The 70711-nt window shown below is 43.9% G+C and overlaps 5 protein-coding genes and 1 pseudogene across 9 annotated transcripts; 5 read left to right on the top strand and 1 right to left on the bottom strand.

The window, feature by feature from the left end:
• The first annotated feature begins 14985 nt into the window (after window positions 1-14985).
• On the top strand, window positions 14986-22145 carry LOC133909647 (uncharacterized). 3 transcript variants are annotated; one of them, XM_062352191.1, is made up of 14 exons: window positions 14986-15184; window positions 16465-16716; window positions 16867-16909; window positions 17633-17659; window positions 17778-17840; window positions 18209-18399; window positions 18635-18809; window positions 18887-19006; window positions 19160-19276; window positions 19865-19885; window positions 20632-20690; window positions 21003-21093; window positions 21503-21623; window positions 21813-22145. In XM_062352191.1, the coding sequence occupies exons 2-13, from the start codon at window positions 16478-16480 to the stop codon at window positions 21581-21583; spliced, it is 1227 nt and encodes a 408-aa protein (XP_062208175.1). In that variant the 5' UTR covers window positions 14986-15184; window positions 16465-16477; the 3' UTR covers window positions 21584-21623; window positions 21813-22145. The 3 variants fall into 3 exon arrangements, with proteins under 3 accessions (XP_062208175.1, XP_062208167.1, XP_062208159.1); XM_062352175.1 differs by having other exon boundaries at window positions 14987-15184; window positions 17742-17840; XM_062352183.1 differs by lacking the exon at window positions 17633-17659 and having other exon boundaries at window positions 17742-17840.
• A 969-nt stretch (window positions 22146-23114) lies between these two features.
• Window positions 23115-25590, top strand: LOC133909639 (peroxiredoxin-2F, mitochondrial-like). Its single transcript, XM_062352165.1, has 5 exons — window positions 23115-23345; window positions 23470-23499; window positions 24313-24471; window positions 25056-25150; window positions 25358-25590. Exons 1-5 carry the CDS (start codon window positions 23154-23156, stop codon window positions 25461-25463), a joined length of 582 nt encoding a protein of 193 aa, XP_062208149.1. The 5' UTR covers window positions 23115-23153; the 3' UTR covers window positions 25464-25590.
• Window positions 25591-26500: 910 nt separating this feature from the next.
• Window positions 26501-33170, top strand: LOC133909623 (uncharacterized). Of its 2 annotated transcripts, none has more exons than XR_009908412.1 (6): window positions 26501-26657; window positions 26772-26975; window positions 27067-27363; window positions 27782-27981; window positions 32577-32660; window positions 32757-33170. XR_009908412.1 is itself a non-coding variant. In XM_062352138.1 (6 exons), the coding sequence occupies exons 1-6, from the start codon at window positions 26640-26642 to the stop codon at window positions 32862-32864; spliced, it is 873 nt and encodes a 290-aa protein (XP_062208122.1). In that variant the 5' UTR covers window positions 26501-26639; the 3' UTR covers window positions 32865-33170. The 2 variants fall into 2 exon arrangements, 1 of the variants encoding a protein (XP_062208122.1); XM_062352138.1 differs by having other exon boundaries at window positions 27782-27943.
• Window positions 33171-33793: 623 nt separating this feature from the next.
• On the top strand, window positions 33794-36747 carry LOC133909608 (uncharacterized). Of its 2 annotated transcripts, XM_062352127.1 has the most exons (6): window positions 33794-33928; window positions 34361-34558; window positions 34681-34977; window positions 35396-35557; window positions 36411-36494; window positions 36583-36747. In XM_062352127.1, exons 1-6 carry the CDS (start codon window positions 33899-33901, stop codon window positions 36688-36690), a joined length of 879 nt encoding a protein of 292 aa, XP_062208111.1. In that variant the 5' UTR covers window positions 33794-33898; the 3' UTR covers window positions 36691-36747. The 2 variants fall into 2 exon arrangements, with proteins under 2 accessions (XP_062208111.1, XP_062208102.1); XM_062352118.1 differs by lacking the exon at window positions 33794-33928 and having other exon boundaries at window positions 33963-34558.
• A 3644-nt stretch (window positions 36748-40391) lies between these two features.
• On the top strand, window positions 40392-42731 carry LOC133909634 (uncharacterized; annotated as a pseudogene).
• Window positions 42732-57930: 15199 nt separating this feature from the next.
• Window positions 57931-59384, bottom strand: LOC133909600 (RING-H2 finger protein ATL74-like). The gene has a single exon (XM_062352105.1). It carries the CDS (start codon window positions 59081-59083, stop codon window positions 58523-58525), a length of 561 nt encoding a protein of 186 aa, XP_062208089.1. The 5' UTR covers window positions 59084-59384; the 3' UTR covers window positions 57931-58522.
• Window positions 59385-70711: the final 11327 nt, after the last annotated feature.

The following is a 70711-nucleotide window of genomic DNA, read 5'->3' as shown; positions in this document are numbered from 1 at the left end:
AAGATCAATTGGCGGATATCTTCACAAAACCTCTAGATGAAGCCATATTTAGTAGGTTACGAAGTGAGTTAAATGTTATAGATGCTTTAAATGTCATGTGATGCTTTTGTCATATAGATGCATTCATGATAGATGCTTGTCTAACCTTCTCAAGATAGTGGTGAACATGGGTTTTGCTTGAGACAGTGGTTCCATAGTTTTTCTCAAGGCATGTTGGTTCACCATGAAGAAGCTTGAGAAGGGAAGTAATATGACAAGATAGTTTAATTTATGCTATGCATTCACATGCCATATAATTTGCACTCATGTTTAAATTCATGCACTTGTTATGCATTGCGTGTGCATTGGCGGTAGAGATCACAAAGAAGAATATCACTCTTTGATAATGTTGTTCGCTTTCCATGTGAACATACACCTCTATAAGTGTGATTAGAAAGATATAAGTGCTTAATACCTATTGAGTCATGTCCTAGCGAATTTAAAGCCTCAATCTTTGAATTCATAGGAAATATGGTTCAAACATTTCCTTGGAGTTTTCTTCCTCTTTCTTTAGTTTTATTGCCTATTTTGAAATTATTATAAGACAACATTTTGGCAAATATTTGAAAATGAGTGTTTGAGAGGGTGAGATTTCACTCAAACTGGTCTAAACATGTGTTTTCGTTGTGTGGTTGTTTGAAGTTTGGACTCAGCGCGAGATTTTAGTTCAGCAGAAATCTTTCCTTCTCACCGGATGATCTGGTGCTCTCTTGGTTAATCTAAACGGATCATCCGATGCTTGGTTGTCAGTGTTTGCTAAGGTCTCTGGAAATCTATCCGGTGCTCTTTAAGTTGGCTTCACCGAACTTTCTGGTGTTCATTTGAGAGGCAGAAAAATCTCAGTGGAAAGAAATAGTCCGGCGAGTTCATAATTTACATCACCGGACCATTTGGTGTGCTTATTGGAATTTTTAAGACTAAATGGTCCGGTGAGCATATGGTTAGACGTTGGACTATCCGGTGTTCAAATTTCAGCGAAGATGCAAAATTTCAGAGGTTCTGTTAAATGGTGCAGTATTTTGTCAGGTGCTCATTCCTGTCATCATAGGACTATCCGGTGTTCATATTATCAGCAGGATCCACCTGTCATATGTCTCTCGTTAGCTCGGCCTCTCCTTCTCGACTCGATGCTCGAGCGCCTCCGCCTCCGCCGCCGACTCATCGCTGCAACACCACCCATGCATCTGCACCCCTGCTCCACCACTAGAGCTCGCCGCTGGCCGTCTCCACTCTGTAGCCGCCGCACACCGACCCTCAGAGCCGCTGCACACCGACCCTCAGAGCTGCCATCGCTTAGCCGCTGTTTCCCGCAAACTTTAGCGTCGCCGCCGCTCGAGTTCTCACCGCCGCTGCCACTAGAGCTTGCCGCCAGCCAACAGAAGCTCACCTCAAGACTCCAGATCAACATCTTCTCGTGGTGAGCTCATATTCCTTCGACTTTTCCAAATTCCCTAAACCCTAGCTCGAATTTCCTCAAATTCACTCAAATTCGTGCAAAATTCGAGCAAAATTGAGTCAAATTGCTTCAATTAAGGTCATACCCTATGCAATTGTACTTCAGTTAGTGTCACAATCTTGAATCCCTAGCATGTTTATCTAAATTCTCCACAAATTAGGGCTTAGGATTCAAATTCGGGCAAATTTCAATCAAATTTCAAACACCCGAAGCTCTCACTCATCCATATTGCATCTTTTGATCTTGTAGATGGGTTGTGAGCGCCGCGACAAGGGCAAGGCCGTCGAGCAGCCTAAGAAGAAGAAAACAAAAGAGCAGAAGGAGTGGGATCGGACAATTGCAGCCGCCGATGCTCCAGTTTCTCAACGAGGGTTGCAGATCAGAGGCACAGATATTACTCCGCCGCGTCAGTCCACTTGCACTCGTCAGACAGCCGGGTTGGGATCAATTCTGTCCGGCCAGGAGAGCCGGAAGAGGGCTCGTTAGGAGCCTCAGGGAGGTCTGAGTCAGAGCAGACAGAGGAGCCACAGCCTCAGGGGGAGATCAGATTATTAGACTTGGCCTCTTACAAGTCCCTCAGGATAAAGAAGCTCAGATTTGTGCTGATAGACGAGTGGTTTACCCCATAGAGGGATGAGGGGGTCAACCCCAGGTTCTGGACTATCCTTCAGGAGAGCTTTCACGCTTCTTATCTCAAGAGGAGAGTCGGTCTGAGTATGCACAAGAATATTAACTGTGATTATCTTGAGTTGGTAGCTGGTGGAGTTGATATGAGAGCTCACTTTGAATCTATTCCTGGACTATCTAAGTTGGAGTCTGCAGTGAGCCAGTATGTTGAGGATTTGGTGCGAGTGTTCTATGCCACGGTCTGGATAGCACTCAAGAGGAACTTCATACAGTTTATGTTCTAGGGTGTGAGCTACAGACTCTACCGGAACAACATATTAGAGGTGTTGAGTCTTCAGGCAAGCTCCCGATGGTTACACGAGGTTGTTCATCTTCACGCTCAGCCACCCCGACGTCCTCTCGTTGGTGGAGTCTTCCCGACAGACGACGAGATCCGACCGATCTTCAGGCCGCTTTTTTCTCTAGGATCACCGAGAGTGCTAGATATGCTGATTCCTGAGACAAAGGCTATACATATGGCATTGAGACGTAGCCTTCTCCCGAGGATAGGATATGGAGAGGCGATCACCGGTTTGCAGTAGTGGCTGATACTTTCCATCCTCACTCACCAGAGATTTGATGTGGTTGATTTGATCCTTTCTGAGATTGAGGATGTGATTGTTGAGGGGATGACCATGGCTAGACAGCAGCCTTATGCACATTTCATATCCCACATGATTGCAGATTCGGTCAGATTCCCCTAGTTCATCTAAGCCTACAAGCAGTCGCCTACACACTATAATGTGGATGCTCCCACATCACCTTCAGACAGGCGACGATGCTAGCGTGCGATGTTTCATGCTTAGGAGTGGATGATAGCTGATGTTAGAGAGAGAGCAGCAACAAAGGATCAGACCCTTGCAGCAGCCGAGGCAATGCTCCGGCATGCATTTTACTTGAGTGACAGCGACTTAGATTCTTCCGATCTTGAGTTCTGCCCACCAGTCACTAGGTCACATGATACTGAGGCTGGAGGGTCTTCTCAGGCTGTTCCCACTTCTACAGTTCCTTCAGCACCTAAGACAGCGACCTCCGTGCCCTCTGCTGCACCACCGTCCGAGTTCATTCTTATTCTTCAGCAGATGTAGTAGCAGCAGGCCAAGCTACAGGCAGACATGCTTCGATAGCAGGAGCAGTAGCTCATGATGATGCAGTCACTCCAGCAGCAACAACAGGCTACCTTAGCAACTCTTCAGGCCGATCGAGAGAACAATGACCGTATGTTCACATTTATCTTTGGATGTCTTGGGTCTCTCTTTCAGGCATCAGGCCTACATCTCCGGCGGATATTGATGACCCTGAAGATATAGTAGCTCAAGATAATGATGAGGACAACGATTTCATGCCACAACGACCCCTTCCTCTGAGGCCTCCATCTCCGGCGGATATTGATGACACTAAAGATGATGGTGAATTTGCTTCTACCCATCCTCACAACTTTCAGTCACCACCTCAGAGACAACAACCATCTTACCATGATAGCATGGACTAGTACAATTGGCATTCTTTCGCTAGTTTACGTTGCCATCTTGAAATGATCTAGGTAAACAACAGCTATGCAATATGCATCTTGAGATCAATGATAAAATGAGGAATATTACCACTACTATATTTTAAATTGTGTATGTTCAAACATGGCTAAGTGTTAAGGTTGTTCACAGCCTTCAAGACTACATGGTAAATTAGGAATTTTGAAATGTACATTTAAATTAGTAAATAATTTCTAATTTTATCGAAAGTTGGCAATTGCTAACATTAATGTGTTTAGGCTCAAACCATGACATATGTTCATACATATGTTTTGACTCAGCCTTTAGACAATACAAGCACACGTATTATAAGAGTAATTATCACACAAGCATACGTATTGTAAGATCAATTACTACATAAGCACACACGTAAGAACAGTTACCACACAAGCATACACGTTGTAAGAATTTGTAAGACCATTTACCACATAAGCACACACGTTACAAGAGCAGTTACCACACAAGCACACACGTTATAAGAATAGTTATCACATAAGCACACATGTTGTAAGAATTTGTAAGAGCAGTTATCACACAAGTACATGCGTTACAAGAGCAGTTACCACACAAGCGCGACCGCACGGCAATCCCGACCATATTTGGCACACGAGGTGCCGAAAATAGTGGGATTGGCCTATATTCGGCATCTCGTGTATCGAAAAATAGTTTTTGGTAAATGAGATGCCAAATACACATGCTAGATTTTATTATTACCTCTATTTTCATTTACTTGTTACCAATTTTTTACGGTAGTAATTTTGATCTTATGTTTTTTCTATGAAAAATTTATAGATATCTAAAACTTTCGTATCATTAGATTTGTTGTGAAATGCACTTTATTAGTATTGTATACTTTTAAGTATTTATACTTTTTTTAAAAAAAAAACAGAATGTCAAAATTGCTACAATAAAAAGCTGTGACAAGTAAACGAAAACAGAGGCAATACGATGACAAATTATTCAAGTGTATTGTACGATAGTCAGGGGATGTGAAGGGTGACCACGTCTAGGGTAAAAGTGGCAACGGGCACAAATTACCCACGTGCTCGCGGGCAAAAAACCCAATGGGCGCGGATGCGGGTGCCATTCTTCGCCCGCGGGCACGGGTACGGATCTGAGTATGAACCCAACGGGCACAAGGAAACGGGCATGAAAAAACCTTGCCCATACCCGTTCCACCCGCATACCCGCTCTAGTACTACTGGCAGGTGGGCTCTAAACGCTTAGTATATAAGTAAAATTTTAGGGTTTTTTCTTCTCTCCATCCACTCCGACCCGACCACCACTTCTAGCCGCCGCTCCCAGCCTTCCACTACACAACCCGCCACACACTAGAATCCCAGATCTCGCCCCCGACCCATGGCCCCAGACCTCGCCGACGTCGAGTCATCGACCCTCCCCAAATTTTGCAGCCACTAGCCCATCCCAGAGCTCACCGACGCCGACCCGCCCTGGATTTCGCCGCCACCAGCCCGTCCCAGAGCTCACCGACGCTGACCTGCCTCGAATTCCGCTGCCACCAGCCCATCCCAGAGCTCACAGACGCTGGCCCACTCTAGATTCTGCCGCCACCAGCCCGTCCCAGTGCTTGCTGATGCTGACCCGCCCTGGATTCCGCCACCCACAGCCCGTCCCGGATTCCGCCGCCACCATCCTGTCCCAGACCTCGCTGACACTCTGACTTCCGAACAACTCTAGCCTCTGGGTGCTTGTTCCTCTGTAAGTATTGTGATCGTACTTCTCCATTTGTGTATGTTCCTTTCTGTGTATGGATTAGTAAAGTTTGATTTAGACTATTGCAGTTGATTAATCTCTGTTCTTTTGATTTCTTGTCGAACTAGTCGTCTGGAACATGATCTTGGTACTTTGTTAGGTACTTGATGTGGTCACTACTGGTACAGTACCCTTGTTCTTTAATCTGATTGGTTCGGCTAGCTGAATCTCTCTTTGATTAATTTTGTTGATTGGCGAAAGAAGTGCATGCAAGCTAATCTGAACAAAGAGGCCTGCTCTTGATACATGGTGTATATGATTTAGGAAGCTGAGGATTCAAGGCCTTAATTGCTTAGGGAATTGTCTATCTCAACTTGTGGTTGAGTTTTGACCCTGGTGTTGTGGGTATAAGATAATTGGCAGCACAACATCTTGTTTCAGGGAGGCTAGTTTTTAGGTTCTGGTTTCCAGACACCTGAGAGCACAAATGGTTAATATCAGCTTGAGCATTATGCTAGTTGTTTCCCTTTTAGTGTCATCTTTTATTCCTGATGGCTCATTTCTCTGCAGTACTAATATAGGCACAATATTCTGTAATATGCTTGACATCTGTTTGTTTATGTCCAGCGGCAGCCCTTCTCGACACACGTCGGCAACCCCTGCTGCGATGGCAACCCCTGGGAGTAGCTCTCAAGTGCAAGCCTCGCATGTGTTCGGTTCTCTTGTTCCTGCAGGTGGTTCTAGATCTGGTGATGAAGACATTAATGTTATGGATGTATCGGAGGATGAAGAAGCTGCTACTGCTACTGGCTCGAAGAGGAAGCTCACCTCAGCTGTCTGGAATGACTTCAAGAAAGTGCATGTGGATGGAGTTTGGAAGGCTAAGTGCAATCACTACAAGAGGAAACTTTCAGCCACATCAAGAAATGGTACAACCCATCTGAAAACTCATTTGAAAAGTTGTCCCTACAATAAAAAGAAGGCAGGGGTGAAAATACAAGCTAATTTGCGGTTTTGAACCACTGAAAAGGAGGTAGCTACTGTAGAAAACTATGTGTTTGATCAAGATATAGCTAGAAGAGCTCTTTTTTCCATGATTATATTGCATAAGTACCCGCTGTCCATTGTTGGTCACCATGGCTTTCGTAAGTTTGTTAGTGCATTGCAACCTTTGTTTAAAATAGGAATTAAAAACACTATTAGAAAGGATATTTTGAGTTTCTATGAGGGAGAGAAAATGAAAGGTAGGATATTCTTACAAAGGACCAATTGTCATGTTGCTATTACTACTGACCTTTGGACAGATGATAATAAAAAAAGAGGCTATATGGCAGTCACTGGACATTTTATTGATGACTCGTGGACGCTTAAAAGCTGCATATTGAGGTGATTTTCTAATTTTGCTTGCAGATTACATTGTATGTTTATGTCAATTATGAACTGTCCAACTGAGTTATTGCATTCTTTTGTGTAGGTTTATGTATGTCCCACGCCCCCATACTGGATAGGTTATCCGTGATGCATTGCACAAATGTCTCCAAAGTTGGGATCTTGATCGGAGGGTATCCACTGTGACCCTGGATAATTGTAGTACCAATGACAACATGATTGGCCTAACGGAAACAAGGCTTCGGGCAGCTAATATGCTATTGAAAAGAAAGTGGCTGCATATGCGGTGTTGCGCACACATTCTTAATCTCATCGTCAAGGATGGCATGGAAGTCATTGGAACTGCCGTTGCACACATCCGAGAGAGTGTTGCCTATTGGGTTGCTACACCAAAGAGGTATGAAAAGTTTGACAAAATAGCCCTAGATGAAAATGTTGAATTGGACAAGAAGTTGCACCTAGATTGCAAAACTAGATGGAACTCAATCTACATCATGCTTAAAATTGCTATCCCTAATAGGAAGGTTTTTGAACGTTTGGGTGAACTTGATAGGAACTTTGTTTCCCTCCAGAAAATGATTGGATATTTGCTAGTACTGTTTGTGAGAAATTAGAATTATTATATGAGCTCACTATGATATTTTATGGGATAAAGTATGTGACAACTAACCTTTTCTTCCCTAAAGTATTTGAGACTGAACTTAAAATCAACTCTTGGGGTCATGATGAAGATGAAACTATTAGAAAAATGTCTGATGCCATGATAGCAAAGTATGATAAGTATTGGGTTGACGTCCACAGTCTTACGGCTGTTGCCGTTATTCTTGATCCACGTCTTAAGATGACAATATTGCATGCTTGCTACATTGCCCTTTTTGGTGAAGATGTACCTGAAAAATATGTTACAGAGGCCCATCAATTGCTAACTAATTTGATGAAACATTACCAATTGAAAGACCAAGACTTTGTGAGTACATTGTAACACACTAATTCTCAACTTTTTCCTAATAGTAATGAATTTTTGTTAGAGGTGTTGTGCTAGCTCTTGAAACCCTGAGAAAAACATTAATTTATAAAGCAAATAATTAATTTAGGAATTGTTTGTCACATTCATGTTGGAGTAGATGCATTAGGGTTTTATTGTGTGGAAAGTCCCTTTTGAAAAACCCCGCGAGGAGCCATTTAAAAATCGTGGAAGAAATCGTTGCAAAATCCTAAATTAGAAATTCAGAAAATCCTCCCGGGCCGATTTCTCTTTTTCTTCCTTTTTCCGTCGGCCCAATCTTTTTTTTCTTCCGGCCCGGCCCGCTTTTCCTCCTCTTCCTTCCCCCGGCCGCCCGCGTGGGCCGAGCCGCGCCGGCCCAGCTTCTCCTCCCGCTCGCGCTCGCCCTCGCTGCTCGTCGCTAGCGTGTGGGTCCCGCGCCGTCTTCATCTCCGCGCCATGCCGCTCACCGAGTCCGTCTCCGCGTCGCACCGCCGTCTTCGCGTTGAATCCCAACAACCCGAGCCTGAATCGGTTTGCACCGTGCTTATCCCCACGCCCTCCTAGCCTATATAAAGCCCTGAGCCCCCCCCCCCCTTTTTTCCCTTCGCCCAGATCCAATCGCCGAGCTGCGCCGCCGCCCGCCATTGCTCTCGGCCGAGCTCGCCGTCCGCTGTTGCCGCCGCCTCTCCACCGCTTCTGAGAGCGTCGTTGTGACCGCGTGCTTGCGTAGAGTCTCCCCCGCCGCTCGTCGTCGCCTTTCCGCCGCCAGAGCCCCGTCCCCGACGAAGAGCCGAGCGCCGCCGAAGGCTTTCCGTCGCCGACCCCCTTCCCGAGCCGCGCCGTCAAAGGTGAGCCGTCCATCGAGTTCCCCGTGTGCCCCTCTCCGTTTTCCACCGCTCGCCATCGTCCCCCGTGCCCGGCGACGAGGTCTTCGCTTTCGCCGGCGAAGTCGCCGACGCCGTTCCCCTCCCGCCGCTGCGTCTGCTCTGCCGCCGCCACCGGAGCGCCTCCCCTCGCCCAGAGCCGTCGGATCTATTCTGGATGGCCCAGATTAGATCCCGATACCCCTTCGGCCACCCAATCCCGAGCCGCCACGTGGCACCACTTAAACCCAGTCAGCGCCACGTCAGCCTGCCACCTCAGCACCCAAGCCGACATGTCATCCCAGTCATCATGCCACGTCAACCGCAGTAGCCCAGTCAGCAAAATCAGCCTTTTTCAATACAAAAATAATTTCAAGAATTCCAGAAATTGGTAATTTTGCAATAAAGCCCTGAACTCTTATGAAATTAGTTAAAAGCCCATGTCTTTTTGCAGTTTAGTCCCTCATCTTTCCCATAATTACAATTAGGTCCCTCTATTTTTGCAAGAAGGTCCCTGTTCTTTCTGTTTAATTCAAATTAGGTCCTTTTCTTTTTTCAGATTAACCCTAAAACTTGTTTCTAGCATAACTTTCTCGTTCTAGCTCCGATTTAGACGATTTTCGCGCACCCGCGTTCGTAGCAACGTGTACTATCTTGCAGTACCTTTTTTATAGATGTTAGTTACTGTGTGGTTTACTGTTCTTAGTTGGTTTTATTGTTTGCTTTTCCGGTGCATGTCGAAAGCAGACGAAGAGCAGTTCGAGAACCTTCAGGACCAAGTTTTTGAAGAGTCTGAGCAGCAAGTTGGGAGAGGCAAGTGTCCTTGAACATTTTGATCCTAGTTTGTTTAAAATGCGTTCTTTTCAAACATGCATGCTGTTAATCCTGAATCCTATGTATGTATAGTACCCTGTTCCATATAATTCCTTGTCGCCATGTTGATAATAGAGGATATGATGAATAGTCATGCTTAGCTTCGCACAAAGGGATTGAAGGGTTAAGGGTTAAACATGATTAACTAATTAATGCAATTATGAGTGAGAATATTAATGATGGCAATAGCAACATAGAATCTTAGGCCTTGAGCAAAGTTGGGTCAGTGATGATGAAGTTATGATGTTGGTTTAGTCTTTGCTCAAGTAACCTAAGTAAGGACCGGTTCGTGGAGCGACAACCCAAGAAATATCGTACCAACCACGAGACCTGGTATGGGACAAGCCTAGCCTATTAATTAGTGGATTCTAGTTTTTGTGCGTGCCAAACGGAAGAGTGGATGTGTGGGGACGGCAAAGGCCAGAACCATTTGATTAGTGGTATGAGATGTGTAGTGGAAGGGAAGGGTGAAAACTTCCTGGAGCTACAAGGCGCAAAAGGGGGCTTCTGGGTGGTGTGATGTCACTTTGACGGCGGTGAAACCTAGCGGGTATGCACTTACTAGATGAAAATTTGTAACGGCTTTGTAGTGACTTTTCGGGCGACACACCACTGGAGTGTGTTAAGTGTTTCGCGGACACGGCACAAGGAAAATCACGACTTGTGAGGAAAGCTGGACAACCTCTGCAGAGTGTAAAACTGTTATAACAGCCGTGCTCACGGTTATGAGAGACTTGGATCCTCACATGATTAGCCAAGAGGGTTGGATCGTTTTGGTTTGTTGGGAGCCTGATGTGGGAACTCAGGTGGAGGGAAAAATTGTGGAGATGGTTCTAGGAGTTGGAGGCCTAATGATGATGAACCTAGTTAAGTAGGTTGCTTTCATAAAACTTCGTAGTACAGTTGGCTTTTATGCAAAACTATAATTGTTATGGCATATTCCTTGTTTAAGCTTGCATAGCATTTTATTTCCCACACTTGCGGAGTACTAGTTGTACTCACACTTGTTGTTTTTACCCCAAATGCCGTTCAAGCGCTGCTCAGACAATGAAGGAGATCCAGATTTCTTCGATGATGAAGAGGAAGACTGCTAGGCTGGCGTTTCCCCCGGTCAAATGCCTGTGGAAGTTGGAGTTTCGCGGAGTATCGCTGTGTGCTTTTTGTTAAAGACTTTTTGGTCTCATTATTTGTTATAGTTAAAACGTTGTAATAATGACACTAGATGTGATACACTGATGAAGTCGCTGCATGTATGAAATTTGATCCTGGTTACATGTGGTTTACATCTAGTTTTGCCCCTTTCTAAAACCGGGTGTGACATACATCGTCTAGTGGTGCTTCTTCTTCAGTTGGTGCAGCTGCTATGTTGCCAATTTTTAAAACCCTTGCTGCAAATAAGAAGACTACTAGCTTTGTTAGAAGTAAGAATGAGCTAGATCGCTATTTGGATGACGAAACTCTTCCTCATGATGAAAATGATTATTTTGATGTCCTTGGTTGGTGGAAGTTAGAGGGAACTCGATATCCCACTTTGAGACTTATTGATCATAACATCTTGGCTATTCCAATCACCACAGTAGCTTCTGAATCAACCTTTAGCACTAGTGGGAGGCTTTTAAGTGAGCATCGTAGCCATCTTACTCCTAAAATGTTGGAAGCTATGATGTGCAGCCAAAGTTTGCTTCATCACACTCTCAAAGGTAAACAAATGTGCATTTGCAATGTATTCTATTTCTAGTTTTCTACTAGATGATCTGTAGGTTGTAACTACTAATGTACATGAAACTTGATTGTAGATGAAGGCGATGGAAAATTCAATAACTTCTGGTCATTCCTTGAAGACATTGAAGAAGAAATGAAGGAAGAATCATGCATCACTACTATTGACTCTTATTAATGAACTTTATTGTGTAATTGTGTTGTTGAATAATCTTGTATTCCTGTATGTGATCATTGTTGAACTACATGAGATGCACTAAGTACTTGCTGGCTATATTATCGTTGTATGAACTATGTGAGATGTTATCACTATTGTTTATTCATGAGATACTTCGAACTTGATATTGTTATTGTTCTTGAATATTAACATTTGATAAGATTGTTGTATGTACATGTTGCTTTGTTGGCTATTGCTATGAAAAGATATTGTGTTGTACTGTATGTTAAAGCTTGATATTGTGTTGTACTGTTGGTTGTTGTTGTATGGCTGGTGGGCATACGGGTGTGCCCGCTGGCACGGCGGGCACCGGCTGCGTTTCCTGTCTGTGGCAGGTAGTGGGCGCGGCCACGGGTGCAGGATTTAACTCGCGGACGCGGTGCGTGTAGCCTCTGCGCGTGGACATTTTGCCTGTTGCCACCTTTAGTCCAGGGCTCCCATCCCGTCTCGTCACTGCAGTACGCTATCGCTTCGGCATCAGTTATCGAGCTAGGCTCACTCAGGCTTTACATGGAATGTGTGATGATTTATTTTTATTAAATTGAAGTGATCAAGATTCAAATTCGAGACCTCTGACTTTGATTCCATATTGAGCTATATTTACTAACTAACTCACCCAAAAGCCTAAACTAATAGGGAAAGACAAGCAATTCACTAATACTTCAACATCGGTGATCCCTCTCCCATTGCTCAGCCGATGCCCCGCCACCCTGGAACCTTGCTTCATCGTACACTGTGACCTCCACCATTTCTCTGGACCCCTCATCCACCTTCTCCATCAGATGCCACTGCCCTGCACCCACCTCCTCCACGTCGGGCGCTACCACCGACGGATCTGCACCCTCCACTAACCGATGACCCTGCCACCACCTCTTGAAGCCCCAACTGTCTGTGGGAACTCATCACTCGCCGTTGTGCCCTCTCAAGCCTGCGTCGCCCTCATCTAGATTCAATGTTGCCCACGCCATCGAAGCTCCAATCAACACCAGCTACGTTCATGGTTCAACTGCATTTCCTCGGAGGTAGCATGCAGAAGATGAGCTCTCGATCCTTCGTCACCATCGTCCCACGCCGTCACACTGTATCTACTTCACCTCGTCGAGCCCACTATCCATTGCCCTCTGAATCACCTGCTTCCTCTCGCAGCTAAGGCGCTTGTTATTGCTCCATCTCCTAGATCCAAAGAGGGACGCCACTACATCCTCAGCATTGTCGCCTCGTCTTTTAGCTCTTCTTGTGTTGGGCGCCTACGCGTCATGTAGCTGGCTACTGGGTTCCCGCTAGTGCTGCTACTCTAATTGGCGTCGGCCATGGTCCTCTGCTCCCTTACTACGCCATCAGACCCCTCCAATCACACTACCAATAACACTCACCAGCCAGATCTAGGGGGTTTCTTCATAAACTCACCGATCCACCACCGCTGCACCCCCCGCCAATGCTAAACTAGGTCCAAATTGATCCTTCTACATCCGAGCACCTTGCAGGGGCTTCCACTCCGCCCCTCTTCTCCTATGCAGACATCACCAGGCTTCCCTCGCACTCTCATATCGTCGTTGTGTCTCCTTGTAGCAAACATGATCCTTTTAAGGCATGTATGCAATTTAGGTGATTAATGATAACACAGTCAATGGGACTAACATATTTGTTAAGTATATATTTCAGTAGGTCTCATGGATGCAATGCACGAAGAAGCCACCGAAGTCGAACTTAAGAAAGTTTGAATTGGACGAGTTTAGAAAAAGTTGTTAACACTGGATGGTTCGGTGCTCTGAAAGTTATACACACCGAAGTATTTTTTAGCTTAGAGGAGAAAATAAAGACTACATCGGATGGTCCGGTGCTTAGCAAGATATTCACATCGGAGCATTTTTCAGGAGGAATATTTTGGTGCAGAAGATTTGTACACACTAGATGGTCCAGTGCTCAGAGAGGATATACATACTGTAGCATTTTCCAAGAGGGATATTTTGGTGTAGAAAAGGTTTGAACACTGGATGGTCCAACGATGAAGAGGAGTGTACACTGAAGGCTTCATCGGAGCATTTTACAGAAGGTTTTCAATGAAGAGAGGAGTTGTACACACCAGATGGTCCGGTGAACAAAAGATTATACACACTGGACAAATAAATAGTGAGATGTGGCTCGATCAGCTTAAGACTACACACCAGATAGTCTAGTGATGGAGTTCAAGATTACACTAGAACATTCGGTGTTCACAATGAGTTTGAGTGCGGGTCCAACTGCTAGTTTCTACTGATATACACACTGGATGGTCTGGTGTTTGTACTACTTTTAGCGTCGGATCATCTGGTGTACACAGTCTTTTATGACCGTTGGAGCAACGACTAGTACGCGAGTTTGAGGCTACAAATACCCTCTACTTGGTCATAAGTGTGTTGGAGTCCAGTGGAGCTCATAGATACTTGAAAAAACATCCAAACTACCAAAATGCTAAAAGTGATCATCCAATGTAATTAAGCACATGATTATAAAGTAATTAGTGCTAATAGGTCTAGATAGAATTGTTGCTACGTGTTGCTACCTAGAGAGAGGATCAATAAGTGATCCTACATTGTATCAAGTAGTACGCCAGTACCTTAAAGTCTTTGTGACTTGCCGGCACCATGAGCCTTAGTGGCTCATACTTGTTAACCCTACGACTTGGTGTGGAGCGGTGACCCGAAGCTTATATGAGGATACAAGACCCTTATCTTGGTGGCTTAGGCTCCGAAGTGAAGACGACGATAAATGACCGGAAGAGAGACTTGTGGTGAGACCTTACCTTAGTGGCTCAACCTACTTGATGCCTAAGTGGCTCAAGCGCTAAGACCGAGTGTCGTCCAGAAGCTATAGTCTATGTGGCTGCTCCAACTGGGGCTGGTGATGGGGTGCGTGTAGGACCCCTGGGACCACAACACCATCTTGTTGGTGTGCCGCCACTGGCACCACATCGACACGCTCAGTCGCAAGTACGCCACGGTCGTCATGGCACACCCCATCCACACACAGCCCTTGCCCCAGCTCCGCGCCCCACCTCCATCCAGCCTGCTAGCCTTGCCGTCTCTAGCACTGCGCCTCTGTCGCCTCCAGCTCTAAATTTGCCACTACCGTCACAACCATACAGTGGGTAAACAGGTATACCGGAATACAAAGGGTTTGAGAACCACTCTTTGTCAGTGAGCATACGCAGATATACACACAGGTGAGTAAAAATGGATAAATACGAGTACATGTAACACCACCCGTACCACTGTACCTATTGCCACCGTAAATTATCACTCACTTTACAAATTTTATTTAGACGTGCTTTTTAACCGCGCCGGCTCGTGATCGGGCTGGGGTCGAGAGGCGTGCGCGCCTGGACCACCGATCTGCTCCGCCTCTGCTCCCATCGGGAAAAGACACGGGACCACGCGCGGTCAGCCGGCCCAGATTACGTGCCCCGCACGTGGCCTAGGGCGCTAGAGCGAGCACCCGTCAGGGAGCGCGCCGAGCGGGCAGGGGAAGCCACGTGGCGCAACCTGCCAAAACCGAAGGGGCTCGCGAGCGAAGCCAAGAGCGGCAGCGAGGCGAGGCGAGCGGCGGGCAATAAAGATCGGCCGGCCTCCCCCTCTCGGCTTCGATTCCGCCCTTCCCACAAGTCCATCCCTCTCCCCAGCTCCCTCCCACTCCCTCCCTCTGAGAAGGAAAGCTGCTCTGGCACGAGCTCCTCCCCTGCTCCGCCTTCCCGTCCCGGTAAGTGACGCCTCCTTCCCCTTCTGGTTCGTTTCTTTTCGTCTGCCAAAAGGCTATCTCTTTCGTCGGTCTGCCGGCGAGATCGATTGGTCGCGTCCTATCGATAAAGATTCATTGGTCGCGTTGGAGCCCTGGTTTTGATTTGATTTGATCCTTTTCGCTCGCCGCCGGTGTGTGATCCTTGCGCTTTCGATACCACCGCATTGGGCTCTTTTCTGGCCGTGTTCTCCGCAGTGACGCATTGCCAGTTTGCCACTAGTCTGCCCCGGTTACGAGCGATTAGGTGCGTTCAGTTTGATCTTTCCTTCTTTTCCTCTTGTTTAAGAAGGATGCCATCAGGCTATTCTGTGCGGTTTGTTCAATCCACTCAAATCTGGGACGACGCGAGCTGTGAATTATCTTTAACGTGTTTCAACAATCCAGTCGGTTGATGTATGCTCCTCGTTCCTTTGTTCCCGGGAGGATACGTGGTTTTGAGTTGTTGTGTTTCTTGACGCAATTACCGGACTCAGCGGATCATTGCCATGCCTAAGTGGGTGCAACCTTGGCGGATAGGTAAAGGGTAGATTGAAGGCAAGGCTTCAACTGCAAAGAGAGGAGGGAAGACAAAAGAAGTTTGCATTTGTCCATGACGTTTAGCTGTTTGTGTGGGTGCTTCATGTGGAAAGAAAAGAATAGAATAGTGCAGGACCTCTAGGCTTCTTGATGTCTCTATCGATAATATTTCCACGATTTGAATTCAAAATTTACACTGTGTTGGTCCATCCTTGCAGAAGCTGGATGTAATTTATTGAGATGGATTCTCATTTACCCCCTTAGTCATGTTCTCTCTCTTCTCTCTGTGTTTGCAAGTGAATTGTGGAGAGAGCTAGATCTTTCTTTTTTTCCCCAGAACACACGAGAAATCGTGCGTGGGATATTCTATTTTGGTCCCATTCATTATTCCGTTTGGTTGAGCATGGTTGTCTGTAATTTATGCTACATTTGTTCCCTTTCAAAAGGTTGAATTGAAACGGTTTGTTTGTTCCATCGTTTGAGTCAAAAGACGGAAAAAAGGTAAATCAATTTTGCTATAGGCGTTTCGAGTAGAAAAAAAAATCTTTACAAAGAGAAATATGGCAATACTTCAGAACAGAAACAAAATATGCTAGATTGAGGCTGTAAAGATCTGGTTATCCTACCTTACTAAAATAAAGGCAATTAGTTTAATGCTAGCATAATGATCAAATTGTCGATACAACTTTTCACAATCCAACAATCTTCTGTAATATGTGCCTCAGGTCTGGAGCGCAGATGGGTACCTTTGGAAGAACACCACCTCCGAGCTGCTCTTCTTCCCGGCACTGTGCAGAATGGGCTCGGGTCTACCTGAAGTACTGCTTGTGCAGCCAGAAGGACGGTGCTGCCCTGACACTTGGGTTGATCAGTGTCATTAGCTGGGGCGTCGCCGAGGTGCCACAGATAATAACAAATTACAGACAAAAGTCAACAGAAGGGCTCTCTATTGCTTTTCTAATGACCTGGATAGTTGGGTATGCTGTTTCATATGTCTTCTACTCCTTGCATGTGATTAGTTTATTTCTCATGTCTTGTGTTCCATATCACAATAATTGTACTTCCACATTGATGTTATGCGCGATACCCTGTCTAATTTTCCATATTATTCTTCTATAATTATGCAGGGATTTGTTTAACCTTGTCGGTTGCTTCCTGGAACCTGCTACTGTAAGATCCATTGTACTTTTTCGGAGTCATCTTTAATAGTAACTTGACATGTTGATATTGTAGGACATTAATAGTTTTGTCTCTTATTGAATACCAACTTCTCATTGAAAATAATAACAATTATTTTGGATAGGGTAATGAGGTGTTATTATTCCTAAATATGATCAATCCACTCATTTGTGCCAGCCTGCACTATTCCCTGAAGGCTTGAACCAGCATAATTAAGTTGTATAGTACATTTGCAGTTATATGTAAACCAGCACATTTTTGCCTATGGAATATGAACGTTTAGACAAGGGTTCCAATTCTAGGTCTAAAAAAGACTAGTTCCGAACAGTGTTATATGGACACACGTGTCCAATTTTTTTTGCCGAATTGGACATCTTGAATCCCAGTCGGATTCCGACCCCCGTGTCAGATTCCGAGTTTTATTTCGTGTGTCCAAATTTTATTTGCCGAATCAGACACCCGAATCCGAGTCGGACCGACACCCATGTCCGTGTCTAGGTGACATTGGTTCCGAATAGATCTACTGTAACCTTTGTAATGATATGGCATGTACAGCAGATCACTCTGATGATGCTTGCAAATAAGTTGCTCAATTATGCATTAAAACATTAATCTTTTCCCTGTTTAACAAGATGAAATTTATTCGTGAGATAACATAAGAACTTTTTTCTGAAAGATGTGTCAAATTATATTTTCATTTTGTTTATATTGCAGCTGCCGACACAGTTTTACATGGCATTGGTAAGGCATAATACCAAGTTTCTGGACTTATGTTATTCCGATTCCTGCAGCAGAATGATTGTACTTACCTTTTGCAATGTAGCTATATACCTTCACAACTCTGATTCTCACTGCACAGACGATATACTATAGCCACATTTACCACCGTCTTAAAGCAAAGAAATCCAGGGCAACTAGCAAGGTGACTACTTCAAATCTTGCAGATAATCATGTTTGCATCCATTTTTGCATGAATCATTTTTGCTGAATATTAGGAAACTGATGCGACACTCTGTTAACAATTGACTATATATATATATATATATATCTTGTATATATATATATATATATATATATATATATCTTGTATATCTTGCACTTCTGGATTCATGCATTCTCACCCCATATCTTAGTAGTTTAGTGTTCTTTGTGTGCTGCCAGTCCGTGATATGACATGTGAAGACTTATTTAGTTTTAGTCCAGATTCACTTGATATTGTCACGGACTTTTAACTTCTACTATCTTCTAAATAAATTGTTCTCTATTTTGGGGGACACCTACAATTTTCAGCCTCAGAAGCATCAGCGTGGGGATGCTTCATTGCGCGAAAAGCTTTTGGGCGCCAAGGATGGTGGGGCATCCAGAAACAATAACCAGTCAGATGCTTTAGTTCCTATTCCAAGCTCACCTATTCCTGTTAATATGAAAATTTCCGAACAATACCATGCTCCAAGCAGCCCCAGCACAGACTACTACTATGTGTAATGTTCTTGAGCTCCTTAATGTTTCCCTGTATTTCTGTTTGGACAAAATCAAAATGTTATATTTTCTTTATTTGTATGGTATTGATTGCTCAATGAAGTATGCTCTTACATTGCTATTAATAGTAACTGCTGGATGGTGCTGTCTTTGCCAACTAGGCAATACGCTAACAGATTCAAGTTCAGGAGCACTGTAAAAGTTCAGGATCGTTTAACTTTCTAGTTGATTTTACAGGTCAGCAAGATCTCTATCAAGGAGTCCAGTGCCAATTGCAGGTACATGGTTGGGCAATAATCGTCAGTCATCAAGGTCTCCTCCACAAACGAATAACCAAAGGGAATCTTTAATTGGTGAAATTGCTTCAGCACAATCTGCACCACCTACTGTAACAAAAAATGCCCTCTCAGTGGTAAGTTATCCTGCAATCAACTTGTTAGTTTATTTCCTTAGGTTGGAACTACAAAAGAGTTTATCAATGTAATTCAGGCACCATGGATGGGTCTTCTGTTGGGCACGTGTCTCTTGCACTTTTTGGTTGAAAACACACATAGGGAAGTGCCAAGTGGAACTGTCATACCAGTCCGAAGAAGGCTTTTACTGTTTGTGGTAAGCAGATATTTACTCTCCAGTTTCAGGCCTGTGGGCTGCAACAGAGTCTGGTTTACAGAGCAGTTTGCATGAACTAAATTAACTAGTTTGAATTTCTTGTAATTTCAATGGTGATTAGCACATCCTAATTAATTTTTTCTTGCATCATAGGATGACCATGGACATTCTTCTCTCAGCCATGGCATTGGAAATGAAATTGGAAGCTTTCTTGGTTGGGCAATGGCAATAATCTATATGGGCGGACGGCTTCCCCAGATTTTTTTGAATGTGAGACTTGCAAACAATTGAAGATTTACTTTTCCTATTAGTATAATTCTGCTTACGGGAAAGACATATTTTCAAACTCCCTCTGGTCATAAAAACATGACGTTTTGGATAAGGTTGGGTCAAGCTTTTAAAACTTTGACTAACAATGGCTTTCAAAATATTCAGTTTGGAAACATCAAAATCATGTGTAGATTTGTCTTGATAAATGATTTTATAATATCACAAATTTATTGGACTTTATAAACATATCCCAAAGGAAAGTAATGGTCAAAACTATACATTGGCGACCGTGTCTTATCTAGAACATCATGTATTTGTGACCGTATGGAGTACTACATTACCAGGATGGCTGTGCCACATAGTGACCTTAACTTTATTACTTTTTTGTGGGATGAGCGATGGAAAGTACCTGTATCAGGAAATCGTAGTCATTCATTCACTCACTCATATTCCTATTATGCATCTGCTTAATTAAAATGTTTTCTGTTACTAATATATAGTTGTTGTAGTTGAACTTAAGAAAATCTCTTCATGAATAATAGCACAATGCTTCATAGCATGTTCTGACCTTTCTTTACTACCCTGCAGATGCAAAGAGGCCATGCTGAGGCAAGTTTACCTTCATCTCCATGGATATTCTCCAATCTATTGCTATTGCAGAAGTCACCTCCACTTTTTCTTATGCTGTTTGTAATTTTGCACTTTTTAATAAATAAATAAATGTTCATACAACAATAAATAGGCAGTTTTCTTCTAAAAGGTTTCAGTAACACTACACATGCCATAGAGATCATAAAAAACTATACAAATTCATCCGGATAGAGTTTGGTGAAAAAGTGGCCAGCAAAGAAAATTAGTCTTACTACGAATAGTTAGCTCAAGGCCTTTTAGCATTTGGGTTGTAGTTCATCTACTATTTTGTTTTACAGAATATTGTGTGTTTGTAATGAAAATGTGAAGAACCATTGGTTTAGTGGTCTAGTTATTAACAATCCAATATAATCCTAGAAGGGAAAAAATGTTTAGTACTTCTGGTTGATATTAATTCATTCTCTTAAAAATTGAGTCGAGATGATAAGTCTCTTGCACAACATTTTTCTGCATCTCACATATGGATGTTGGGCAGAAGACAGCCCTCCCGTCCTATTTTTTATGAGTGAACAGTCCTAAATTCCTAATAACTACCTACTCTGTGCACCTTGCTACTCAAATTCAGGAGCCAAATTTTGAACAATTTATTTCTGTAAGAATGTAAAATTATGTAACTTTTATCCAATTGTTACCTGGTATTGTAGGTCGTTTGGAATGATTTTTTCTTATGATTGTTAATTAATTTGACTTGTAATTTGATTCAGGGGCTCAATCCATTAATGTTTTCCTTCGCGTTAGTCGGAAATTCGACATACGTAGGAAGGTAACCCATGTACCCAACTTTCTTAAATTTCTTCTTTTTCAGTAGTATCTGCTTTCTAGCCAAGCTACATGGCGGAGTTTCTCCAGAATAATCTTCGTAACTTAGCTGCATGTGTTATATAATAAATTGCCATTCAGCCAAAGTGGTTGTGAGACATTAGCCTTCTTACTGTTGTATGTAGTCTGCAAAAGTTGTCACTGCCCTTTTGGAGTTCAATCTTGAGAAAATGAGCGCATCATCTTCTCTTCTGTTGTGATCTTGAAACCTAGTGGCATGTTTTATTGTTCTCACATTCGTTCTTTTCCAATGCAGTATACTTGTAAATAGCTTGGACTGGTCAAAACTTAGACCAAATCTCCCATGGCTCGTAGATGCTGGAGGATGTGTTTTGCTGGATTCTTTTGTATCCTTTGCACCTTTTCTACTTTGAGCATAATGGGTTTGGTTTCTACTTTCTATTCTTAGTTTGAGTAAAAATATAACAAAATGTTTGAGGAGGATGTGACTCAGAAGATGACTGGCCCTTTGGTGAGTATATAATAGCTAATCCTTGATACTTGACAAAAGATTAGTAAACACATGATAATCCAAGAACCGAATGTTTTGGTAGAGGCAATAGACTGTCATTTTCATCTCTTTTCTGTTCAAGAAAACAGACACCTCGGCATGCATACGTGAAACACATTTGCAATTTTGCATGAATTAATCGAATAAATATGTTGGTTTTCGTGCACCGTGAACCTGTGCTCTTCTGTATTAAATATTTGGAACAATTGTACCATAGGAAAGAGCCCCTTAACCATCTTGCGTAGATTATTCTTCAGTTTCTTTATTTTCATTATCGGAAGCAAAGTGAGCCTGCAGATGAGCACGACAATGCAGATAAAGCTTAACTGACAGCAGGAGAGAAATCCCTTCGTTGAACCGTTCGTTGTAAGTTTCTTAAACAGAATATTAGGGATTCTGACTTGGAGATAAGAACTCAAACTTGAGTTAAAATGGCTAGTCTGAAACTCAACTAGTAGGGGCCTAGTAGAGTCTAAATCTTCAGTGTCAAACTTCTGTACGGAGATAGAATATGCATATTCAACAAATCATTTTATTGCATCTCTGTATTTTCAGACCTGAAGCTGAAGGTACCTTACACCGGGCCCTGGGTTTCTGAGATGTGCTAGCATTCGTTGTTGCCTGGAAGACCGTCACCCAGGACAGTTCTGGAGCGTTTATTCATACATTGCTGCGTGAGGGTGGCGCACGACGTCATATGGAAATGCTTCTGGCATTTGTTTCGTAGTATCGGAATGTCTAGTATTATATCGAATGTCGACTGGCTTTACTTGTTTTCTGTTCTTTTTTTTCTAGTTTCTGTTCACTGAAAACTTGCACGAGCAATGCAAATTCGAGACGGTATCATCGGATAACAATGTGCTGATTCTCATTTTGAATTGTTGATCATTTGGCTTGGCTCCTTTTGACCCTTTAAAGAGGCTCCTCTTGACTCCTGCCAAACTATGTTTTTGCAGGCTGTAGTCGTCTACATCTACGCTTTATTCCTCTCTCCTCTCTGTAGGCAAGTGAACTGACGACTCGTGGGTAAAATGTTTAAATGTGTTGTGCCTATTGAATTGATCTGAGGTACGACACTATAGACACAGCTCAGTCACGGTTCGAGCCGAGACAGGTCGGCACGGCACGAGGCTATGGGCCGTGTTTGGGCTGAGCGCGCGGCACAGCGTGCTGGCGCGGGCACGATCCGGTTGAGTCAGGTCAGCACGGGCACGACCCAGCTAGGCACAATCCGGTCTGGTATGTATGGGTCCGGTTATTTTCTGTTTTCTATATTTTTAATTTTGTAGCTATTTTAACCTATTTTCTATATTTTTATCTATTTTTATATATATTTTAATTTTGTTACTATTTTGTCGCCTGTGCCTGTTGTGCTCGCCGTTCGACCAGGTCGCAATTGTTTCTGAGCCGGTATGACACGGCCCGTTATAGTAGTCAGACCGTTCGCGTACCGGAGCCAGACCATGCCAAGTCGGGCCTGTGCTGGACCGGCCCGAGTGATTCATTTGACCATCTCTGCTCGTGAGTCAGTCGCCAAATTTTGTTAGACATATATTTGTCCAATAAAAATGAACCTGACATGGTTAGATACTATCGAATAACTAGCTAATCTTTAATATATTATTTATTATTAGGATGATATATAAAACATGAATTCATGTATCATCGATACAATTATTCAATTGCAAATCGTGGAATTAAAAAAAGTGGGTTTGGACAGGCTAAATTTTGCACAGGCCGAGCCCAAAAAATAACCTCTTTTCAATGGCGAGCCCAAGACCAATCCGATCCAACGGGCAGGCTCTCAGCACCTCCCATCTTCTAGCAGTTGAGACTTGAGACTGTTGACTCTTGAGAGAGTGCGAGAGAGAGAGGGGGGGGGGGGGGAAGGAATCCATGGCGTCGGCGCTGGCGAGGAGGGTGGGGGGCTCCGGTGCGGCGGCCCTGTGGCGTGCGGCGAGGGGTTTTGCGTCGGTGGGGTCGGACATCGTCTCATCGGCGCCCGGCGTGTCGCTGCAGAAGGCGCGGTCCTGGGACGAGGGCGTCGCCACCAAGTTCTCCGCCACCCCCCTCAAGGACATCTTCTACGTACGCCGATCCTCCCGCGGTCCCGCCCATGTCTTCTGTATACTCCGTATCCAGCACTGCCGCCTCGTCCTTGTGTATTGTGCGCTGACCCGGAATTCTTGGTGTGTTTTCCTTGCTTTTGCAGGGGAAGAAGGTGGTCATCTTCGGCTTGCCTGTGAGCTCTCCTCTCCCCTTTTCTATCCACTTTCTTTGCTGTTGTTGTTGCTGCTGCTGTTCATATATTTTACCGTTCTCGGCTTCTCAGATGAGGCCTTTATATATTTAGCTGTGGATAACTGGATTTGTTGCGTTAGGTGTACTAATCATGGATTTTCATTTGGGGATTAGGGGTTCGTTCTAGGCGCTATGATTCATAACTAGTCGAATGAGGCATGGAAAATTGGCGATATTATTCTATTTGTAGGACACTGGTTGGTATTGAACTCAGTTAATTTGATTGTTCAAGCACTTCAAGGTCGGGGAACTAGCGTAGGAGTTGGGAAGTTTGATCGTTTAGTGGCCACTGTGAAATCTGAAATGGTTCTTATATTATTTGTGCTTTGGAGGAGAGTATACCGGATTGTTGTTCTACAAAAAGGGGGAAGTTGTTCTCTGGTGCCCACGATTATTTATCCGTCTCATCTGCAAGGGCAGTAAGGTGCCACAGGTACGAGTACTCGGGGATAATCTAATAAGAGCACGGAATCCATGTGTTATATTCTATAGCCGCCAGAACTCATTATGAAATATCTATTGATTGTATCCTTCTTTAAAAGCTTCTTGGCATTGCTGTTAATATTCCTTGGTAACCCCTGACACAATCCATTGGAATTGCAAATTTCCACCGGTGATATTGTTTTTTTTTGGGTCTGCTTTTTCCATTTTTATGTTCAGAAAGGCATATATTTTCTGCTTAGTTCCATACCAGTATCACTCTGAATGATCTATTGATTGTATGAGTTGGCAACTATTTTTTCACTTTATTCAGGGTGCATATACAGGAGTTTGTTCACAAACGCATGTTCCCAGTTACAAGAACAACATTGATAAGTTGAAAGCAAAAGGGATTGACTCTGTTATCTGTGTCTCTGTGAATGATCCGTATGTTCTTAATGGATGGGCAGAAAAGCTAGAGGCTAAAGATGCAGTAAGTGACTACTCCTTAATCTGTATGTGGTTACTATTTCAATAGATAACGAGAATTGTAAAGTGTAATGTATGTATCCAACTATTGTGCTATTATCCATGAGATAGGACTATCTGCCTTTTGCCTTCAAGTGGTGGTACCTGTTTGGTCTTTTCTCAATGACGCAAATGTTCATCATCGTTATATGCCCTCCCACCTACCTCAGTAATCGTTATGATGGATCATTATCCCATACAGAATAAACATGTGATGTTTTCCTTGTTTTCCTGCCTAATATGCCAATTCCTAAATTACCGAGACTCTGTGAGTGTGGTGCTTTTTAGAACTTATGCTGTATTTCTTCATCTTGGTGTATAAAACTACCAACTGCAAATTTATTTCACATTTCTTATGAAGTTCACCTGAATTTCTCTGTATTGATTGTGCTGAATAATTTCAGATTAGATTTAAAATTAGGTCCAGAAACATGGTTCGGGTGTATCATTTAGGAGCTTATTGCATCTAAACATTTGTGATTGTGAATTTGGTCAGATACTTGTTATTTATATTAACCTTTCTCGAGATCATGTGCGTATTCATACCAGATTGAGTTCTACGGTGACTTTGATGGGAGTTTCCACAAAAGCTTGGATTTGGGGATAGACCTCTCTGCTGCTTTGCTTGGCCGCCGCTCCCACAGGTAAATGGATTCTACTTTGGTCAACTCTTTACCGTCCTTAAAACTGCTTCCTTTATATTACAATTGATCATAAGGCATGATATTGTTTAGTTTAGGTTACTTATTACACTGCCTGACTATAAGCTTAGTGTGAAATACAGTTTGATGTTTGATAACTGATTTAGAGTTCTTTTCTGTGTTCTGTTCAAATCTTGACGCCATTTTTAGGTGGTCGGCCTTTGTTGACAATGGTAGGATCAAGGCTTTCAATGTTGAGAAAGCCCCTTCGGAGTTCAATGTTTCTAGTGCCGAGGTGATCTTGGATCAGATCTGAGCTTATCAATAAACTTGGGATGTCTTCCGTTTGCTTACGCAGCATACATGCTTTGCTGTAGCGAATAAATTAAATCTCTTTTGCTTGTGTAAAGATGCTTTTAAATTAATATGCTACTTCCACACTATGGAATCCAGAGTATTATGAGATTGTTTAACTGGAACGAATCGAGATGATCAGTTTACCCGACATTTATGTTTCTAATAGCTTGAATTCGAACAATCTAACTAGATTACAATACTACTGGAGTCATCCCAATATCTAGATTACCAGACGGTTACTGGATAGTCTGAACTGGATCGTCAAGAACCTGCCTTTCTGGAGTATTGCGTTTGAAATTGGGTTTTGGAATGTTGAAAAGAGCAGTTCACGGGACATTTGATTATGCCATTTCCATGTTTAAACATTGTACGTATCTCAATGACTTCCCGTCTTCGGCTCACATTTGAAACTAGGGAACGAGAAACTACATTTCAAATTCAATTGCATTGTTAGGCTGGTACTTCATGTCAATCTGAGTGAGGTTTCCACGAGGAAGTCGACAAGTTCAGGGGAAATGCAACTTTGCACATCTTTGCGCAAGTGTGATCTATCTTTCTCTCCCTTCCATCTAATAATTATTTATCGGTTGATTTTTTTATCTACTTTATAATTTTTTCCATCCACCTATTTAATATAAATTTTAACGGAGATGAACAATCATGATAAGTTATCCGTTCCTAAGACTATATCCAAAGAATTTCCGTCGCGGGCGAAAATCTCGTCGTGAAGGGATTTTTGTTTCCTTCAGCGTTCTAACGGTTTTCCTTCGTAGTTTCCGTCACGAAGGGATTTCCAGGATCATTTTCTTTAGGACGGGATTCTCTCTCATTTTCCTTCACGATTCTCTTCGAAGATAAGTTGTTGGAGATGAGAGTAAATAAAGGTAATAGGAATGGTGAAGGTAATCGAAAAAGGAATAAAATAAAATGAAAGGAATATGGTTGGAGTTGGCTAAGGATTTTCCCAAAATGTTCAGTGTCGTCACTGCTGATTGTTAGCACGACGCTCTCGTACGCAAAGCTGAGCTGACGGCTATATCTGCTCCAAATTCCACATAGAAAATTGCGAGAGCAGCACTGCAGCAGCCGGCGGCGGCCATACCCAGGGAATCTCCGGAGCTGGTTTCGTGGAACAATGGTCCAATACGCCGTGGTCAGTAATGCCCTGCACTCTCTTTCGGCCGTACTCCCTTCTATTATCGGCTCGCACGAGACGTGACGTGACGTTCGTCGCCGGCGCCGGCGCGGCGTGGTGTTGTCGTCACAGGTGGACGCCTTCGCGGCGGAGCCGTTCAAGGGCAACCCAGCCGCGGTGTGCCTACTCGAGGACGCCGCTAAGGCCGCGGACGAGCGTTGGATGCAGTCCGTCGCTGCCGAGTTCAACCTCTCCGAGACCGCCTTCCTCTTCCGCGACTCCTCCGCCGGCGCCACCCCACGGTTCCAGCTCCGATGGTTCACCCCTGCCGCCGAGGTCCCCGTCCATCTCCTCCTCGATTCTCGCAACTTTTCACTAGCATCAGACCCCGTTAATCTTGAGATGTGCGCCCGCGCCGCCGTTTCAGGTGGAGCTCTGCGGGCACGCGACGCTGGCCTCCGCTCACTTCCTCTTCACCTCCATCCTCGCGGAGCACGACGCAGTCGTCGAGTTCGCGACCAAGTCCGGGATTCTCGCCGCCAAGAAGGTTCCTGCACCGGAGAGCACGGGCGTGTCAGGTGAGGGGAAGCTGTTCATCGAGCTGGATTTCCCCATGATCGATCTCTACGAGTGCGATAACGCCGAGCTGCTGACCATCCTCAAGACTTTGAACGGAGCTTCCGTCGTCAGCGTCCACAAATCGGCGACCGTCGGTGACCTCATCGTAATTTCTCTCAAGCTTATTTAAATTTCTTGCTTGAATTTCTATCTTTCAATGTTCATTGCTGTGGTAATTAACTTCCCAACCAAACTTGTACAAAATATTTCCCGACATGAAAATGGATGTAAAGAACAATTTTAGTTCTACCATGATCATTTTCTTCAGCTGGACAAGTATTTGCTTGCGCAAGTTGAACTAATACTACTCACTTGAGCCACAATCGTTTCCAAATAATTTCTCAACAACTTCAGGGCCGTTATCTATGGTTTTTAATGAAATTTATCTATTTATAATTATGCTGAAATTATGCATAGACTTTGACTTTGAGTCAACATAAAGAAACAAAGATAAACAAGAGGTAGATGAGGGAGTATGACTTGTTCAGGTATGACTCACTGGAAGAAAATCGTCTGGCTTTCAGGTGGAACTTTCCTCAGCAAAAGAGGTCGCCGATATCATTCCTGACATCAATGAAATTAAAAAATGTTCCGGCGGAGGAGTTGTTGTTACGGGACCAGCGCCTGCTGGATCTGGTTATGACTTCTTCACACGTTTCTTCTGCCCAAAATTTGGCATAGATGAGGTGATGTTGCAATTTTTGTCCCAAGCTGTATCTTCAGAGTACGAAGCTTGCTTAACTTCTTATGGAGCATTCACCATTTTAGTGTCATATATATATGTGTGTGTGTGTCTGTGTGTGTGAAATAGCTTCATGATAGCTTCTCAATACATAATTCTATCCTATGCCATGTTCATGTATGTCATGTGGGGCAAACATTACGAGCGACGCAGGACGAAGAAGCCAGAGGCGGCAAAATAGTTTTAGTCATGCAGTTCGTTAGATTAGATCAGCTTTCGGTTAGAGATTGGATTCATTAGTCTGGGTCGGTTTAAAAGATAAGAAGCATTGGTTCAGATTATGGGTAATTAGTCAAGGTTGTTAGGGCCAGCTCTTGCTGCATACAGGGCATTGGCAATCCTTTGGGATTAAGAAAGAAAATACATCTATCTTCCTATCTCTTCCTTCCCTGCCTTGTTGGTGTGGAGTCGACACGGATCCTCCGCGCCAACGAGGTCCAGGGCCACGCCCGGAGACTTCTCGCGACTACCAGTTACGCTTTTCACCACCCTCCAATTGACCACCTCGCCCTGTCCGTGACAATCTAGTATCAGAGACTCTCGAGTCTGGTTCCATGGGAGATAGTGGTGGCGAGGTCACCATGGCCGACCTTGCGGCCAGGCTCCAAAGGCTTAAGGAGTTGATGCGGCCGCTCGCTCCTCTCCCTGCGATGTGCTCCGACCTTGCCAAAAAGGGTCATGGAGCAGGAACAACAGCAGGCCGCGTTGAACGTCGCGCTCTCGCGCGTCGAGCAGGCCACCACTGGCCATGAACCAGGGAACGACGTCATAGATGAGGCGTTAGGGGCGACCGACATTCTGGGATGATCGCACATCACCCACACACCGCCACACGCCGTCGGAGATCTCCAGGAGGGCCACTCCCTCGATACCCCAAGATCGACTTTCCCACGTATGACGACCATGGCAATCCTCTGCCGTGGTTGAATCGATGCAACCAATTCTTCAGGGGCTTACGCATCGAAGAGAAGGACAAGGTGTGGTACGCAACGCTCCATCTAATCGATACAGCCCAACTCTAGTACTATCGATTGGAGCAGAACACCAGAGAACCATCTTGGTGCCGTTTTGTCCAACTCGTCAATGCACGTTTCAGGCCTCCACTGACGAACAACCTGCTGGGCGAGCTTGCCATGCTCCGTCGCACAGGGAGCGTTGGTGTCACACCCGGTTTCAAGAGAACAAACCAAATGCATTCCACATGTATACTAGGATCAAGTTTCATACATGCGGTGACTTCATAAGTGATAACGTAACAGTGTCATTACATAACGGTAGAATTCATAAAAAAAAGATTTGTGGGTCTTAAAAAAAACACTAAGATAACTTCCAGCTGTAGCGGGTCTTCCATCCATTCATAGGCGTTGTCCGGGAGAGTGTCAGTCTAGAACATGATTTTCAAGTTGAAAACTTCCTTCGCCTAGAACTCAGCTCCATCATCCGGGACGTCCTCGAAGTCTTCACCTTCTTAGCAGCATCCAGAGGTTGGGAGAAGGCAAGCGTGAATACATGAAGTACTCAGCAAGTGTAGAAAAACATGACATGAAAACTTAAGACAAAAAATGCTCGACTCAGGTTGACTGCATCTATGTCGTCCTAGTCTAGGACTAAAAAAAAGACTTAGCAATTCTATTTACTATGTGTGACGATACCAACATTAAAGGAACAGCTCATCGGATTCCATCCGACTACCAGACTCACCAGATATTCCATATCTAGTTACCAACTCATCTGTGTTCCACCACCCGACTACTCAAAACCAACCATGCAAGATCTTCACTAATCATGAAGAAGTCCAAGCTCGCTCTTGACCGTGAGCACGGTTGATCGATCAGTTTTATACTCTGCAGAGGTTGCACACTTTACCTACGAGCTGTGATTCCTGTTTTGCTTCACACTTCTGGGGTGTAGAGCCGGGGTCTCACTACAAGATCTTTACAAAGTGCCTCCAAATCCATATGCACCAACCAAGGTTTTACCGTTAACAGTGATTCTATCCACTGCAGAGGTCCCCTCTTGTGACACTCAACCCTTCACTGATGCGTACAGAATAAGGAGGATATCTAATTAATTGGCTAGGCCATACCCATATAAGCCTCGTGGTTGCGCTGTTCAACCGGGTTACATGCTCCACAAACCGGTCCTTATGATCTAAGCAGGTACTTGCACATCACCTAATGCGCACACAGCAGCCATACCAACTAAACCAACCTGCCCAGAACCCTATGGTCCATGTTGCTACAAAGATTACCCAAACCGGTTCATGTCGCATAGACCGTTAATCAAATTAATATTTATCCCACCCGACTTGACAGCACAACTAAGCATTTCTACCATTGACACTCAAACTACAACACTGGCGACAAGGATAATCATGGAAAGTACTAATAAACCCTAAACATGATATTCATATTAACAAAGCATGCAATTAGAAAGTAAAAGACACACTTTCCTACAATAGGGTCAATGTGATCAAAGACACTTGCCTTCAGCAGCGGGTTGCTCAAACTCTTCAAAGATCTGGTCTTGCAGGTTCACGTACTGCTCGTCTCCTATTGCAATCGCGCACACCAGAAACAAGCAAGCACAACATCTAAGAACAGTACACCAAACAGTAGCAAAACACTATAAAAAACTACTAACGGAAAGTACTCGCTGCTACGATCGCGTGAGCGTAAGAATCGCCTAAAACGGAGCTATAACGGAAAAGTTATAAGGGTTTGAAGCTTTGGGGGTCTTTCTGTAAAAGATCAATGGCTAAATTGTAGAAACAGAAAGTTCTAAGGACTTATTTGTAAATTTCAGGGATCTATTTGTAATTATATAAAAGTTTAGGGGGCTAAAAATAAAATAACAGGGATGACAAGGACTTATTTGTGAAAACAGAAAAGTTTTAGGACCTAAATGTAAAATTACCTAATTTCGAAGAATAAATGATTTATTTTTTACTGAAAACCCTATTTATTGCATCAACATGCTGACTGGGCTGAAACGAATGACATGGCTTGCCACGTAGGACAAAAAAGTGATGTGGCACCTATGTGGGTGTTGTTGGGCCTATGGTCCCGTGGACCGGCTGAGGTGGCATGGTCCATCAGTCCATGGTGGTTCGATTACACAAATGAAGGGGTATGTGATCTCAGCCTTCGGTTTTAGATCGGACGGCTCTGGACGGTGGGGGGGGGGGATTGGCGGTCGGCGGCGACTGGAGAGAGGCGGCGCCGCCGCGGGCATGGCCGGCGACACTTGATCAAACGCGTCGGGGCACGAAACTCGATGGGATCTACGGCAACAGAAAGAGGAGCGCGCGAGGATCCTCACTGAGGGGTTCTCGACGGCCAGGAAAAGCTCGGGGATGGCGGGTGGCGGAGAACGACGGCCGGGGTCGTCGGTGAGCTTCGGGGACGGGGTTCCGGTGTGGGAGACGTGAAATGGAGGGTCGGGGAAGCTGGCTGGTGGTCCTGCGATGCTGAAGAGGTGGTTAGCGGGCCTCGGGGTGCAGCGGGGAGTGCTGGCGACAAAGAGAAGGTGGTGAAGCTTACCGACGCTTGCCGGGGAGACAGTTCCGGCAACGGGGAGTGGAATTCGACGGTCGGAGAAGCTTCCACGTACTCCTGTGGAGCCGATGGCGGCCTCAGGTGCGCCAGGGAGGGCTCGGCTGCGGCGGACGGCGCGCGGCGGTGCTCTGCGCTTCTGCAATGGCGCTCGGCGCGTTTGGCGATGGGGTGAGAGAGAAAGGGAGGGCGGCGGGGTGCTGCAGAGGCCATCTTATAGCGAGGAGAGGGAGCGGCCCGTTGCAGAGACATGGGCGGCGAAATCGGGTGGTGCGGTTGTAGCGTGAGCGCGGGCACAGGCGCGGGAGGAGCGGAGGGTGGGGGATGATAGGCGGGTCCAGCTTGTCAAAGAGAGAGAGAGAGAGATGGGTTGGGCTGCGCGCGGGGAGACGGGCCGCAACAAAAGAACGGACATCACAGTTGGGGACTACTGCGACCAGTTTGCTGCTCTGGCATGCCACGCCGAAGGCGTCACCGAGCTGCAACAAGTCCAATTGTTCAAGTTGGGCTCCTCAACCCATGCGAACCGACTCGTGGCGCTCAATCACCGATGAAGTTGGACGACGCCATCTTGTTACCTTTTCAGCCTGCATACAGTATACCATGGATACTGCAGAGTTTTATCCTAGTTGCAGCGTGTCATCAACCCTGTGTCCTAAAATAAAAATGATTAATTCTTACAGCTTCTTTTTCTCAATTAGAAACAGATATTGATTTAAAGTAAGATTGGAATCCATATGTACTGTGTAGGCGGAGAATAATCTACCAGACTAGCTATTCTGTATAATAATACAATCATATTCCATCTAGTGAGGCATGTATTACCTTACAAAAATAACGTCAAAGAAATAACCATGTGTGTAAAACTGCAACGCCTTGAACACACGAGATGTGTATTTTGTTATGAATGTTTTTTGGCTGGTACAATGTCCTGGCCTTCATGAATTCTGTTTTGGTCTGTGTGCTTGTGGTAGCTTTGCAAACTTCCTCCGTCATAACCCCGCGATCGCTATACTTTGACAGGATCCTGTTTGTGGTAGTGTACATTGTGTTTTAGCACCCTACTGGGGTGGGAAGCTGAAGAAACAAAAGCTGACAGCGTTTCAGGTATGTCCTCGCAAAAACGCTTTAATATGTGCTCAATGCCTCAATCAACCATAACATTGCTTTTGTTAATTTTTGAATTTATCCATTTATCGTCAGGCATCTCCAAGGAGCGGAATATTATACCTGCAATTGGAAGCTGCATCCAGGAGAGTGCGAATTCAGGGAGAGGCTGTCACTGTGATGACTGGTACCCTCTTAGCCTAGCATCTCCCCGTGTATGCTTTGAAATCTGAAGGACGAGGGTCGACGAACCTACAGGCAATTCTATTTGCTGCTGTCGGCTTGTGAAAAATTATTAATTTATGGAAATAAAAGCTTCTGAACTTTTCTGGGGCATCAAAATAAAGTGGCAGTTTGTAAATTCATGCTTACCAGCTCATTTTGGTTTGTCATTTCTCAATGTACTGTAGCCGAGAGTTTTGGAGTATATGCTACCTTGTTTGAGTTTCTTGTCATGTTTTGAAATGTGAAAGTGAATGCAATACAAGATGATTAGGAATTTAAACTGAACCGTGGCTAGAGAAAATTAGACGATCATTTCAATGTTCCTTCTTTTGTGTGTCTGTGTGTGCAGTGAGGAAATTAGACGATCATTTCATTATCCACCATCTCCATCTGGCAGTAGCGGACCAGCTCAAAAATATAGGTAGGGTGGAGTCGTCCGCTCCGCAATAAATCAATCCTGTCGGGAGTAAAAAACACGGTGCAGAGAGGTCGATGTAGAGGTCTCGCCGCTTGAAAGGTAAGATGATCGCCCTACCTCGTCCTATTGGTCGGTTCGCCTATGCCATCCGGTGAAGTGTTGCGTGAATTTCAGTGGGTTTGGAATGCTATTAGACATCCTTCATCTGGTGAAGCGTTGTTTGGTTCGGCACCAACAACGTTGGCGAGCCTGCTCGTCGCTCGTTTTCACGTCCGTACGTCGGCGAAATGGTGACGACGAAATTCTCCACCAAAATATTAGGGGACCAATTGGGCTCGCACAGGTGCCATCCCTGAATCGTCGTCGTTGCAAACAATTCCTGTAGAATCGTGAGTCCATGTTAGGTGAGTATCGAGTGAAGTTTCCACGAAAAAGCCGGTCGGTGCAACGTCGTCGTCACTGCTGATTGTTGCACTCGGCACCCAGCACGACGCATTGTTATTAAAGCACAGGGCACGGCTGTCGGTAAACGAAAATTGCCGGAGCAGCAGCAGCAGCCACAGCCACAGCCAGGGAAGCCCGTGTTCGTGGAAGAATGGCGAGAAAACCGATCCAATACGTCGTGGTCAGTACTTCCCCGTTTTTCTTATGTTTTTGACAGATCCGGAGGGGCGCTCTCTCCTTTTCTCTTCCTCCTCCTTTACCTCTTTTATGCCCAAAATTTTGGGAGAGGAGAGAGGATTTAGCAGGGCTTGAGCTCCCTCCTCGTGGATCCGCCGCTGGTTTTTGACCTTTTTACATTCTCAGATATACAGATCTGACTGATACTTTCTAAAAAAAGGTTGCATCACTAGAATTTATAGAAATTATTGCTCTGAAAGAAAAAAACTAAATAATAAATCTAACGATGTGGTTGTGTGCACCCAACTTTAATGATTTTGAACATGTTGATGTTCAAATTTTGAAATGTTTAACGGGTACGGGAAAAAGAAACAGAGCCACCGAGGCACTACTCTCTTGCTGCTTGCTGCTTACTCCGCTGCTCTCCTACTTGCAGGTGGACGCGTTCGCAGCGGAGCCGTTCAAGGGCAACCCGGCCGCGGTGTGCCTCCTCGAGGACGCCGCCAAGGCTGCAGACGAGCGATGGATGCAGTCCGTCGCCGCCGAGTTCAACGTCTCCCAGACCGCCTTCCTCCTCCGGGACCCCGCCGCCGTCCCACGGTTCCGGCTCCGATGGTTCGCCCCCTTCACCGAGGTCCGCATCCATCTCACCTCCGCGAATCACGCGACTATTCACGAGCATCATAGCCCGTCAACCCGCACTGTTTCTTGTTCTTGAATCTTGATACGAGTGCACGCCCGCGCCGCCGTTGCCAGGTCAACCTCTGCGGGCACGCGACGCTGGCCTCAGCGCACTTCCTCTTCACGTCCGTCCTCGCGAAGCACGAGGCGCTCATCGAGTTCGTGACCAAGTCGGGGATTCTCACCGCCAAGAAGGTCCCAGCGCCGGCGAGCACGGGCGCCTCAGGTGAGGGGAAGCTGTTCATCGAGCTGGACCTCCCCACGATTGATTTTGTGGAGTGCGACAACGCTGAGCTGCCGTCCCTCCCCGAGACACTGAACGGGGTTCCCGTCGTCAGCGTTCACAAGTCAGCGACCGTCGGTGACCTCATTGTAATTTCTCTCATCCTTGTTTCAGTTTACTGCTTGAATTTCTAGATTTCAATGCTTATTGCTGTAAGCGCTGTGCAATGAATTGCACAGATGATTGTTACCATGATTTCTAGTATCCATTTTAGTGCTACCATGATTATTTTCCTCAAGCTGGACAAGTGTTCTCTCGGCGCAAAATGAACTAGTGCTCGCTGAAGCCTTGTTCCCAAATAATTGCTCTGCAATTTCTTCAGGGTATATATCTATATATAAGTATTGAGGAAATTCATCGATTTGTAATTATGCTAAAAATAATGGTATGCTGCGTAAAATTTAAATTGATATAAAGAATAGAGATAAACAAGAGGGGGATGCGGATTGAGGAGGTTTGACTTGTTCAGATGTAACACACTAAAAAAATAACTGATTTGGTTTTCAGGTGGAACTTTCCTCAGGAAAAGAGGTCGCCGATATCATTCCTAACATCCAAGAAATTAAAAAGTGTTACGGCAGAGGAGTTATTTTTACCGGACCAGCACCTGATGGATCTGGTTATGACTTCTTCACACGTTTCTTCTGCCCAAAATTTAACATAGATGAGGTGATGTTGTAATCTTTGTCCCAAACTGTATGTTAAGAGTGTGAAGCTTGCTTAACTTACAATGTTGCATTCACAATGTTAGTGTCAACTATGCATATGAAATAGCTTCATGATTGCTTCTCAATGCATAATTCCATCACACGTCATGCATCTTACATTCTTTTTTTAGTAAAACATGTTACATTTTTCAATCTGTATTTAATGGATACTGCAGAGCTTTTCTTCTAATCGCATGATGTCATCAACCCTGTGTGTTCCAAAATTAATAAAATGAAAACAATTAAATTCGTATGACTTTTTTTTTCTCATAAGAAACACATATTGTGTAGACAAATAACAATCTATAACACTAGCTATTCTGTATCACACTACAATCATATTCCATCCACTTAGGCATTTATTACGTTTCAAACATAACAAGGATCCACACTTATGGTTTAAGCATTTACCATATTAACCACACTGATTTGATGAAGATTAAGATTGTCTTGTCATGGGATTGGAATATCTTGTGTCATGCTGGACTTGGCGAAAACTAGAAATGAAGACATCATCTATATTCATATTATTTTGTGGTAATGCACGCTTGGGTTAACATTTTTTCCTGGAAGGGAACTTCAGTATTAAGATTGTCAATGTTGAAGAAATTGATTTTCAAAAGAATTCACCATGTGTACAAAATTACACATTTTGAACACTCAGGGATACATTTTTCTATTAAGACTGATGATGCCTTGCTAATACTGTCACCTGGGGATCTTGATCGTTCAGAAATTCTGTTTGGGTTTGTGTGTTTGTGGTGGCTTTGCAAACTTCGTCTGCCGTAACCCCTTAATCACTATATTTTTGGCAGGATCCTGTTTGTGGTAGTGCACACTGTGTTTTGGCACCCTACTGGGCTGGGAAGCTGGGGAAACGAAAACTGACTGCGTTTCAAGTATGTCCTTGCACAAATGCTTTAATATGTGCTCAATCAACCGTCACATTGGTTTTGTTAAAAAAAATTAATTTCAATATATCATCAGGCATCTCCAAGGAGCGGGTCACTATACCTGGAGTTGGAAGCTGCAGGCAGGAGAGTTCGAATTCAGGGAGAGGCTGTCACTGTGATGACTGGTACCCTCGTAGCTTAGCATCTCCCCATGTGTGCTCCAAAATCTGAAGGACAAGGATCGATGAACCTGCAGGCAGTTCCATTTGCTGCCATATACGGGATTGGTTCAACATTATTAGTTTACGGAAATAAAAGCTCCTGGACTTTTCTGGAGCAACAAAATAAAGTTGCAGTTTGTAAAATCCTGCTGACATAAGTTACCAGCTCCTTTTGGGTTGTCATTTCTCAATGTACCATAGCCGGGAGTTCTGGAGTATATGCTACCTTGTTCGAGTTTCTTGTCATGTTTTGAAACTCGAATGCAACAAAAGATGAATAGGAATTTAAAGTGAACTGTGGCTAGAGACAAAGGGAATCATGCTAGAGATTAATCGGAATTTCGGATTTGGAGATAGATCTCTCTGCTGCTTTGCTTGGACGCCGCTCCCACAGGTTAATAGTCTCAACTTTCGTCAACTCCTTTACTGTTCTTAAAACTGCTATCTCTATATTACACATAAGGCGTGATGTAATTTAGTTTTAGGTTACTTATTACACTGCTAGCTGATTAGCTAAAGTGGCCCTGTGAAAACTTCATAACTATGCATTCTTTGAAAGGATGTTGTGTTACGGAAGAATTTGAATCACCCCTTTTCATTTTTTTTAGCTTGCCTTAAAGTCGAAGTGCATTATTGACTATGCCAGATAATCAGATTCGAGCTTGTTTTTATTAGTCTTAAGTACATTACTGATCGGCCAATTGCCCACTTAGGTACTAAAAAAAACCATTATGCCACAGGACATGCAAGATTTGGATAATTTTGATGATTGCATTTCGCAGCATAATGATTTAAGCACTATAAATCTACTCTTGTTCATTACTGTTGGATTGTCGTGACTGTAAAGAAATCCACTGACGAAGTTGCGTGTGCATGCCTATGCATTATGATTCTGCCAAATTAGTCGATCATTTCATTGTTCTTCTGGTGAAGTGTTGCTTGTGTAAAGACATCTACTTCAGACTCTGGAATCCAGAGAGTTATGATATCACTTTCGTGGAATAAATCAACCAATGGTCACGTATGCAACACTTTTGTTTGCATTGGCTCGAACTCGACAATTATAATTGGATTACATATACTATTGTAGTCCTCCCATTTCGGCCGGTTACTGAACAGCCTGAACTGGATCGTGAAGAACCTGCCTGTGGTATAATACTACTGACTTAAAAAGCTGGGGCCTATAAACAATACTGCCCATTGAGTGAACTGAAAACTGCTACCTTCTTCAGGTACCAATTCACGATCTTTTTCCTAAACTCTACAAAAAGCAATCAGCCTAAAATGTGCCCTACTCAGTTTTATCAGTTCATGCCACTTTAATCTATATACCATGTGCTGTGCTCATGAACATATTATGTGTGACCGGCAGTATGAGAGGTAAAAGCGCCCATTTTCTTTCAAAGATTCAGTTTTCATGGTTCACTAATCACGCGGATGCTAAGAAACTCTGAATCACAGCAACATCAAAAGTTCACAACGTCACATACCAAGAACAGCAAACTTTTTAGGATTTTAGTTGGGTGGGGAGGGAGCCCTCAAGATATATAATGCCACTAGAACCGAGGCTTATCTTGTTGGACTGCTGGTCGTGTGACTTGTGAGATATCAAACCTATGTATTGTTTTATTGCTTAAGTTAGATATTTGAACTTATTCTCGTATTGTGTAATCGTTGATAATATGTATCATGCATAGTGGAGTTAATAGTTTATGTTAGATATTTAAATTGTACTTATCTTATGAAACGTGTATTGTGAGATGTGCCATGTAAGATTTGCGAGAAGTACATTCTATATTTCTATACCCTAGCGCTACAGTTCAGTGTTATCTGAATTATTAATTTTTGATCGTTATTGGCGTTTCCATCCAGAGAACATCGTTTCCGATTTTTCCGTATTACTAATGTTGTATTCGTTTCTAACATTATTATTATTGACTCTGTTTTCAAGACAAAATATGAAATTGAAAGTGGTTTAGCTATAATTTTAAAGTTTTCATCTCTACTGGTCGGGCTAGTCGTCAACTTCAGTCGCGCGGTGCCGTGCTGCAGGCGCAGCTGGGGGCCGGGTTGCCCACCTGATGGACTTGCCGCGCGGTGCGTGATGGACGACAGAGATTGGACCAGTTCTGTCAACGTTTGGTCGTGGTACACCAAATAGACTCACCTTTGTATGAATGTATCTCAACGACTTCCTGTCTTCATCTCATAGGCAAGAAAGAGCGACTTCGCAAGCTGCAACTCAGTTTCCACGAGTTTTCTAGTTCTGATAGGCAAGCAAAAGGGACTATGCAAAATGCAATTTCCACGAGATTTCTCGTTTGTAATTCCTTAGGGTATGGCTATGCTGACCAGTTTGATCACACCGTGGTCTGAACCAGTCGAGCGGGGCACGATGCTGGCAATAGCCTAGTTTGCAGGCTAAGTACTCCCTTCGTTTAAAAATAGTATGTGTATTGTTTTTTAAAAAAACCAAAATTTGTATATTTTAACTAATATTTAATTTATAAAAATATCTAATATATAAAAATTATATAATTAGGTTCATAATTTAAAATAATTTCACACTATATAGGTTTTGTAGTTAAAATTGATATATTTTGTGAGAAAACCTTAATCAAAATTTAACTTCGAACACTAAGCTAAAAAAATATGTCTACTATTTTTGAACGGAGGGTGTATTCGTTTTCCATGCAGGTGTGTGAAATTTCCACAATGAATGCGAGAAGTTCAGTGTCGACATGAAGACACTGTTGATTGTTATACTCGGTAGTCAATAGCACTCATGAGTCGTTGTAGGGTGTGTTTGGTTAGAGGGCAACCGAATGTGACCACTATTTAGAGAGAATATTCTTCTCGTATGCTGGATGAGTTTATTCGTCAAAAATTACTGAACAGAAACATCTATATTTTGGATGAGTTTTATTTCTATTGATATGGTATAACTTGGTTGGTTTAAGTAAATGCACTTTTTTATTAGCATGTTTTAAATGATATTATCTCTTAAACTGTTTATCTAATTTGTGATCCGATTATATCATTGTGTTCTTTGCAATTAAATCAACAAACAAGATCTCGTATGATTATATTTATATCATAAGTTGATCTCATAAAATTTTAGCTAACCCTATTCAAATTTTTTCCATTCAACAAAAAAAAAATTAAATAACCTATCACCATATAAAAAATTGAATAACCCCATCCAACAAAACTTGACATATACTATCGAGCCTTTCCTCCAACCGAAACGCACCCGTACACAGAGCGCATGAGCTGATGGGCACGACATAAAAAAGCCTGATCAAATATTGATCAAAGTCAAAGTTGGGGCAATACCAAAAATATGGTAAAAAAAAATAGCGTTTGTTTCGTGACCTGGCCATTAGGGTAGTGCCAAAATTGAGTTAGAAATGGACGTTTGGATTGAAGTCATGCCAAAATTTCTGAAAGATGTAAATATGACATGTGAAAACCACATGTAACTAATTTTTTAAACGTCAAAATATAGTCAATATGAGTCTTGATCTGTAAATTTAATTATAAGGAACACAACAGTTCAAAAATCGGACACACGGTTTAGAAAATAATATAATTTTAAACTTGCTAATTCCAAATGAAACTCATTTAATACAGCCACTCACACGCCTTCCTCCTCCGCGACTGCTCCTCTTGAATCCTGACACGGGAGCCCGCGCCGCCGCTCCAGGTCGACCTCTGCGGGCACGCGACGCTGGCCTCCGCCCACTTCCTCTTCACCTCCGTACTCCCGGAGCACGACGCGGCCGTCGAGTTCGCGACCAAGTCCGGGGTCCTCACCGCCAAGAAGGTTCCTGGACCGGAGAGCTCGGACGTCTCCGGTGAGGGAAGCTGTTCATCGAGCTGGACTTCCCCATGACTGATCATGACGAGTGCAATCCTGCCGAGCTGCCATCCATCTCCGAGACCCTGAACGGAGCCGCTGCCGTCAGCGTTCACAAATCGGCGACCGGTGACCTCATTGTAATCTCTCTCATCCTTATTTCAGTTACTTGCACGAATGTCTGTATTTCCATGCTTACTGCTGTAGGTGCCTGGTAATGAATTTCCCATGAAAACTTTGTTTCAAAATTTCCCAGCATGAACAAACTTTAAGTGAAGATACAGAAATAGAGATAAACAAGAGGAGATGAGGGAGCTTGACTTGTTCTGGATATGTCACTATAAATCTCTGATCTGCCTTTCAGGTGGAGCTTTCCTCAGGAAAAGAGGTCGCGGATATCCATCCCAATATCAGTGAAATTAAAGAATGTTCCGGCACAGTAATTATGGTTACAGGACCAGCGCCTGCTGGATCTGATTATGACTTCTTCGCCCGTTACTTCTGCCCAAAATTTGGCATAGATGAGGTGATGTCATAATCCTTGCCCCAAACTGTATATTGAAAAAGTGAAGCTTGCTTGAAATGGAGCATTCAACATCTTAGTGTGAAATATGTGTATGAAATAAAAAGTAATTCAGTCATACATTTTTCAACCTGCATACCATGGATAGTTGGATACTGCAGACTTTGCTTCTAAAATCAGCATGCCATCAACTCTGTGTGTCCTAAAAGAAAATTAATTAAATTCTTATTTCCTATTTTTTTTCTCAGTTAGAAACATACTAATTATTTATGTGAGATTACATTCCATACGTACTGTGTAGACGGACAATAATGCATCTGACTAGCTATTATGTATCATTGCATCTGGTAAGGCATTTATTGACTAAAAAGGTATAAACATAACAAGGCTCCACAATTCTTGTTTATACGTTCACAATCTTAACCTTACTGATGCAGTGATGACTGAGATTATGTTGTCATGGAATTCGAATATCTTATATCATGTCCTACTTGTCGAAAACATTAGGAATTGCTAAATCTCACCTGAGTGTTTTAAGGGCTCCAAAACCTGGATTTTAGTCCCTCGGATTTGTGCTTTAGGGATGATGGGTATATGACGTAAGAAAAATTCATGTGTTTTAAGGCCTCTTACATTTGAATTTTTGTTTATACCTTAGTTACAATCATTTACTTTATAGAGAAGTTACAATCATTTTTTGGATGAAATTTTCGAGTAATGATGGTATAATAAAAATTCGGATGTTACAACCTCAAATAACACCTGAATTTTTTGTTATTACAAAGCTAGATCTAATCTAAGCCGCAGATTTGAGAATTAAATGTTGAAAAATCGGGTGTTGGGAGCCCCTAAAACACTCAGGTGTTGTATAGATTCTCCCTGTCAGTGTTCCAAAAAAGATTGTCAAAATAAACAAATCTGTTTTGGTTGCTCTGCAAACTTCCTATGTCTGTCCTGACGCCCTAATCACTGTATTTTTGGAGCTTTGGCAGGACCCTGTTCTGGTAGTGCACATTGTGTTCTAGCACCCTACTGGGGTGCGAAGCTGGGGAAACAAAAACTGACGGCGCTTCAAGAATGTCCTCGCAAAAAGATTTAATTTGTATCGACCAACCATCAAATTGGTGTTATTTTTTGAAAAAATCTATCTAGGTATCATCATACGTCTCCTCGGAGCAGATCCTCTGACTTCAACGTCACCGTGACTTCATCACTGACGTATGGACCTGGCTCCATGCGTCAGTGACGAGCAGTGAAGTGAGGGGATCCTCATCCATACCTGGAGTTGGAAGCAGGGAGAGGCTGTCACTGTGATGACCGGTAACCTCCTAGCCTAGTATCTCCCCATGTACACTTGAAAATTTGAAGGACGACGGTCGATGAACCTGCAGGCAATTATATTTGCTGACATGGGCTTGTTCAGCATTACAAGTTTATGGGAATAAAAACTCCTGAACTTTTCTGGAGCATCAAAACAAGGTTGCAGTAGAATCATGCTGACATAAATTACAAGCTCCTTTTGGTTTGTCATTTCTCGATGTACCATAGTTCATAGGAGGGAGTTAAGGAGTATACAAAGCCTTGTTCGAGTTCCTTGTCATTGTTGAAACTTGAATGCAACAAAAGATGAATTCGAATGATACTTGTTTTTGTCAGGGCCTTTTTTTTATTAGGATACTCCAGACTTAGAGTATGCACATTCTACTAAACAAGTATACATATACGTGCCGTAGATCGGGAACAAACCAGAGAGGCGAGTACCCGCACGAGCCACCGCTCGAACGCGGGCTGGCTCGGGTGCGAACGAGCGTCCTTGTCAACCGAGCTGCCGCTCGGAATCGTCAGGGCCTATTAGACTCACCTGAGAGTGAAGCGGGCTGCTACAGCTTGAGTAAGTTTGGAGCGCGGAGCCTTGGAAGTTGGAACTGTGGCACTACGGATTCGGTGGTGATGGGGAGAAGGAGAGGCCCGGGAGGTTTATGCAGCAAACGCCGGCCGGCTGCTGCTGCGGCGGCGGCGCACGGTGGGCCGCGCGTGGTTTTCGATGTGAATGGCAGCCGGGCCGCGCTGTTCGGTGGCCGCCGCGGGACTCGGTCGGTTCGCGTCTCGTTTCAGCCGCAGCGGGTAACAGCATGCTGGCCGCACCCGGGATCCGCGACGGCACATCGGACTTTGATCGGTCCGAGCTCGATCCCAAACCAAGGCTCGGCTAGTTGACTAATCCACAATGCTGCCCTTCCCTTCCAGATCGGGTCATTTGCCGTCCTAGAGAAGATGGGACCACGGATTGAATAACATTTTCAGGACAAATCACGCAGAAACATTCAGCAACCCTTCGTATCTTTACAGGTTCGATTGGAAGTATTGGCGGCGACAAGCAGAGCATCTCTCGTCGCGCAACGAACGCGGCAAGGAACAAATTGACCTCTAGACCCAAGTCCTAAACTAGTCTGAAGTCCGAGCCGATGGCACACTCGATCTCAAAGCCACTATCCTGGACACCGCGAGATCCTCGAACGACTCCCCCTCCTCCTCCCACCCTATCCCGGCGGCGGCCGCCAGCACGCTGGTGCTCTCCCCGCCCAGCAGCTCCGACAGCAGCAGCACAATGGAAGCCATGGCCAGTCCCGATCGGTCGCACAAGTGGAAGAAGCAGACCAAAGAAGCGGAGGTGGTGTACCTGTGCAGCTGTTGGAAACTTAGCAGTAGCAGCAGCTTGGAATTGTATGGTGCTACGGCGGTGGTGTGGAAGGGGAAGGGGAGGAGGGCGGAGATCTATGAAAGATGCGCGCTGCAGACGGTGGGCGGCGTGTGGTTTTCCACGGTGAGGCGCCATGGATCGCAGCCGGGCCAGTTCGGTGGGCAGGCTGCCGCGGGATTCGGTCGGTTCGCGTCTCGTCACACCTGCTGCACCGTATGCGCGCAAGCACTTGAGGATGCTGGGTTTGGGCCAAAACAGAACACGGGAGAAGCAAATTCTATACTTTTTTAGGAAAGATCTCTATGAGATTTAGTCATATATTCTCTGATCTAATAACTAGATTAAAAATAAAAAAATAAAAGACATGTCATTATATAGAAAGAGATTTTTTATAGAATCCAATCCTATAAATTTTGCTTTACACTGAGGGCAGCCGGGAACGCGGAATGCGCGAACTCACAACTTGGTTCGGTGGCTGGCCTGGTCGCCGTGCGCTTGGGGGCGCGCTGCCGACGTGGGGGCGCGCGGTGCGTGATGGATGACGTGTTCTTGTCCGAACTCCTCTTGTAAACCACCGCTGCTGACCACCCAAATCTAAGTTTGGCCTCATATGTTTGCATTGCATTTGAATCAACAAATAAATCCTTTTACTTCTCAAATAAAACAAAACACGGTTTATTTGAGATTTTTTCTATCCCACATCGGGTGTGCGCATCTTTCATCTCGGTGCTGTAGTCAGCCTACGTCATTAATATTTAGTGTATGTAGAAAATACCTGGATCAAACTATTTTGTACTCCTGCCAGTAAAGGAATCCAAGAAATCTTAGCTCGAGCATTTCGTGTGTTTGGCTAAGCATGTTCACGCCTATACTAGCTAGAGGAATCGAATCATTTGGAAGTTAATCCTTCTTCTTCCAAGTGGCAGGCGGGTTCTTTATTCATCACAGCAGTGTAAGTACGTATACATAAATGAAACTCGGGGCTCAGTAGAACCAGACATGGAGCCCACGCACAGTTCCAAACATGTTTAGCTAAATTATTATCATCTAGATTACAAGTCCTAGCTACCTCTGAATAATTTATTATAGGTGAATTTTAAATCATATCACGGACTATAAAAGTATTTGTGATATCAATATTATTATAGATAGTTTCAGTTACGCCTGTAATAGAGTTACATACAGACAGATTTTTTATAAAACTGTGTGTGCATAGTAAGGATCATAGACGAATTTTGTTGAAACCCGTTTGTGAGCGGTAAAAGTCACATAAAGTTTTATTTAAACTTGTCTATGTTAATTATCATAGATAGTATTTTTTTTAAAAACCGTCTAAGTAATTTTACTTCCTGCCTACCCTCGTAATATGGCATACACACTGGTATACACATTTTATGATTTACAAATTAAACAACACATTGATACATTAGTTAGAACATCGATAACACATTATTCATAACATTGTTCATAATACAAAATACATATATTTACATATCACAAAGGTTAAGAACATCGCGTAGATGCACACCACATATTGTTCAGAACATATAAACCTAACTAGTTAAACACAATCCCTAGCTATACATCATTGGTGACAATATCTTCCAAAAGAACAAGATGATAGACATCGTAGCGATGTCGTCTTTCAAAAGAATGAAATGATTGATATCATCTTAGCCTCCTGCGTTTCAGGACAATGTCAACCCAAGCATCATCTTCAACGAGCATCTCGCAGTTATCCAGATCATTCTCCATCTTGACTATCTCACACATGAGCTAGAACCAGACTGCATTATTGTCAAACCACCAGCCATGGTTAAGCAAGAAATACGCGCTCAAACCAGTCTTGCGGTTCACGAAAATATCTTTATTGTGACAAACATCAATGGAGGAATTTCGATCTACAAGAACTGAACGAAGCACAAGATTCACAGAAAAACAGGATCCACGGAGGTGCCCTTCACAACAGCAAAGAAGACGAACTCCACCCGGTCGAAGTCGACACCAAGCATCCACACCGTGAAAGTAGCAATAGGGACAACCCCATCCTGCCAACACCTGATTGTTGTTAATTGAGCCATTACAGATCTGTGACTGAAATAAAGCATTGCCCTCAGTTACACAGATCAAAGCAAAACATAACAAACTCTAACCAAACCGCGATGGAAACCCTACGATACTCACCTCAGTGCATTGAAAGGGATTCGAGCCCTAGATATCGCTTCTCCGATGTGGAAAAATCCGTAATAGTTGTGTATGTGGAAAATATGAACACTAGGATGGCGAGCGAGGAAGATAAACACTCCTCATACTTTATATTAAGGGGAGACGAGCAGGTTGTGTGTGTAGAAAGCCAAAGAGTCAAGGGAGACGAGTGAATTATGTGTGTGGGAAGCCAAAAGAGCCAGGAGAGACGAGCAGTCAAATTTAAAATAGTTCCTGGATCTTTAAATACAAACGGATTTTCATAAAATTGGTATGTGATTGTCATACATAAAAAAAATAGATCTTAAAAGAAACCGTTTATGATAATATCACAAATGAATTCTTCTAAATGTTGTCTGTATCTGTATGATAGAAATAGATGGATTTGTAAAAACCGTATGTGAGTTCAGGCATACCCAAACGGCGGTCTTGTTACATATACGTCTGTCTTAGTAACCGTCTAAGGGTATTTTGTTAGTGACAGGTTCTAAGAAACCGTCCGTGACACTCCGTCTGCTTTCACTGATTCTATGGTTGTGCCTACCTTCATGGCGGAAGCAACCATGCTTAGTGCTATCCTTACCTTTTTCAATAGGTCTAAGCCTCATCATATCTATCCTTATCTTTTTGGATAGGTTAGCTGAAATTTTGAGGACAAACTTTCTGTAAGAGGGCATGACGTAATACCTCAAGTTTTAGCTACCTATTGATGTTGAACGGGCGTTCATGCAGTACTTCGAACGTGTTAGATGTGCCACAATACTAACAGTAGCCTATCAATATTTCCTACTTGGTTTTTCACGCTATCGGTAGTCATGAGATCGTTGTAGCTCTTTTGTTGGAACCCTAACCTATCTCACCTCTCACCTCTTACTCATCACATACATACCTACATGAAATTCATTCATTCATTCATACAATAGTTCATTACATCATATAGATTACATTAGCAAGCCTTGATAATTTACATTAATGCATACATACCGACGTTCATCCATACGAAGAGGGGTATTTTCTAAGGGAATGTCAGCTTCTCCAAAGAGAGCATTTTGTTGTACAAGGCTAAGCACAATTTTCACTCCGAATTCAACTATTTACTAGATTCCCTATACATATTTAGTTGTGATTATTAATTAGCTCACAACTAAATATACATGATATTTTAGGAAATATTCTAAAATCTAGATAATCATTCTAAAAATCCAAATACAAGTCATTTGGCTTTTCCAAGCCATACAACTTTACAGAAAAGCCTCTCAAGTTCCAAAAAAATAGCAAACCCACCAAGCCAAGGACCCCCATGCAAACATTAATTATTTGCCAAGGGTTCAAATGCAAATATTCCACATTTCCAATACAAAGAAAATTAGATCAGATTTTCCTACGCCATAAAAAATGTCCCTAGACATTAAATAAGTAATTAAATTTCTGAGATTAATTAATTAGGTTAAGGCTTCATTAATTCGCCGTCAATTCTTCACAAGTTCAAAATGGATGAAACCAATTTTGCTAGTCTTCTTATGATTTTTTCTATCTAGGAAAAAAAGTTTTCATACATTATAAGGCATAATTTTATGGTATTTCATCATATGCATTTTTGTGTTATACATATTTGCACTTCATTCGTACTCATCATTGCATACGTTCTTCTTTAGTGAACGAAGAACCGAAGCATGACACAGGTGTGAGCGAAGGAGGTAGCGAGCTCCTACATTTCTGTGAATTCTATGCGGGAAGTGTCAGGCAAACCCAAGAGCAGCAAGGCAAGCAACTAAGCATATTGCACCCTTTTGTTCAATTGAATAAAGTCTAAAATCGATAAGCTATGCCTTATGTATGTTTGCATGGTTAGTAAGTCAGTGTCGAGTTGGTGGGTAGAACCTATGTTAAATTGCATATCCATATCTTTGTAGCCTTGGTAGCTTGGTCGATGTCAAAGAGTCTTTCGACATGCTTAGCAATGCATAGGTCAACAGTAGAAGTCGAACGACAGCGCATCCGTTGTTCATGAGCATAGGGCTCACTTATGTATACAAATGCTTAATGATGTTGAGATGGTTGGATGAGTGGTGAGTATGAGGTGAGATGTGTGCGGTGTTAGGGGTGTTTTCTGCTCCGGAGGAAAGTCCTAGGGGCAGTCCAAGAGAGAAACCCGGACACCGTAGACCGCTTGCATTATTTAAAGCCGTCCATCGGTGCCTTTGTCTTTAGCACTTACCTTACTCACCACATACTGATCTAATGGTAAGGCGAGCCGAATACCTCTGTAGCTGTGATCATTTGGGCCTGAACATCGACGGTGTGAGCGGGCGGGCTTGTAGAGGTGCTAGTTTGCTCCGGGAGTAGTTCTAGCACCTCCGCACTGAGCGATGCTTGTTTCAAATGGTTGAGGCTTATTGAGAAAGGTTGTCACGAGTACCCCCTTGTGTGCACTTTAGCGGGTGGCACAAACCACATGGTCCTCGTGTCGTGTGGGTAAAGGAGTATCCCCCTGCAAACTATAAAACATTTCAAAATGCCGCGCTCTCGGTCATGAGCATGCGATTGTTTCATCCGCACCGGTCGTAGAGTTCTCGCTTGTGGTTGATGGTTGGTTATGTGGGAGATGGTTGGGTTGGTCTTTGTTACACATATGTTCTTATGATTCCAATTACTTTATGTCTAGTTGGTTTTTGCAGGGTAGAATTATGTTTTGTTGGTTAAGTTAGTTGCTCACACCTATATGTCTAGGTTGCTTACCACTTCCGTTTAACTTAACCATGTGGCTTATCCTTGCTAATGGCTCAATGCATAATCCTTGGAGTCGAGCTATGTATATGTGCTCTATATGGTTTAAGTCTTGCGAGTACCTTCATACTCATGCCTGCGTTTTCAGGTGCTGCTGGTGGGGAAGAGCCGGTGTTTGGCTACTTCGTGCGTGCCGATCAGGGTGGCGAGCAAGAGTAGTTCATCCTACTCTCGGAGGTCGTGCTTTGGGGTGGAGCCTAAGGGCACATGGATCCACTCTCTTTTGGTTTTATAGGTTTAAGTTTCCGCTGTGCAGCTGTTGTTACCTTTTGATGTAAATTGTTGGAAATGGTTGCATGTTAAAGACTTGTAATATAAATTTTAATTATTCGCTCTTTATTAAGCTATGTTGTGTTGTATTATGTTGGAAGGCATGTGTTTTGATCTTTGGCACAAAACACATGTCGGGACTACCGGGATAGTATTCTGGTTAATCGTTGAAGTCTTGATTATGAAAATAATCGATTTAATGATTAATTAGAATATTATTTGGACGGTTCCTCATAGATTCCTTATAGATTAATCAGATTCATTAAAACAAGGTGTTACATCACCGTTGTGGGCCTTGTTAGGTCTTGTAAGCGTGTCGGGGTGGGAGTCCAGCTTGTGCACACCTCTATCCACGGCTGCACAACCCTAGGTCAACCTCCTCACGACCCCTATATATACACAATAGCCATTATAGTTTAGGCTCAAATTTTGCTTAGATTATTCTATTTTATACTGTTTTGCCGCTTATTCGGTTTGTGAAACCCCAACTCAAGTACTTCATTAGTAATTAGCAATATTTAGATTACATCTACATGTTCTTGCTTGTGTTCTTGATTCGTGGTAGGAAAAACCTTCTTGGCAAGGTAAACCGCGTCTTGGCACGGTTGATAACCACGAAGTAGTGGTGTAGTGGTTGCGAGGATTCTTGATCTGTTCTAGTCAGAGCCTTTAGATCATCAACGTCGAAACTCCACCAATCGACTTATCATATTACCTTTGGAAGATCGGGCAAATACACATTAAATGGTATCATTGCCTCAGTTGCCCATTAGGTAATCTCAGCTATCCCTTTTTGTTTTTTCGAGTTCCATTACCTAGAGTCCAGAAAATTATCCCACAAAAAGATTTATGTTTTAGTTCTTCCACTGTCCAAACCACTTTGAGCCTTTCGCAATTTTGTTTTCAGTTTTCGCGTTTTTGAGTTTGAGTTCATCATCGGTGTCTTTGTTCTTTGCTGAGTCATCATGTTCTAGTTTCTAGTGTTGAGTCTTTGCTAATTTAATCTTCGAGTAACTCGGCTTGCTCTAGTCTACTCAAGCCGAGTTTGTGTCCCTACTCGGATCCAACCACTAGTCACTCCGACCATCCACTAGGATTCTGATCAATCACTCCGACCACCCACTCGAGGACCGACCACCTACTCGGGTTCCGACCAGTCACTCCGACCACCCACTTTGGTTCCGACCAGTCACTCGGGGTACGACTAGTCACTCCAACCACCCACTCGGGTTCCGACCAGTCGCTCTGACCACCTAGTCGCTCTGACCACCCACTCGGGGTCCGACCATCTAGTCGTTGCGACCACTTAGTCAGAGTCGCCCACCTTCTTGGACCCGACCACCATAGCCAAAACAGAGGTAGCCAAAGTTAAGAGAGAGTATATTTTTATTACCTTTATACCCCTTCTCTCCAGAAAAAGTTTGTGACCCACGTACCTTGCTGGTCTTAGAAAAGATAGTAGAAGAATTTTAAGTTTGTGTCACATTCGTAAAAAAAAAAGAAAGCAAGAAGCAAAGAGTTAAAAAAAGAAGAAGCAAAGAGTGCAGAAAAAGGAGAGAATTAAAAATCAAGTTTGCATGGCGCATTTTGTTCCATTGTGCTTGTTTTGTTATAGTTTTCGGCTTGCTTGAGCTAGTTCTAGGAACATGTTCGGGCCAGCAATTGTGACTAGTCTATGGACTTTTATTCAGCTTTATTAATCTGATTTCAATTATTGCTATTCCTTGCTACTAAATATTGCCTATCCAAGCTACACCTTCTCTCGATCAGAATGGTTTCTCCATTTGCAACTACCTCACTCGCACCCGATAAGGTATCACGAACCAGCTACTGGTTGTGCCAACTGTGGTGATTGGTAAGAACACTTGCAAGAGTGTGGTAAGACGCTTGAGAGTGTGTGACTCTACCTCCACCACCTAGTAGTCGATAGGGATAATTTATCTTTCGTTATTTTCTATCTTCGACTAACCACGGCAGGAGAAGCATCGAATGCACATGAGTGTGTTTTGAGGGAAGAACTCATAATGGTGTTGAATGATGATCAAAAGGCTATTAATAACGGCATCAATAAAAATCTTGCAGAGACAAACACTACATTGCAACCACTTAATGATAGTATTGTCATGCTCAATACACGCTTTGATCGAGTGGTTAATCAGCCGCCAAACCATGGGCGTGTGGATCCTCATGGCACAGCCCATCAGCAAGAGGAGTCCATTGCAAATGATGAAATTTTGAGGCAAGAACAAGACGCCTTTGATGCACGACAACGAAATCGATTGAACTTCAACCGTCAAGGTATGAGAGGTAATAATTTTCAGCAACATAACCCACATGTTAATGATGATCCATTTGCTAAGGTTAAATTTACTATACCATCTTTTGCGGGTGCTTATGATGCTGAAAAGTATTTAGATTGGGAGATGATAGTCGAACAGAAGATTAATGCTCATTTGGTTCCTGAAGTGCATAGAGTTAGGCAAGCCACTAGTGAATTTAAAGATTTGCAATCATCTTGTGAAATGGAGTTTGCATTGATGGGTTAGTGCCTACTACATGAAATGCTTTAAAGGTTGCTATGCGTAACAGATTTATTTCACCCTCTTTTAAACATGATTTGCGTAAAAAATTGTAGCGCTTAAACCAAGGTGATAGATCCGTAGAAGAATATTATCAGGAGCTACAAATTAGTATGTTGCGTTGTGATATTATTGAGGATGAAGAGGCTGCAATGGCACACTTTTATGGAGGGTTAAGGCGTGAAATTCAATACATAGTTGATTACAAAGAATACGATAGTATTTCTAGATTGTTCCAACTTACGTGTTTGGCAGAAAAAGAATTATAGGGACGACAACAGACATCAAGGAGCAATTTTGGAAGCACGACCACTTCAAAATCAACATCGGGACAAGTCAAAATAGCCCCCTTCTCGAGTAGGACGTGTTCAGCAGTACCTTCGACACTGTCACATGCTCCCGAGGTAAGCAAATTCGTAAGTGTGCAGGGTCCAGCCAAGAGATCTTCTTTGGTTGCTTCTACAGGCCGAGCGACTGGGATTGTATGCCATCAATGTAAGGGAATGAGCCACGTTATGAAGGATTGCCCAAGTCAGCGAGCGTATATTATAATAGAAGATGGTGGATATGTAAGTGCTAGTGATGTTGAAGATGAATATACTCTTACAGCTAACCATGCAGGTGACGAGGATGGACGTGAGATGGATATCGACCATGAGGAAGTGTTCGATGCCACTGCCACAGAGGATTATCGGACCCTCATTGTGCAGTGAGTGTTAAGCACTCAAATGGAGCAATCAAAACATTTGTAACGCCACAATTTGTTTCAGATATTTCTCATAGTCAAGGATTATCGTGTTCGGGTCATTATTGATGGAGAAAGTTGCAACAACTTGGTAAGTTCAGATATGATCAAGAAGCTTGCCTTCCTGGCAAGAAATCATCCTCAAACTTATCATATTCAATGGTTCAACAATAGTGGTAAGGTGAAGGTCATGCAAACAGCTAAAGTGTATTTTTTTATTGGTTCATACTATGCTTGTGCTGATTTCAATATAGTTCCTATGTAAGCATGCTCTCTTTTGCTAGGATCACCATGGGAGTTTGATACTGATGCAACACATCATGGTAGAAGTAATAAGAACACCCTTATGCATAAAGGAAAGAAAATAACTTTTCTAACTTTAACCCCTGCTGAAATTATGAAATGTGAACAAGAGATAGCTAAAAATAAGAGAAAAGAGTTTGAGAATTAATCTAAAAATCAGCAAGTAGTGGAAAAAGTTTTTCCACGCAAAAAGGAGAAAGCAAAAATAACTTCTAAGTCTGATGAAATTAGACTAAAATGGTGTGTTATGCTTGCTACTAAATCTGATCTTGCTGAAATTTATGCTAATGAGCTGCCATGCTATGCTTTGATATGCAAAGAGGCCTTAGTTTCACTCGAGAATATATCTAACTCTTTGCCTTCTGCTGTTGCTAACCTTTTGCATGAGTTTTTAGATGTATTTCCAACTGAGATATCCCTGGGATTACCACATATTCGGGGGATTGAGCATCAAATTGATTTGATTCTGAGAGCAACTTTGCCAAACCGTGCTGCATATAGGACCAACCCAGAAGAGACTAAGAAAATTCAGCGATAAGTCCAATATCTATTGGATTGCGGGTACATACGAGAAAGTCTTAGTCCTTGTGTTGTTCCTATTATTTTGGTCCTAAGAAAGACGGTAGTTGGTGTATGTGTGTTGATTATAAAGCTGTCAATAATATTACTATAAGATATCATCACCCTATCCCTAGGTTAGATGATATGCTTGATGAGTTAAGTTGTTCTATAACTTTCATTAAAATAGACTGCTTTTAAAACTAAGTTTGGCTTGTATGCGTGGTTAGTAATGCCTTTTGGGTTAACTAATGCATCTAGTACTTTCATACGATTGATGAACGAAGTTTTACGTGCTTTCATTGTTATTTGTGGTGGTATACTTTGATGATATCTTGATTTACAGCAAGACACAAGAACAACACTTTGATCATTTACGTGCTATTTTTAATGCTTTGAGAGATGCATGTTTGTTCGGTAACCTCAAAAAGTAAACCTTTTGCACGGATCCAGTTTCTTTTCTTGGTTATGTTGTTACTCCACAAGGAATAGAAGTGGATGAAACAAAAATTGAAGCCACAAAGAACTGACCAACCCCTAAGACTGTTACTCAAGTGAGAAGTTTTCATGGTCTTGCGGGTTTCTATATGCGATTTGTGCGAGATTTCAGCACTATTGCTGCTCCTTTAAATGAGTTGACAAATAAAAGAGTAGTTTTCAAAAGGGGACCTACACAAGAACAAGCCTTCAAGTTGTTGAAAGAGAAGCTCACCCATGCTCAATTGCTCCAACTCCATGATCTTGGTAACACCTTTGAACTAGAATATGATGCTAGTGGGATTCGAATTGGAGGTGTGCTAATTCAAGAAGGCAAACTTGTTGCTTATTTCAGTGAGGAATTAAGTGGGCCAAGTCTAAATTACTCCACTTATGATAAAGAACTTTATGCTTTAGTTTATGTGCTTGAAACTTAGCAACATTATTTATGGCCCAAATAATTTGTTATATATTCTAAGCATGAATCGCTAAAACACATTAGAAGTCAAGCTAAACTGAATAAACGACATGCTAAATGGGTAGAATTTATTGAGTCTTTTCGATATGTCAGAAAAACATAAGGAAGGAAAGGGACAATATGATTGTTGATGCGCTTTCTAGGCGTTATACCATGTTTTCTCAACTTGATCATAAGATTTTTGGTTTAGAGACCATTAAGAACTTGTATGCTGCTGATTTAGACTTTAAAGAAGTGCTTGAACATTGTATAGAAGGGAAGATATGGAATAAATATGTGTTGAATGAAGTATTGCTCTATTATGCTAACAAGCTATGCATTCTAACTAGTTTCGTTTGTCTTTTATTGTTACAGGAGGTGCATGGAGGAGGATTGATGGCACATTTTGGAGCAAAGAAGACTAAAGATGTGCTGGCCGCCCATTTCTTTTGGTCAAAGATGAGACGTGACGTCTAGGGCTACGTGTCATGTTGCACCACTTGTAATAAAGCTATGTCTCATTTAAATTCACATGGTCTTTCCTAGTGCACCTTAGGAGGATATTTTCATAGATTTTGTTTTAGGACTACCTAGGACAATGAGATGGAGGGATAGCATATTTGTAGTCGTGGATCGATTCTCTAAAATGGCACATTTTATACCTTGTCACAAGAGCGATGATGCTACAAACATAGCTGATTTGTTTTTCAGGGAAATCACTCGACTACATGGAGTGCCCAATATTATTGTCTCGGACCGTGATGCAAAGTTTTTGAGTCACTTTTAAAGATCACTTTAGAATAAACTGGGGACGAAGCTGCTGTTCTCTACTACGTGTCATTCCCAAACTGATGGCCAAACAGAGGTCGTCAATCACACATTATCGACCATATTACGGGCAGTTCTAAAGAAGAATTTGAGGATGTAGGGAGAGTATTTACCACATATATAATTTGCTTACAATAGGTCAGTACACTCCACTACCAAGGTAAGCCTATTCCAGGTAGTGTATGGATTTAATCCCCGTGCTCCTATTGATTTACTGCCTTTGCCTACTTTTGAAGGACTTAATTTAGATGCTAAGAAACGTGCTGAATTTATTCTTAAGTTGCATGAAACCACTAAAAAGAATATAAAGAGAATGACTAAAAAGTATAGGATTGTTGGAAGTAAAGGTAGGAAAGAAATAAAATTTGAACCGGGTGATTTAGTTTGTTTACATTTGAGGAAGGATAGGTTTCCATAACTAAGAAAGTCAAAGTTGATGTCTAGAGCGATGGACCATTTAAGATAATTGAGAAAATCAATGACAATACATATAAATTGGACCTACTTGCAGATTTTGGGATTAGTCTCACATTTAACATTTCAGATTTGAAGCCATATTTGGGAGAAGAAGATGAGCTTGAGTCGAGGATGACTTCAAATCAAGAGGGGGAGGATGATGAGCCCATGGCTCGTTCGGATACGATCAATACCGCCAATAATCCTTAAATCATACAAGGTCTAATTACAAGAAAATATGCACGATAATTAGACCACCAGGTGAACTCGTTCATTTCTGTTCATGCTTCCTTGGATGGATTACTACTAAATTCTTATGATATTTTATTGCTTAGGAACATGGGAGAAGTACCACAACCTTACCCTCACCCCTCGAAGGTCAAGTCTACTCGGACTTGAGGCTGAGCTCTAGTCGTGTTCGTGGTCGAGTTTCAGGACAACACGTCAATAAAACGGGCATAGCTTTTGCATACGAAGTCCGTTTTAGGCAATCTTAGATATTCTGGAAACATGACGAGCTCTTTTCAATGGATATAAGCTCTACCAAATATTCCTTATAGTTTAGTTAAAGTCAAAGAACGTGATATGCCACCGTTTTGGACCTAGTTGGGTCTTGTAACCGTGTCGGGGTCGGAGTCCAGGTTGTGCACGTCTCTTTCCATGGTTGCACAACCCTAGGTCAACCTCCTCACGTCCCTCCTATATATACACAGTAGCCATCGTAGTTTAGGCTAGAGTTTAGCTTAGATGATTCTGTTTTAGACAATTTCGCTGTTTATCTGTTTGTTAAACCCCAACTCGAGTACTTCATTGGTAATTAGTAATATTCAGATTGCATCTACCTGTTCTTGCTTGTCTTCTCGGTTCTCTTACAAGAAAAGCCTTCTTGGCGAGGTCAACTGCGTCTTGGCACGATTGATAACCACGGAGTAATGGTGTAGTGGTTACGAGAGTTCTCGATCTGTTCTGTTCGGAGCCTTTGGATCATTAATGTCGAAGCTCCACTAATCGACTTATCATATTACCTTTCGAAAGATCGGAAGAATACGCATCACGGTTCACATAAAGAACCACCTATGAAAAATATTTTTTACACATGTGATTCATGTAAGGAACTGTCTCTAAAAATCAACCTATTTCCACAGGCAGTTTAGTAAGCAACCACAGAGCAGGCGGACTGAAACCGCAGGGGACTGTCGCCAATTGCTCAGACGGATTTTTATATAAACCGTATATAAAAAGATACATGGAGTGTTAAAAAATAGTTTTTCTACAGTGAGCAGTCATAACTTTCTAGCTCTCGACTACTGTTGAGGCATTGTAATCCTGTGAGTAATGGGACGAAGCCCGTGAGTAGCACATGCACGTGGAGTGGAACCCAAAATGGGGTGATCCTATAAAGTAAGAGAACGTTAGGTTGTTCGAATGCTTGAATCTAGTTCGTATATGCAAGTCAGGTTTAACTTAGCTAGTTTGATCATATGCACTAGTAATTTATTTAGTTGCATGTGTTTAGTTTGATTGATAACATATTATATTTAGTTGTCTGTATGAGTATATGTTGTATGAGATTTAAATATATTAAAATATGAACAAATTTATTATGCAGTATTTGGATGAATTCGTGGAGGTTTGAATTTGTTTTAATTCAAACTGAATTTAAAAAATATCACATGAAATGATAAAAAATATATAAAAATAGAGTATTACAAAGGAACTTACTTTTTCACCAAATAAACTAAGGTTGAAAATATTTTTTTAAATTAGCAAATCATATGATAATGATATTAGTGGATTTTTCATGATTTTTGAGAATTTATTTGAGGTATCAAAAACTTCTAGAAGTTATAAAAATATGTTTTTTGATAATTTTAATTAAATATTGGCTTATGATTTTTAGATCAAAACAATTAAAATAGGTTGCTAGTGAGATCTAATTTGCTCATTAAAAATATTTAGAATTTTTGAACTACTCTTATACTCCCAAATAAAATCAAGAGTTAAAAAAAAAATACACACGTACACCCATGCACACTAGCTACACCAAGCGAGTCTGACCGGACGGAAACGAAATCGAAATCCATTTCCACAGGCGTAGCTTGCGCTGGGATTTTGTATGACCGGAGCCTGGCCCGAGCGCTCCAACAGGCAACTAAACACGTCGAGTTGCATCCACCCAGTAGAAACAAAATCGAAATCCGTTTCTACGATGCCTACTCAGGCAGGGATTTTGCACGAACGTAGCCTGGCCTGAGCGCTCGAACAGGCAATCAAACACGTGAGTTGCATCTGTCTAGCTTGGCCGAGCGTTTGAATAGACTACCAAGCACGCCCTAAAGGATGCTGCTACCAAACACACCCTAAAGAATGTTGTTTCCGTTCATCCAGAGCCAGAACGAGATCCTATTTATTTTTTATTATGATTATAAATTCTAATTTTAAAAGTAAAAGCAAACTGTTGTAATAAAAAAAATTAACTCTCACAATCAACCAATCAAATTATACTATAAAATCTTACGATCCATAATAAACTTCTACAATCTAATAATAAAAAACTTTCATATATTTTACGTACTAAATTAGATTCTCATCGTCCAAATCTAAAACAAACAGGAACTGTTGAGTCTACATCCGAGGACAGCGCACTGCCTGGAGGTTCGGACATCGCCTTTGCGTGGTGTCGAGGCCTTTTACTAGTACTACTGCTCGGTGCTCTGCTACAAAGAAGCGTGGCCCATCGACAGATCGACACGTGGGGCGCGTCCACGCAACTGTAGCTATCGTGCATGGCTGCCTGATCCCTGCGCGCGCGCGTGTCGCCTCAACACAGTTGGACCGGCTGCCGTTTGAACCGGGGTAACTCACGCTAACCACCGCGCTTCAAGGATCGCGCTTGCCGACCGCGCCTGCCGCTGTAGAAGTAAACGATGGTACAGACACGGACAGGACTGGAGATGATTGAAGAAGAGAGGCTGGTGAGCCGTCGTCATCCGATCAAGCAGCTCCAACAACACACAAGACCAATTAACTACAAGTAACAAGGAAAAAGAAGGAAGGAAATGTATTCACGTCATGTGCCAGAGCGCGCCGCCGTGGGCGTAGGCGGAGACTGCTGCCTCGGCGGCGGCCGACGAGGAGGAGGAGAGGTCGACGTCGTCAGCGGCGCCGCAGGAGCGAGGCGGGTCGGAGGGGAGGAGGCGGTCGCGGCAGAGCGGGCAGGTGGCGCGCGGGCGGACGAGCCAGGCGTCGAGGCAGGCGCGGTGGAAGACGTGGCGGCACCGGAGCTCTCGCACCTCCTCGCCGTCGCGGATCGCCGACAGGCAGAACACGCACTCTGGATCCGGCCCGGCATGCTCGCCTCGGTACACCGCGACGGCCAGGCGGTCGCAGCACTCGCGCGGCAGCGGCGGCTCGTCGTCCTCACGGAAGACCGAGGAGTAGGAGGAGCCGCCGGGGCGGGCGATGCGGTAGCCGAGCAACGCGCAGCGCGTGGGCCAGGCTTGCCCGCCGCGGAGCGCGAGCGCGGCGATGCGGAAGCCGGCCTCGCCGAGCACGAGGAGGAGGAGGAGGCAGGGCAAGGAGAAGGCCGCGAAGAGCACGGGCGCCAGCGCGCCGCCCACCTCCATAGCGCTCGACACACTCTTCTTGGCTTGGCCGCTGGCTCTTCTCTCTCGCTTGCCGCTGGCAGTTGCTGCACAGCCCGCGACGTGGGCGACTTCTGGGTGTCGACGAGACGGGCGAGGTGCTCTGCTCACTCGCGCGCGCTAGCAAAGAGCCGTGGGAGGTGGGCGGCCAAGTCGTGGGTTTTTTGAAGGGCTGCTCACCGAGGAAGAGGACAAGTTGGCCTTTGTTGGCGTGGGTTGGATGCCAAAGTGGGGGCGACAGGTGGGGTGGGGGGTCGCGTCAGCAAGGGTCGGCGTCGGGCGGGGGCAGCGGCCGGATAACGGGATAAGAGAGCAGCACCGGCTCTGACTACAGAGCACGGGCTGGGCGGTGGATTCTTTCTCTCTCCAGCGGATTCCTCTGCTGGCCGGCCTGTCAGGATTAATATAAAAAAATCTAGCAGTTCCTGCAGACTTTAGTCGACAGAAAGAAATATGTTAAGAAATTCGGGAATGCTCCTGCCGGTTTCCGACGTCGATAAAATATCAGACCTTCTTGGCTCCCATGCCCCACCTCCTAACGTTTAAAAAAAATCAAATGTTCTCTTCATCTTTATCCTTACCCCTTCATTTTCTCCAGTAGATTTTCCTCACTGGCCAGATAGATATTGGTATTTTTTATACTCTTTTTCCTGTATTTCTGTTTGAATCGCTCCAACTAATCAGTCTATGATCTAATGTCATTACTTATCGAATTTGGTAAAGGTGATGAAATAATATGTATATGAAGACTTGACAATGATATGTTAATATGGCTCTTTTGCGTAAATAGCTTTTAAGTAAAACATTTGAAAATCAATAGTAATTAAGTAAAGGAGCTTAAGTGTTCGGGATGTTGCAATTGATGATTTCGGATGTTGCAACATTTGATTAAGGATGCTGCAATAGATAATTGGAGATGTTGCTATATGTGATTTGATTGGACTGATGTTGCATTAGGTGCTTTAGGACGTTGTAATATGTGTTTTGAGATGTTGCAATAGTAACTTTTAGATGTTGTAGTTATTTAGGGTGGCTGATCTTGTATTTAGGGGTGGAAAACTCAATTTTATAGATCTAAGATCTTTTTCATGCTATTTTTTAGTGGGATTAGTGAAAGAGTCGATCTCATTTAAGATCTGCTGCACGAGCTCAAGGTCGAGTAACCCCATGGGGTTTCACCTGAAAATGTTACGTGTAACATGGAGTGATATTGTCGGTGGATGAACACCGCGAGTAGGGATCCTGAGGGATCCCTTTCGAGATTCGGCCGGGAGGCTGGTCCTGAAACTACCTCGTATGTGGGGTTAATGCGTGTGGGACTTAGGCAGGATAGATCGTCGTCAGCTAGTAGAAATGAATGCACCAAGGATTTTGACAGGTTCAGACCGCACGGAGGCATAATACCCACTCCTGTGTGTCTAGTATGTTATCAATACTCTTCGGATATCTCTCTTTTTCTGGATCTCTCTTACAAGGTGCTCCCCTCTTTTTATTTACCGGGGGGAGAACCTTCAGGGAGTGCCCAGAACGAGGGCACAAGTTCCCGTAAATAATAAATGGAAAGTGACCATCATTGGTCTACAGTTGATGTTACAGAGGGTTGAAAAAATATCCCTCGGACGGTTCTATTGGGCTTCGCGTTCCAGCTTTAGCAGGCGCAAGGGCGCCCACCAGCCAGCCTCTGAGTACTCTCACTTGCCCGTTTGGGCAGAGTAGGTCTGACGCAGTCTGATATGACAGGGCGATAAGCCTCGTGCCCATCAAAGATATCTTCAAACGTCTTTCTTCGTGGGCCATGCGAGGGGACATGCGATGGGGCCCGCCGTATTAATTGTACCCACGTCTTCCTGCCAGGCGGCGATAGGGGCTGACGTATTCAGTACGGCAGGCGTGGGGGAGAGTGGTTGGATGTGACCGTCCACGCTCCCCCATTAAATACGGCATTGGGCCTCTCACCGACCGACACCTCATCATGGAGTCCCTGCGGGGTCCACCGGCATGGGGCTTGCCGGGTGCTCGGGGCTCTCTGGGTGCTCGGGGACTAATTGTTTCTTGGCCCCGAGCACCCACTCCCGGACCTTGCTTCCCTCGGGTCCTCAGGTCTCTTTGGGTACTCGGGGACCAACTGTTCTTAGCCCAGAATACCCACTCCCGGACCTTGCTTTTCCTTCGGGTCATCGAGGCTCTCTGGATACTCGGGGACCAACTGTTCTTGGCCCCGAGCACCCACTCCCGGACCTTGCTTTTCCTTCGGGCCCTCAGGAAGATGGTCACCGAGGGAAGGTGCCATGTGGCACCACATTGTCCAGGCCTCGGGACTCGGGAACACCCGGGTCCCACATCACCGACAGATATTGCTATAGGAATTTTCTCTTGAAATCGGATGCATATAATGAGCTATTTTGGTGCATATTTTTTAATGTTGCAAACATTTATATTTGATATTGCGGACGGTATTTTTTGACATTGTAACAGACTATTGAAGCATCCGATGGATCAGACGTCCGATCGCTAGCATTTCCCTAAGAAATTTAGTTCTACGGAAGTGATTCATCGATTTACGGAGACGATGTCAGAGGTCTAAATCCGATGTCAGAAGTCTAAATTTTCTAACAAGTGGTATCAAAGTCCAAAATCAGTAAATCCAGAATATCTCCAGAGTTGCACGGTTGTGGATGAATTAGAAACGTCTCTAGGATCACAAGTGTTGTGTGTGAGGGGATATTGTTGGGACCTGATGAGTAACGGAGGAGATAGTTGGATTTAGTCCATGTCCAGGATAATCTCTGACAATAAACCTGGGATATGCCGGACGACATACACGCTGATCGGCATTTCTTGTGATGTATCGAATGGACTCAATAACGCGAGGATTTATCCAGGTTCAGACCTTCTATGGGATAATAGCCCTACATCCTATATATTTTCTTATATCTTGGATGAATTGTTTGCAAAGTATGTCTTGTGTGTTGCCTATCTTGCCCTACAAGCGGTCCTCCCCTTTATATATTACGGGAAAATGAGTATATATAAACAGATAGTGTCAAACTCTGTAGCAAGCCTACTTGTGACGAAGGCAACCACCCCTAGCTCATCATGACAGGGACAGGCACGTCCATCCTGCTCAGGTTGACCTGCTAGCCATGTCCCATCCGTCAAACATCTGAGGAAGAAAAACACTTGAGTGGACAACATTAAATGTGATTGACTAGTTAGGTGAGTACCTGTTGTAACATCCCGAGTTTAGCATATTAGTCAATTACGAAATTCACTCTAAATTAAAACTTTTGTGATTAATTAGGCTAACTAAAATCAAGGAAGTATCTATATGAATGTATATATACTAGTATGTATACATTATATATATTAAATGTATTAAGTTGAATAGATATTCCAAAATGTACTAGATTTGTTTCTAAAATAATCCCTGCATCAAATTGATTCATGTGTATTGGTTTATAGTTTTTATGGTTCTTTGTGTGGAGATTTGAAATTGAATGTCTCGTTATTTCAAATCTACTTTTAGTTCCCCTTATCTCAAATCAAATTGAATTCAAATACCTTGAAATCAAATCCTCTCACGAAGATCTAGATCCAAGTCCAAATCAAAGTGCAAATGCGTCTATTTGATTTGATCCTAATCTAAAGTCAAATCCAAATTCAAATCTCTCATTTGAATTTAAACCCAAAACCCTCCTCTCTTTCTCAGTTGTTGCCCGCCTAGCCTCCATCTCATCGTCACGACGCCAGCTGCCATTCCCCTCTAGGAAATATCCCTCTGCTCTCTCTGTCTCTCTCTACACATGCTCGTGCCGCTCATACCACTGCATCGCGCGACTTCTGCGCCCATGCGCGCGCGTGGATGGTGTAGTGCACCCATGCCATGGAAAAAAAAGGTGGGCACCGCCCCACCACCTCACCGCCGTGCTGCTACTGATGACATCATGATGTCACGCACCACACCATCTCACTAATCCCCCTCCCCTCTATAAATAGCGGCCCCGGGTCTCCCTCTTTGTCCGTTTTCCCCAATTCTCCGCCGTCGTCGCCATTGCACGCCATCGCAGCTCACCATCGCCAATCTGCCACCACGTGCTGCCGAGGAGCTCCTGGACTTCACCATCGTCCTTGTGCTTCTCTCCGATGACTCGAAGCCCGAAGGGAGGCTATCCGAGCCGGAGACCGAGCAGCCCACCCTGCCTCTTCGATGCATCACCGACCACCGTTATGCTCAAATCCATTCTTGCGTTCGGTGAGCCTCCTATCCCATTGCACGACCCTCCTAGGTAGCGTATCATCACCCCTGTGCCTCTCTTTCACGTAGCCACGTGTGTTCTGTGCTGTTTTGCTTCGCCGCCGTGTTTTAACTTGCTGCTGGCGTGCTCATGCATGTGTGTACGCTCCGGCCATCATGTTGTGATGTCCAGGGAGCCTTTGGCCTCTTTTCTTTGTAGGTGTGATAACGCATAGTCTAGGGAAGGCGCTGCCTAAATTTTGTGCATTGCTGCCCTCTCCTCTGGCCACCATCTGGTGTCGTTCCCGCCGTCAGTCGCTGTTGTTTTGTCCCCAGCCGAGTCCACCATGTCATGTAGAAGCCCGGCATCCGTTCGTCATCAAGAACCTCCGGCGAAAACCCCGCTCCGACGAGCTTGCCGGCGTAGCTCCGCTAAGATTGCTTGTCTCTGTCCATTCATCCCCCCCCCATCACTACCATGTTCACCCGTGTGCCAGTGCACACGTGGCCAGGCCGCCGCTCGTGCGTCACACAGCCTGGATGAGCAGGCCATGGCCCAAGCCCAGTAGTGGCTGGCCCAGCCACCATTGGTCGCTCCCCAGTGGGCCGACCCAGCTCCGCAACCCACTAAGCTAGCCAGCTCGAACCCGAGCGAGCCAGCACTGTGCATGTGGGGAACCGTCCAAATAATATTTTAATTAATCATCAGGAGGATCATTATCCATAATCACAACATCGATGATTAACCAGAATATCATCTCAGTAGTCCCGGCACGTGTTTTGTGCCCAAGGATCAGAACACATATGTCAGTGGATGAACACCGCAAGCGAGGATCCTGAGGGACCCCCTTTGAGATTCGGCCGGGGGGCTGGTCTTGGATCTACCTCGTACGTGGGGTTAATGCGTGTGTATGGGACTTAGGCGGGACGAATGATCATCGGCTAGTAGGAGTAAATGCACCAAGAATTTAGACAAGTTCGGGCTGCACGGAGGTGTAATACCCTACTCCTGTGTGTCTAGTGTGTTATTAATGTTCTTGGACTGCCTTTCTCTAGGTCTCTAGCACTCTCATTTTTCTCTGTGTTACAAGGTGCTGCTGTTCTAAGTCTTGAGCTTTCCTTGGTCTATCTATCAAGTCTTGTTCGCCTGTTGGCTTCGGTTAGCTACCCCCTTCTACGAACTGCTCCCCCCCCCCCTTTTATCTAGCGGGGGGAGGCCCTCCGGGGAGTGCCCAGAACGGGAGCACAAGTTCCCGTAAACAATAAATAAAAAACAACAATCATGGGTCTACATTTGATGTTACAGAGGGTTGAAAATGTGCCCCTCGGACGGTCCCGTCGGTCTTTACGCCCCAACTTTAGCAGGTACAGGGGGGCCACCGACCAGCCTCTGAGTACACTCTCATGCCCGTCTGGTCAGAGTAGGTCTAACACAGTCTGATGCAATGGGGAGATAGGCGATAAGCCTCGAGCCCATTAAATATATCTTCAAGCCGTCCGTCTCCTTGGGCCCGCGAAGGGACATGAGATGGGACCTGCCGCATTAATTGTTCCCACGCCTTCCTGCCAGGTAGTGGCAGGGACTGATGTGTTCAATATGACAGGCGTGGGGGGGAGTGGTTGGATGTGATCGGCCACGCTCCCCCTTAAATGCAGTATCGGGCCTCCCACCGATCGATATCCCATCGTGGAGTTCTTGTGGGGTCCACCGGCAAGGGGCTTCTTGGGTTCTCGAGGAACTCTGGGTACTCGGGGACTAACTGTTCTTGGTCCCGAGCACCACCTCCCGAGCCTGGCCCTTCTCGGGTCCTCGGGGAACTCTGGGTACTCGGGGACCAACTGTTCTTGGCCCCGAGCACCCCCTCCCAGACCTGGCTCTTCTCGGATCCTTAGGGAACTCTGGGTACTCAGAGATCAATTGTTCTTGGCCCCGAGCACCCCCTCCCGGACCTGGCTCTTCTCGGGTCCTCGGGGCACTCTGGGTACTTGGGGACCAACTGTTCTTTGCCCCGAGCACCCCCTCCCGGACCTGGCTTTTCTCGGGCCCTCGGGGAGATGGTCCCCGAGGGAGGACGCCATGTGACACTTCGTTGTCCTGGCCTCGGGACTTGGGAACCCCCGGTTCCCATATCACCGACAACATGCCTTCCAACATGTACATCACAACATAGCTTAATAAAGAGCGAGTAATAAACATTTATATTACAAGTATTAAGCATGCAACTGATTTCAACAATTTACAACAAAAGCGAGCTAGGAGGAGATAGAACCCCTCAACTCCTAACCACAAAAGAACTACGCAGCGGAAAGTTAAACTTATGAGCAACGAAAGAGAACGGCGCCACATGCCTTTAGGCACCGTCTCAACACGTCACCTTCAGAGTAGGATTCACTACTCTTGCCCACCACCCTGATCGGTAGGCACGAAGTAACATGAACTAACATCACCATCTCCCACATACCGAACCACAAACTATACTCGAAACTCTATGACCGATACAGATGGACAGAAGCATGCTCATGACCGACAGCACGGCAGTTCGAACTGTTTATACACCCTGCAAGGAGATACTCCTGGACCTACACGCCACAAGGACTTTACGGCTTGTGCCACCGACCAAAGTGCACACAAGGGGTACTCGTGACAACCTTTCCCAACCAGCCCCAACCGTTTGGATCATGCATCGCTTGGTGCGGCGGTACTAGAACTACTCCCGGAGCAAACTAAAACCGCTACAAGCCTGCCCGCTCACACCGTCGATGTCCAAGCCCAAAAAGCCACAACTACGAAGGTATTTGGCTCGCCTTACCATTAGATCGGCATGTGGTGAGTAAGGTAAGTGCTAAAGCCAACAACACCGACGATTGGTGCTTAACCAGCGCAAATCGGTCTACGATGTTCAGTTTTCCTCTACCGACCTACCCAGGGAACTTCACATCCAGGCAGGACAAAACACCTCCTAGCACCGCCCACACCTCGTCTCATACTCACCATTCATACAACCATCTCAACATCAACAAGTGTATGTAATCATAAGAAGATCCTATGCTTACGAACAACAGAATGCGCCGTCGTTCGACTTCTACCGAATGACATAAGCATGGCTAAGCATATAAGTCAAACTCATACCTAGACATTGACAACATCTCAAGGCTACCAAGGAATGTAAATACACCAGTGTTCAAAGTAGAAGAATGCAGTCGGCATAGGTTCTACCTATTGGTACCCGACACTGACTCACTAACATGCATACATACATAAGCATATTTCATCAATTTTAAACTTATCCAATTACACAAGAGGGATCAATATGCTTAGTTGCTTGCCTAGACGCACTGGCTCAAACAGGTGGGGCGCCTCGGGATTGCCCTCGGCCTCCAGGATCGACGGATCGATGATCTCTAAAAAGGTTCAATACGTGCAATGCAATGAGTATGAAAGAAGTGTAAAAGTATGCCACAAAGCTTAACGACATGCTAGAAGTATAAGATATGTGAATCAATGCAATACTAAAAAGTCTAAACAAAATCTGGAAAATAACAGCCGCCCGAAGTATCCAGAATGGTTCAGAGTATCTGGGCTCAGACCCTCCGGGTGACCCTCCGAAAGAGGTGCTCAGTTACTGCATTTTATTTGACTGGCCCGGAGTATCCGGGTGAATCGAGAATATCCGAGATTTGGAGTATCCAGGCCATCCTCCGGGGAAGGCTCTCGGTTAGCACTATTCTAACTTGACTCGGAGCCACCGGGTTGGTCTGGACTATCCGGGATACACCGGACACTCCGAGTGAGGTTCCGAACGAAGCGCTCAGCTACACGATCACATAACTACCTGGAGTCTCCAAGTTTATCCGGATAATCTGAGTGATACAGACTTGGGTTCTTCACGATTTTTCTCCCGGGTGATTTGACTCATTTTACAAATTTGTGCTACACAAATGTGCATATGCCATATCCAAAAGGTTTTAAACCAATCTCGCATCCTAAACCCTAACCAATTTTGAACACAATTCATTGGACAAATTCTGCTGAACCCGGAGTATCCGGTGAGTCTGGAGTATCCGAGTCAGCCTAGAAAAGCTGTTCTTAGTGGGTTTTTGGTTGATTCAAGTTGCAATCTTTTCCAAGCCTAAAGGGAATATGTTATGGATAGTCCAAGGGTACTAGAACTTGCTCATCAACTACCAACACGACTCTAGAGCTCTGATTAGACCAAAACTCTATTTTTGCTCCAAAAAGCTCAAGAATGCTAAGAACTTCAAGAACTACTCGATTCTTCCACAAAAACGAAAATGGATTGGATAGATGAGTAGCTTATGAGCTATAGAATGCAATGGTACAACATGCATACCTTGAATCCTCCACTTGAGCTCGGATTTTGGGAGAAAGGGAGAGAGAGAGCTTGAGTTAGAGAGGGAGGGGAGCTGCTGCACCAGCAACTTGGGTGGCGTGTGGAGTGAGGAGAGGAGAGAGAGAGGGCAGGTGGGGTGCTACCCACTTGAGAGAGGGAGTGAGTGAGGGGTGGGGCCACATGTGGGGCCCACATGGTAGAGAAAATGGATATTTTCAATACATTTTTCATTATTTTCTCCCTCAATTTTCTCTCTCTTATCCAAATGATTTTTAATGAAATGCATTGGTGCTCCGAAGTACCACTATGCAAAATTAATCATAATGCTTAAGAAGTATAATTTTGCTTAAATGTGTGATTAAGAATTTGGGACGTGACAGTGCAACTCAAGATCGACCCATCCAAGCCCGAACACTGCCCAATCTGAGCCCATCTCGACCCAGCTGGTACTGTTCATGTGAGCCCAGACTATTGTTCAATGGGTCCCACCCGTGGACCCCACTCATGAATAGTGCTATTTTGGGAGTCATAACTTCTCCACTCTTGCTCTGATTTTGGTAATTCTTTCACCGATATTTATCTTAATTCGTGATCTACCCATCTATCACAGTGTGCTATCCATTAGATCTCATTTGGCTTTCCATTTGGTGTTAATTTGGTTCTTCTCTAGTATAGCTCATTACTGATCGTAGTCGTAATTACACAACTGCCAGAATTCTACGAGTGCTGCACAAGAAGCATCAGGAGCGAGGAAGATCCTGACTACAACCAAGGCTTTGAAGAAAACTACATAGAAGGCAAATCCTATCTCTTTGATCATACTGAACCAATGTTTTTAAATAATTATATGATCAACTGAACTTATTGCCGCATGTTCTATGTATTGCGCTTTTACAAACTGCTTATAGTAGTTAAATCCTATAAAACACATGCTATACCTTGAATATCATCATTCGGAATACATATCACCCTATAATTACCTGTTGTCATCTAAATTAACGATGGATGATGCCTTGAAATTTAGCATGCTGAGGTTTGAATACGTCTCCTCAGAGACGTAGCTTTTAAATGCCTCTCCTCGGAGATAAGATTTATTGTTAACAATGTTAAACTCATATACCATGGATCCTTGATGGTTGAGAATTCTGTGATGGTTGTAAAATCCTTGATGTCGTGTGGGATATGGAGGGTGATGTGTAAAAATGGGTGGAAACTTTTTTGGCAAGGCAGGTGGAGTAGTACTCTGGATGAGGATGTTCCTGGAAGCTTGAGTCACCTCTGTGGTGTTCATTGCTAGAAGATACCTACCCTGGCCATTTAAGGACCGAGTCATTACGATGTCATGTTTAGCCACCCCGTGCAACCATACGTTCTGAATGGGCAGGACTTGACTTTTCTTTTACCGGACCAGGTTGTGCATTATACTAGGAGGTTGAGAGCAACGAGAGGTCAAGTGTCCATCTATCTCTCTGTTTGCATGCTTCAAGAACCGGCCTAGACTTAAAAAGTGAGCTGGCATTCAGTACATGACCTTTAGGACTTGGAGTGTCTTGTAGAAAAATTCGGCAGGAAAGGTATTTAGAGGGTCTTGGTATGATTCGCTCCTCTGCTTTTAACAGTTGGAGGCAGAGTATATCGCGTGGGTAAAGTTGTACAATCTCTACAGAGTGTAAACATATTCGAATAGTTGCGTCCACGGTTATGGACATGCGACAACTGTAACTGTTTTGACTAGACTCTGGGTACGTGTATCTTGATGTATGAGTGTGTGGATTAGATGCCCGTGTGATGAGGTTCCTAGCTCGATCTGCCAAAAGTTGTGTGATACTAGAGGTACATCAGATGTGATAATAGGGACTGTGAAGTGAGGTGTAGCCCTTCTCAGGACCGAAAACCCCCTAGATATAGCTTGTTACCTGGTTTTAACCACTTTAAACTATTTTAAAGTCAATAGTACATGATACAATTGAATACTTGCATAAACTACTTTACACTTAAAACTAAATCATAAAGTCTTATCCTTAAATTAACCCCTTTATGCATCTATCAAACACTTGAAGTAGTATAGGGCTTGCTGAGTACTTCCGTACTCACTCTTGCTATCATTCAGATGAGGAAGCCGATGCCGACTTCGCCAGAGAAGCCGAAGATGAAGGGTAGTTTTAAAAGTCGCATTAGCACCCTAATTTGCTTGTGGCTTGGGCTTTTTCTTTTTGTTGTGTTTTGTTATCCTCTCGGTCAGCTTTGTAATATACAGTATGGTTTGTAACATTTTATACTCTGAACCATATTACTTATGTACGAAGTTTAACTATTATACTACAACTGTTATATTGTGCGTATCAGCTACTTAATTTAGGCATTGATACAAGTGGCACATGAGATCCCAAAATAGAGGTCTTACAGTTGTCGTACGACTAGCATGGGTTGGTCGCAGGGTTTTGTCGATGACCAAGGCCTGGTTGCCGGAGCCCTGTCCTGGTCGAAAGGCGATGCTATGGTCTTGAGGATATCCATCCGCTGATTGACACTTGGCAACATTGCACCCGCCTTGTGGGGCACCCCCTTGTGTATTACACCACAATAGACCCTAGGCTCAACCATTGATGTGGTGGATTGAGTGGTTCATAGTCACTATGCATCTTATGGCTGTACTCAGGTCTAGTCGCGCCACTTGGGCCCCAGGTGAGCGCAGGTTCGCCCTGGAAGTTATCATCGACGCGACCCGTTTTTGTGATCGACTCAGAAAACCACATCTCGAGGGGTGGTTAAACATTTGGAGAGAGGGAGAGAGACGAAGAGAGAGAGAGAGAGAATGAAACACCGTCGGACCCGAGGGAATTTCGATTCCCCAAGCGCAGCCTTTAGAATTTCAAGAGGATTGGACGTTGCAATGGTTGAGGTACCGTGGTGGCTCTTTCAATTAGAGCATAGAGATCCTTCCAGATCCTTTCCATCGTCTCCCTTAGCCTCCAAGCTTCCACACCCATAGTCCCTCATCTCAACCACCATTCTTGACAACGA

The sequence above is a fragment of the Phragmites australis genome, chromosome 1, assembly GCF_958298935.1.
Source record: "Phragmites australis chromosome 1, lpPhrAust1.1, whole genome shotgun sequence".
NCBI lineage: Eukaryota > Viridiplantae > Streptophyta > Magnoliopsida > Poales > Poaceae > Phragmites > Phragmites australis.
This window is presented reverse-complemented; position numbering and strand designations above follow the sequence as displayed.

Coding starts and splice junctions, on each gene's coding strand:
- LOC133909647 (XM_062352175.1), top strand. CDS start 16,478: ATGGGTACCTTTGGAAGAACACCACCTCCGAGCTGCTCTTCTTCCCGG. Junction 16,910..17,632: donor GCTTCCTGGAACCTGCTACT/GTAAGATCCATT, acceptor TTTATATTGCAG/CTGCCGACACAGTTTTACAT. Junction 19,007..19,159: donor GAAGGCTTTTACTGTTTGTG/GTAAGCAGATAT, acceptor CTTGCATCATAG/GATGACCATGGACATTCTTC.
- LOC133909639 (XM_062352165.1), top strand. CDS start 23,154: ATGGCGTCGGCGCTGGCGAGGAGGGTGGGGGGCTCCGGTGCGGCGGCC. Junction 23,346..23,469: donor CCCTCAAGGACATCTTCTAC/GTACGCCGATCC, acceptor TTGCTTTTGCAG/GGGAAGAAGGTGGTCATCTT. Junction 24,472..25,055: donor AGCTAGAGGCTAAAGATGCA/GTAAGTGACTAC, acceptor TATTCATACCAG/ATTGAGTTCTACGGTGACTT.
- LOC133909623 (XM_062352138.1), top strand. Junction 26,976..27,066: donor GGTTCACCCCTGCCGCCGAG/GTCCCCGTCCAT, acceptor CCGCCGTTTCAG/GTGGAGCTCTGCGGGCACGC. Junction 32,661..32,756: donor AAAAGCTGACAGCGTTTCAG/GTATGTCCTCGC, acceptor ATTTATCGTCAG/GCATCTCCAAGGAGCGGAAT.
- LOC133909608 (XM_062352118.1), top strand. CDS start 34,211: ATGTGGTTGTGTGCACCCAACTTTAATGATTTTGAACATGTTGATGTT. Junction 34,559..34,680: donor GGTTCGCCCCCTTCACCGAG/GTCCGCATCCAT, acceptor CGCCGTTGCCAG/GTCAACCTCTGCGGGCACGC. Junction 36,495..36,582: donor GAAAACTGACTGCGTTTCAA/GTATGTCCTTGC, acceptor ATATATCATCAG/GCATCTCCAAGGAGCGGGTC.
- LOC133909600 (XM_062352105.1), bottom strand. CDS start 59,083: ATGGAGGTGGGCGGCGCGCTGGCGCCCGTGCTCTTCGCGGCCTTCTCC.